General features: G+C 34.8%; 1 protein-coding gene and 1 pseudogene across 1 annotated transcript; both read left to right on the forward strand.

Moving 5' to 3' along the window:
• The first annotated feature begins 6,325 nt into the window (after positions 1-6,325).
• LOC130841390 (actin-related protein T2-like) lies at positions 6,326-11,874 on the forward strand (annotated as a pseudogene).
• Positions 11,875-39,506: 27,632 nt separating this feature from the next.
• On the forward strand, positions 39,507-40,640 carry LOC130842423 (actin-related protein T1-like). Its single transcript, XM_057719080.1, has one exon. It carries the CDS (start codon positions 39,507-39,509, stop codon positions 40,638-40,640), a length of 1,134 nt encoding a protein of 377 aa, XP_057575063.1.
• The last annotated feature ends 31,449 nt before the right edge of the window (positions 40,641-72,089 follow it).

Raw genomic sequence — 72,089 nt, forward strand, 5'->3', positions numbered from 1 at the left:
TATTTATTTTGTCAAAAGTTTTTCCTGCATCTATTCAGATGGTTATGTGATTTTTATCCTTCATTTTATTAATGTGATATAACTAATTACATTAATTTGTATGTGTTGAACCATCCTTGCATCCCAAGGATAAACCCTACTGAATCATGGTATATGGAAGTTTCAATGTACTACTGAATTTGGTTTGCTATTAAACAAAAGAGAGCAGTGGTGGCTGTACTTACTGGAGGTGCAATAGATTTTTATTTAAAATCTCTTTTAAGAGGCGAGAAAAGGACACCATATAGTGATAAAAGTGTCAATTCACCAGAAGGATATAATAATTAAAAATCATAATATTTACCTAAATGTATAAGGCAAACATTGATCGACCTGAAGAAAAAAATACAGAGCAATGAAGAAAAAGCAAGAGACTTCAATACCTCAATTTTAATAATGGATAGAACACCCAGAAAGCAAGCCAATAAGGAAAGAGTAGATTGAACAACATTATGCACCAAATTGACCTAAGCGAAATTCATAGAACATTCTCTGGAACAGTGGAATACATATTGGCCTTAAACACACACAGAACATTGTCCAGGAGAGACTACACATTAGGTTACAAAACAATTCTAACATATTTAAGAAAATGGTGTCATATCAACTATAGGGGTTTTTTGTTTGTTTTTTGATGGGTTGTTTTTGTTTTACCACAATGGAAGAAAACTAGAAATTAATAACAAAAGGAAAACTTCAAAATCTAAAAATAATTGGATATTAAATAACACATTCTTGAACTACCAATGGGTCAAAGAAGAAATTTAAAGGGAAATTAGAAAATATTTTGAGGAAAACAAAAATGAAAATTGCATAACCAGACTTATGGGAATCAGTGAAAGTGGGAATAAGAGAAAAGTTTATAGTGGCAAACTCCTGCATTAAAAAAGAAGAAATAGCTCAAATAGCATTTAAAAATTTGAAATATCTCAAATAAACAACATTAATTTATATCTGTACTATGAAGAAATAGAAAATCTAAACAGACCTATCACTAAGTAGGAGATTGAATCAGTAATCAAAAACTTCCCAATTAAAAAAAATCTTCAACTTACTGTATTATTTTATTCTCAATCTTTTCATCACTTGACTATATTTATACTAAATATATATTTTATTATATAATCATTATTTGTTCACATAGTACCCTTCTCTGTGGATTGTAATCTGTCCCTAGTTTTCAGTTTGATTTTTCTCTCTCAGACACACATAATCACATAAGTACCTATAGCACTAATTAAATAAATATCTATGAAGAACTACTTGTATGGTTGGACTAGTTACAGCAATATAATAACTACATAGTAACATATAGTAACATTAGTTAACTATATAGCTAAGCTATATAGTTAACTATACATTAGCTAACTATTGATATATAGTTAATGATATATTAGTAATTATATAGTTACTATATAGTAACATTGAACTATAATGTTTGACTTACTGAAGTAAACTCAGGAATTCCGTGGGCTATTCTACATTTCCAAATATCTTAATAAAAATCTATAAATGGCTGACATTCTGCTTCACTGTTAAATCTTTAAAAAGGAAATAATGCACCCCTATCCATGTTCTAGAATTCTGAGTGATAGTTTGGTCTAGTCTCTTCAAAGAAAAATGATAAAAGAGAACATTTTTTTAAAGCAATAAAAGTAAAATGTTGTCTTCAAAGAGTACTTACAATTTAACATAGCTATTTTATGGGAAGAAAGCATTACTGTTATAGAATGACCCAGTTGCTTGGAAAAATTCACAAGTGAAAAAATTCTCAGTGAGGCTTTGGTTTCTTATTTTATATCCACATTACCCTAGCCACTCTTTCTGCACAGAGATCTATAAGGCCTGCAGAAAGTAAGTGGAATACAGAGGTATTTATCATTTAATCTGTTAAATTCAACATTCTTTAGATATTTTCAAGGGTTAGCTTGAAGATGTATTTTTACTGTAATAATCTTCCACTATTGAATCACATGAACTAGAATGCACTTAAAATACATTTATTAAATATTTTAGAAGGTATTAGTAATCAGTGTATCAATAACCCCACAACATATTCTATTCATATATTTAAGTGGTAGAATCACTTTATTTTTTAAAAGATCATTCAATGGTCCTTATACTTTGTAGGATGAAGCCATGCCTTACATTCTCAAAATTTATTAGATTTAGGATTTAGGGCAAGTAGAAAATTGAAAACTTCAAGCAATAGCAAGTTCTTTTTTATTACAGAAACAAAAATAAGGATAAAGTAAGAAATTTACTGTTAAATATTTCTTAATATATCTTCTGTATTTAGCTCATTTTTTTAAACAAAAATTATAGTCTCTAACTTTTTGGATCAGTCAGAAACATCAATTAAATATACGCAATGAGTTGTGCCCCCTCTTTCACATGTTAAAATTCTAACACCCAGTACCTCAGATTGAGTCCATACTTGGAGATAGAGCCTTTAAAGAGGTAATTAACATTAAATGAGGTCATATGGTTAGGCCTTAATCCAATATTGCTGGTGACTTTATAAGAAGAGATAATTTGGACACACAGAGAAACATGAGGGATGCACATACACAGAAGAAAGACCAGTGAGAACACATTGAGAAAGTGGACGTCTGAAAGCAAAGGAGAGAGGCCTCAGAAAAAAAAAAAAAACTATTTATACCTTGATCATGGATTTCTAGCCTCCAGAACTGTGAAAAAGATAATTTTTGCTATTTAAGCCACCCAGTCTGTTGTATTTTCTTATGGCAGCCCTAGCAGTATAATACAGTAGTCTCTGAGTAAGCCAGTTCAGTAATTAGGTAAAGAGCTATTTGCTGCTTGGGGTATAATTTATATAAATAATTGATAAAGGAACAATATCTAAGATAAGTAAGTTGATAACTGGATGTTGTTCAAGAGTCTAGGTGATAGTGTCATTAACAAGAGGCAGCTTAGGAAGCTTAAGGTCCTCAATCTCCTACAAAGACACTGAGTTAACAACAATATATGGACCATAATACCATTGTGAGAACTGTAGAAACCAGCTCAGAATTTACAGCACCCTGATGAAAGCAAAACCGAAAAGGGATTTCAGTGAAATTGGTAGGAAAGTTCATGGCATTTGGCATGCCCATCATGCCCCTTTTCCTATTTGACCTAGCATGGCATAATCTGGAGGAAACTTCCCAAACCAAGGATCCTCTGTCAGGATTGAAATGAGTGGACTGAGTGCAAAAGTTCTAGCTAGTCTGTAGACACTGAGTGATTGGTGTCTGTTTCACCTGACTCAGAGCACTGACAGGACTGGTACATCTTTTGGAATCCACTGAAAACAGACACAATAGTTATGACATATTAGAGCTGCAGTTCTGCAGGCAGATGCCAAGGCGAACAAGAGATTATGGGCTTCTGGGAAGAAACAGGAATAAGCTCTTAGGACTTTGAAATGACTCAAAGCACACACAAGCCCAGAGAAGATGCATTCTGAGAAATGGTTTGAGAGGGCCTAGAACCACTAGATGGGTTGATAAGTGAAAGTCTTCCCTTGCATGAAGCCAGTCTGCAAACGCTGGAAGGGGTGGTTATTTTTCAGATTCCTAAGTCTACAACCACAATAAAATCACAAGACATACAAAGAAACAGGTAAACATGACCCATTCAGCAGAACAAAATAATACTCCAGAAACTGATTCTAAAGAAATGCACATCTGTAAACAGCATGAATAATAATTTAAAATAGCTATCACAAAGAAACTCACTGAGGTAGAAGAGAACACAGGTAAATAAATAAAATCAGAAAAATGATGTTTGAGCAAAATGAGAAATATGAACGAAGACATAGAAACTATGAAAAAGAACCAAACAAATTTTGGAGTTAAAATTTACAACAATAGGACTGAAAATTTATTAGAGTGATTCAACAGCAGCTTGATTAGGCAGAAGAAAGAATCAATGAACTTGAAGACAGGACATCTGAAATCAAGTCAGGGAAGGAAAAAGAGAAGAGAAGTGAAGAAAGACTAAGAAAACTCCTTTATGCAACAACAAGAGAATCATATGCATTATGGAATTCCCAGTAGAAGAAGAGACAGAGAAAGGGGCAAAGAGCTCATTGGTAAAAATAATGGCTGAAAAATTCCCTAATCAGAGAAAGAAAATGTAACAAAAAATTCAAGAAGCTCAAAGAACTCCAACTAGGATTATTCCAAAGGGAACGACACTGAGACATATTATAAACCACCTGTGAAAAGTCAAAGACAAAGGCAGAATCCTGAATTCAGCAAGTGAAAAATGACTGGACATACACAAGGGATCTTCCATAAGGTTATAGGCAGATTTATCAGCAGAAAACTTTGTAGACTGGAAGGAAATGGGATAATATATTCAAGGGCCAAAAGGAAAAAAAAAGAACTGTCAATCAAGAATACTGTATTTGTCAAAACTGACTTCCAAATGAAAGAGAAATTAACTTCTCCAGATAAACAAAAGATAAGGGAAGAAATTTATTACCAGTAGTTCCTCTGTGTAAGAAATGCTAAAGGGAGTCCTTCAAGGTAGAAAGAAAGGACCCTAGACAGTAACATGAAGCCACATGAAAGTATAAAGTTTTCCAGGAAAGTAAACACATGGATGAATACAGTAATCTATAGTAATGCATTGTACAAAAATTTACTTTTAATGCACGTATAGAATTTAAATGGCAATATATTATATCTTAATGGATATATAATATAAAGATGCAATTTGCAACATTGATAGCATAAAGTGTGGAAGTAGAGCTATATATGACTAGAGTTTTAGTATGTGATTGAAATTAAGGTGTTATCAGTACAAATAGAATATTATAACTTTAAGTTGTTTATGTAATTGCAATGGTGAGCACAAAACACATCTGTAGAATATTTGGAATAGTGGATGTCACCACAAAAAATTCAATGACACACAAAAGAAGGCAGTAAGAGAAGAAAGGAGAGAAAGTCCCCAAACATATATAAAACAATTAATAAAATGGTAATAGTGAGTCCTTACTACTAACTACTTTAGGTTAAATGAATTAAACTCCTAAATCAAATGATATATATTGGTCAAATGGATTTTTTTAAAAAGTAGTGTCCAACTATATGCTGTCTATTAAAAACTTTTTTTTAAGTTTTTATTGGAGTATAGTTGATTTACAATGTTGTGTTAGTTTCAGGTACACAGCAAAGTGAATCAGTTATACATATACATATATCCACTCTTCTTTTTTAGATTCTCTACTCAATACTCTGTAATGATCTATAAGGGAAAAACTCACTTTAGATTGGTAGGCACACATAGGCTGAAAGTTAAAGGATGGAAAACAATATTCCATGTAAATAGTAACCAAGGGGGAGCAGGACTGACTGGCTAAATTAATCTTAGACAAAATAGACTTTAAGATTAAAAACTGTAACATAAGACAAAGAAAGACATTATATAATAATAAACGTTTTAATTCACCAAGAAGATATAACATTATAAATATATATGTACTCAACATCAGAAGACCAAAATATATGAAGCAAACATTGACAGATATAAAGGGAAAACTAGGTTGCAATACAATTTTAGTAGGAGACTGCCATATCCCACTTTCATTTATAACGAGGATAACCAGACAGAATATAAAGAAACAGAAAACCTGCATAACACTATAGACCAAATAGACCTACCAGCTATACAGAATACCCAACAGTAGCAGAATATAAATTCTCTTTAGATGCACATGGAACATTACCCAGGATAAACATGTTAGGCCACAAAATTCTTGATTTTTTAAAGATTGAAATTATGGAAAGTATCTTTTCTGATCACAAAGGATGGAAAGAAAATCAATAGCAGAAAATGGGAAAATACAAAAATATGTGGAAAATAAGCAACACACTCTTAAACAACTAATGTGTTAAAGAAATTACAAGGGAAATTAGAAAATGCCCTGAGACAAATTAAAACTTAAACAAAACATAACAAAATTTATGAAATGCATTGAAAGTGGTCCCAAGAGGGATATTTATAGCTGTAAATGCATATATTAAAGAAATCAACAACACACTTTACACCTCAGAAACCAGAATAAGAACCAACTAAACTCAACGCTAACAGAAAGAAGGATATAATAATGATTAGAGAAGAGATAAATTAAATAGAATTTAGAACAAAACAATAGAAAAAAATGAATGAAACTAAGAGCTAATGTTTGGGAAAAAAATCAAGGAAACTGGCAATGCTTTAAGCTAGAGTAACTAATAAAAAGGACAGATGACTCAAATAAGTAAAATCAGAAATGAAAGTGGAGAGATTAAAACTGTTACCAGAAATAACAAGGATTATTAGAGAATACCATGAACAACTGAATACCAGCAAATTGGATAATCTAAAAGAAATTGATGTTCCAAGAAACAACCTACCAAGACAGAATCATGAAGAAACAGAAAGTATGAACAGACTGATTATGAGTAAGGAGATTGAATCAGAAATTTTAAAAACCTCCCAACAATGAGAAGTCTGGGACCAGGTCACTTTACTGGAGAATTCTACCATATATTTAAAGAAAAAAAAATAACACAAATACTCTTGAAACTCTAAATAATCGAGAAGGTGGGATGCTTCTAAGCTTACTCTATGAGGCCAGCATTATTCTGATACCAAAGCCAGACAAAGACTGCATGAAAACTAGAGACCAATATCCATGATAAATATTGATGCAAAAATCTTCAACAAAATACTGGCAAACTGAATTCAACAGCACATTAAAAGGATTATATACCATGGAAAAATGGGATTTGTTACTGAAATGCAAGGATGGTTCAACATATGAAAATTAACCCATGGGAATATACTATATTAACAGAATGAAGGCCCAAAATACACATCATCATCTCAATTGATACAGAAAAAATATTTGATAATATTCAATACCCTTTTCTGATAAAACACTCAACAAATTAAGAATAGATGAAAATTACCTCAACATACTAAAGTGCATATATGAATAGCTCACAGTTAATATCATACTCAATGGTGAAAAGCTGAAATCTTTTCTCTAAGATCAGAACAAGACGAGAATGCCTCCTGTTCTACTTAATGTTGTAACGGAAGTCTTAGCAAGAATAAGGGAAGAAAGAGAAATAAAAGGTATCAAAATTTGAAAGGAAGAAGTCATCCCTTTTCACAGATAACGTGATCTTTTAAGTACAAAACCTTAAATATTCCAAAAAATCCCTATTATAATTAATAAAATATTTCAGCAAAGTTGCAGTATACAAAATTAACACACAAAAGTCAGTTACATTTCTATATACTAACAAAGAGTAATTGGAAAGGGAAATTAAGAAAACAATTCCATTTACAAAGTCATCAAAAAGAATGAAATACATAGCAATAAAGCTTATCAAAAACTGCAAATGATTGCTGAAAGAAATTAAACAAAGCACAAAATGTCATCTGATATTCATGGGTTGAAATACTTAAAATGAAGACATCCATACTGCCCCAAACAATCTACAGATTCAATGTAATTCCTACCAATATCCCAATGCCATTTCTTTGCAAAAATATAAAAAAATCATTCTAAAACTCATCTAGAATCTCAAGGGACCACAAATAGTCAAAACAATTTTGAAAAATGTTATAAGATGGGTTATCCTTGCGGATTTAATGCTAAATAAAATAAGCCAGTCACAAAAGGACGAATGTGTTTTTCCACTTATATGAGGTAGCTAAAGTGGACAAATCCATAGGTAAAGAAAGTAGAATGGCAATTTTCAGGGGCTAGAGGAAGGTGGCAAGGGGGGTTGTTTCATGACTATAGAGTTTTAGGTCTACAACATGAAAAAATTGTTGAGATCCTTTTCACAACAATGTAAACATGCTTAACACTGTTGAGCTGTACACTTAAAATAGTTATGAGAGTAAATTTTATGATTTTTTAATTGTTGAAGTATAGTTATTTACAATATTGTGTTAGTTTCCTTAAAAAAATAAAAACAGTACTACCATATGATCCAGTAATTCCACTTCTGAATATATATCCAGCAAAAAAACCCAAAACTCTAATTCGAAAAGATGCATGCACCCCAGTATTCACAGCAGCACTATTTACAATAGCCAAGACACGGACACAAGACAAATGCCCAGCAACAGATGTTTAGCTTAAGAAGATGTGGGTATACATGATGTTTTTTAAGACAATAAGAAAAAGTATCAAGGTGAGCCAGCTTTATATATAGAAGGAGTAGGCTGCTACCTATGCAATGTGATTTGAAACCATCTGCTCAAAACATCTCTGACTTAAAAATGTACTTTTGGTGAAGCAACAAAGATATATCCTCTGTAAAGCACTTTTTAAGTAAAGCACAAGAGATTTCTGAGGTTAGGCCCTGTGATTTTTGATGTTTTTATTCTACAACATTCCTGATTTTTTTTGATGGAATCCTTTGGATTTTCTATATGCCAGACAATATTATCTGCAAATACGTGTAATTTCACTTTTTCCTTTCCAGTCTGGTTATCGTTTGGTTTATTAGCTTGACTAATAGCCCTCGTTCAATGTGCAGTACAATATTGAATAAGAAGAGTAAGAATGGACATCTAATTCTATTCCTGTTATGTGGTAAAGAATCAGTCTGTCACTATTAAGTGCATTGCTAGTTGCGGATTTTTTATAGATGCCCTTTATCCCTTTATGAGGTTGAGGAAGTTCATTTCTCTTACTCGTTTTTGAGTGTTTCTATCCTGAAGGACATTGGATTTTGACAAATGCTTTTTTGCTGTCTATTCAGATCATTATGCAATTTTTGTCTTTTATTCTATTAATATGATGTATTACATTGATTAATTTACTGACTTTGAACCAACCATGCACTGGAATAAATTCCACTTGTATTGGAATTTATATGTTATTATATTCGGGATATATTATTGTATTCAGGATAGCCACCTGCAAAATAACAAAGTTGTATGTTTACCTCACACCATACAGAAAAATTAAAGTATAAATTAAGACCTAACTTTATGATTTAAAATTGTAAAACTCTTACAAGAAAACATAGGGGTAAATCTTCATGAACTCAGATTTGGCAATAGATTCTTAGATATGATACAAATAGCACTAGCAACAAAAGATAAAATAGATAAAATTCTAATTGATCAAACGTACAAACGTGTGTGCTTCAAGTGCTAGTAACAAGAAAGTGAAAAGACAACCCACAGAATGGGGAAATATTTGAATATCATATATCTAATTAGGTACTTGTATCTAGCATCTGTAAAGAACTGTCACTACTTAATAATAAAAAATGTAAACTTATTTTAAAATGGACCAAGCAACTGAATAGATATTTCTCCAAAGAAAATATAGTAGTGGCCAATAAGCATATGAAAAGATGTTCCACATCATTAGCTAGCAAGGAAATAGAAATGCAAACAACGAGATGCCACGTCACACCTGCTATGATGCCTAGAAATAAAAAGTCAGATACTAATTAGTGTTGGCAAGGATGTGAAAAATTAGTAACTCTCATATACTGCTGGTTGGAATGTAAAATGCCTGATATTTTAGAAAACAGACTGAGAGTTCCTGAATCGATTAAACATGGTGTTACCATGTGACTCAGCTTTCTCATTTCTAGGTATATAAGCAAAGGAAACGAAAATATGTCTTTGTAAAAACATGTTCAAGAGTGTTTCTAGCAGCATATTAATTAATCACAAGGTGTGAAAAATCCAAATGCCTATCAGCTGAACAAATGGATAAACAAAATGTGCTATATCCAAACAATGGATGAACCTTGAAAACAATATGTAAAGTAAATGAAACCAGGCACAAAAGACCATATATTTTATGTTTCCATTTATGAGAAATATGCAAAAGTGGTGAATCCATAAAGACAGAAAATATATTAGTGGTTGCTTAGGGCTTGGAAGGGGGGAATGGTTTGAATACAGGGTGTTGGCCAAGGCTATGAGATTCTGTCTGAGGTGGTGAAAATAGTCTAAATTGATATTTGTGATGTTTGTGTGTATCAGTGAATATGCTAAATATTGTAATATGTATTTTAAATGGGTGAATTGTATGGGATGTGAAATTTATCTCAATAATGTTGTTTAGAAAATAATTGTAAGGATGGAGAAAAAGACAAATGTTCTTGGTGCCTGCTGGAACTGAGTTGCAGGTATCCCCAGTGAGACCTAGACCTACATCTGGTGCTTAGTTTCTCCCCTGCCAAGGGGAAGGGTATTTTAATCTTTCCACAAACAGTGACTAAATGGAGCAGAGAAACCAATTCTCTGGGCCAAGTCCATGGCTTGGAAACTTCATTTATATTAAAGCTAGGTCTCTGTTTTATGTTCACAGACTTATCAAAGCTGTTCATAGGTATGGTTTGCCTTCTGCTTCATCCCTTACCAAGCAGGGAGTGCTTGTGACTCAGAGACAGGCTTAAATACCCTCTGATGCTCTCTGAGGACAATTGTTGCCTTAGCTAGATTATTACACAGGGCAGCGGTCATCACTGAAATTGCCTCAGCAAGCCCTGGGATACCTGAAAGGGGACAAGATTCATAGGTTTAGGATTGGCAACAGCCTGTTAGCTTCACCTGAGTGACAACCTGAGATCTTTGGAATTCTGTGGCTGTTAAACTTCCAGAGGTGCCTTTTGTCTCACAAAGTCACTAAGTGTTCTTTGTTTATTTTGTTGAGGTTTGGAAGAGCATGCTGCTGACTTGTTTAACCCATGTGCATTACATACTCCAGCTGTAATTTTTAACAGTGGATTGGGATTCTCTAAAGCAGACCTGTCTGGAGAGATTGGACCCCATCATGTCATCAGCTCTCTTGTATGGTATCCTAAATTTAAAATCTCTTTGACAGGAGACAATCAGAAAGAGTACTTTATAGGGAAGAAGGTTTGTGCAGATATGAGGCCTTGCATTTGCACTACCCCATTGAGTGTGGACTGGTAATGGAATGGAATGACATGGAGAAACCCTGGAAGTATCTTTTTCAGTGGGAGCTGGGAGTAAAACCCTGTCAACAACCTATACTTATGACTGAGCCCTTGTTGAACTCAAGGGAGACTCTAGAGAAGAGAGCAGAAGTTATATTTGAGACCTTCAACGTGCCTGCCTTTTACCTATCCATGCGGTCATAGCATTCTATGCCTCTGCCTCTGTCACAGGCTTAGTGGTGAACAGTGGGGATGGGTGCACTGTCCCCATCTTCAAGGGTTACTCCCTGCCTCATGCTGTCAACAAGTTCTATGTGGCAGGGAAGGACATCACAGAGCACTTCACCCGACTCCTCCTGGCTAGTAGGAATAAATTCCCATGCATACTCAACAAGGCCTTAGTGGACATAAAAGAGATGCTGTGCCATGTGGCCTTGGAACTAGAGAAAGAACTGTGTAAGAGGCCATAGGAGGTCCTGAGAGAATACAAACTACCAGATAGGAATGTCATCCACATTTGGGACCAGCTGTTCCAGATACCTGAGGATTTTTTGCGCCTGACCAGCTGGGCATCCACAACCCAGGACTATCAAAAATGGTCTCCAGCAATGTCATGAAGTGTGATAGTGACATCCAGAAGAATCTTTTTGCAAAACTTTTGCTGCCTTAGTGCACCTCTCTCTTCCCTGGGCTTGAGGAAAGACTCATGAAAGAACTGAAACAGCTGGCCTCCAGAGGGACCCCTACTGAGATCACAGCTTCTGACACATGTTTCTCTGAGTGGATCAGTACATGTGTTGTGACGTCTCTGAACAATTTTAAACAGATGCGGATTACCTCTGCAGATTTCATGGAGTTTGGGAGATCTGTGATTCAGAGAAGATGATTTTTAGAAATGCAGAACACTGGGGACAGCTCGAAATGTCAGATCACAGGAACACAAGTGGGAGGTGATATTGTTCCTTGGGCAAGGTGTTCAGTAAAAGTGTGTTGCCAATTTGGGTTTCAGTTTATTCTTGATGGCACGTTGCTTTGAACATTGGTGTACAAATATATGTTTATGCCTCTGCTTTCCATTCTTTTGGGTATATAGCTGAGAGTAGTATTTCTGGGTCATATGTTAATTTTATATTTAAATTTTTAAAAAACTACTAAAATGCTTTCTGAGCAGCTGCATCATTTTACATTCCCAACCATAAATTATGAGGGTTCCTTTTTCCTCACATCATTGTCTACTCTAGTTATTTCCTGTTTTTGAATAATAGCCACTTTAAAGTGTTTTAACTGGTATTTCATATATTTATTTATATTTCTCTAATGATTAATGATTTCCATCATCTTTTAATGTGCCTTAGTTGCCATTTGTATATCTGGAGAAATGTCTATTCAAGACCTTGGCCCATTTTTAAACTGGGTTGTTTTAAATTTTGTTGAGTTGTCAGCATTGTTTATACATTTTGGATATCAAACTGTTATCATATATGTGGATTTTCTTTTCCTATTTCTGGATTGGTTTTTTGGTCTCTTAATAATGTCCTTTGATACACAAGAGATTTCAATTTTAATGAAGTCTAATTTATCAATGTTTTATTTTGCTATATGTACCTTTGATGTCATGTTTAAGAGACCATTGTCAAATCAAAGGTCATGAATATTTGCCCTTATGTTTTCTTCTAAGAGTTTTGCAGTGTCAGTCCTTAAATTTAACTTTTTCATCCATTTTGCGTTAACTTAGTATGTTTCAAGATAAATTTCCAATGTCATTCTTTTGCATGTAGATATTTAGTTTTCCTAAGACCATTTGTTGAAGAGACTGATTGTATATTCTTGGAACCCTGGAGGAAACTCAATTGAATATATATGTATGGTTTTATTTCTTGAATCTAAATTCTATTCCATAGATCTATGAGCCTAACCTTATACCACTACCATGCTTTTGACTTCTGTAGCTTGGTAGTAAATTTTGAAATTGGGAACTGTGAGTCTTTAAACTTTGTTCTACTTTTTCAAGATTGTCTTGATTATTTGAAGTCACTTTAAATTCCGTATTAATTTTAGGATAGGTTTTTCCATTTCTATGAAAACACCACTAAGATTTTGATAGGGATTGTATTGAATTTGTATATCACTTTGGTGTTGAATTTGTATATCACTTTGGGTAATACAGCATCTTAACAATACCAAGTACTCCAATTCATGTAAATAAGATACATGTTTATTTATTTACATATTCTTTTTTCCCTCAGTAATGTTTTGTAATTTTCTGTATACAACTCTTACGCCTCTCTGGTAAAATTTGTTCCTAAGTATGTTTGTTTTTCTTTTTGATGCTATTGTATATTGACTTTTTTAAATTTCTTTTTCAGTCTCTTGGGTAATTTCAATGACATTTCAACCTTGTATAGTATCTATTGACTATTTATTATCAGCAGAAATGATAAAAGTAACACAGTAACACTTTTTCATTCAGTCTCTTTCCTCCTGTCATGAAGGGGTTGTGCTTCTAGGACAGTCCTTAGCTTAAATTTGTGTTTCTTGACATATTTACCAAAATTGTGTCTTCTTCCTTTGGAAAATTCTTATAAAATTCTGACTTTCAGAAATTATAATATGTGGGGCTCATGTTGAAACCTAAGTCAGTGTTTCTCTATGTTGTGACTTGGACAATGCTGATTATCTTCTCTTATTCAAATTGACATTGCATTCTTTGTCAGCTGGGAAAGTAAGTAATAAACACATACAAAAACACACATTCAGATATACACACAATGTTCGGTTGACATAATTCCGCCCTTCACCTCCACATCCTTTGTTCTTCTTCCATAAAGATTTGATATACAGAAATAGCCCTCATCTCTTCTTTGACATTGCTGATATCCATAGGTTGTATTTGTTAATTCAAATTATTATTGTATATTCTACTAGAACTCTAAATTTTACTCTTGGAGAAGGCCATATAATACTCCAAATATAAAAATACATTTGGATGTAAGTGTCTCTCATTTTACTCCTTATTGTGCAGATGTTTGTAGTTCTGTCAGTTTGTGGCCATTTTGCTTTATTATAGAGTGCTATCAACTACTATTTTGGCCATTATTTCCTCAAAAATCTTTTCTGACCCTCTCTCCTGTCCTCTGTTCCTGTTTTTTTTCTTTCTGCTTCTCTAACTGCACAATTTCAATTAACCTGTCTTCAAGGTCAGTGATTCTTTTTTTTTCTTCATTATCAAATCTGCTGTTAAACCATTTATTGATTTTTTTTAAAATTTCAGGTAATACATCTTTCATCTCCAGAATTTCTTTGTTTCTTTTTATGATTTTTCTCTTTATTGACATTCTCTATTTGCTGGCACATTAATTTTCTGATTTTATTTACCTCTTCATGCATGATTTTCTGTAGCTGAGTTTAAAAAATGTTTATTTAAAGTTTTTGTCTAGTTATGCCAATGTCTGTGCTTCATTATGCACACTTTCTGTTCATTTTTTCTGTGAATGAGTCATACATTCTTATTTCTTTGTGTGCCTCATCAATTTTTGTTCTAAAGCAGGAAATTTGAAAAATATAATGTAGTAATCCTGAAAATCAGATACTCCCTCCTCCTCTGGGTTTTATTGTTGTTCGTTGCTGTGGGCGGTACTTAATTTTATAGTGGCTTATATCAACTACTTTAAAAAACTGTATTCTTTGTTGTGTATGATCTCTGAAGTCTGTGTTCCTTTAACTATAGTCAGTTAGTGGTATGATAACAAATTCCTTTCAGATGTGAAGTCAAAAAAAAGAAAAAAGTATCATAAAAATGCTTTTCCAGTCCCTGAAGGTTGGCTTTCTGTTGGAGCACAGCTCCAAAATATAACCAGGTCCAATACAGTTTAGGAGTGTCAGACTGCAGGATTATGTGGGGAGCCTTCTTACCCAGTAAGATTCTTATTTTTATTCTGAGTGGCTTAAGGCTCATGATGATCCTCAAAAAAAGCTAGAGGTAAAAGTTTAGGGTCTTCTCAATCCTTTTTGGATCATATATCTATCCATGGGCATGCTTGTGGCTTTCTAGATATCTGTTATATTCAGGAGCTTTCAAAGCCATTATTACCCAAAGTAACACTCTCCCCAGCTTTTCCACTGAGAGTTTTGGTGTATCTGTTGCTTGCATCAACTCTAATATCATGCTTCAGGCAACAATGGCTTTTTCGTTTCCTTTTCACTTTTCCTGATGAACATACTCTGCTTAGCTGCTTTTCTTCCATGAGAAAGTTCTGATTTAGGTGAAACAGAAGCAAGTAACTTGTATCAGTCCTTGAGGAAAACCACAAATAGGTCAAACAGAAAACACAATTACTCGAAAATAAGGTCCATTCTGGTACCTCATGAAACAGGTACGTTACTAGGAATATAAACTGCTACCTTCAAGACTACTGCCACACCAGCAATAGGATTGAACAAGGCTAAATTAAAATAACACAAAGCTCTACTGCTCACTTCAAGTCACCTTTAACTTGATTCAGTGTCTATTTGGAAGATGTAATCACTTGTCTGTTTTTTCAATGTTTCAAAAAAATTGATTCTGACAGTTTTTTCTCATTTGTTTTCAGTGTTTCTGTGGTGAGATAAGTCCTTGGAATCTGTTACCTGCCATTTTTGCTTACATTACTGTTACAATATTTTAATTTATAGCATTTCTTTTTGATTATTTTTTAGAGTTTCCTTCTCTTTGCTTTCACCATCTGTTGCATGTTGCCTGTTTTCCATTACCGCTCTTAATGTAGTAATCATAATTATTTTTATGATTTTCTAAATAATTACTAGGTCTCTGTTAGATCTGAGTTGGTTCTAATGCTTACTTTGTCTCCTTAGACGTGTTGTACTTTTTCTTTCTTTTGTTATGCTTTGTAATATTTTTGTTGAAAGCCATACATATCAATAGTACGAGCTGAGGTGAATAGACTTGTAGTGCAAAGATTTACATTAATATGGCTAGGAGTTGAATTGCACTTGATGCTTGCTGTATCTGTAGATGCCAGAGAATTTAAATTCCTCTTGTGTCCCTGTTTTTGTCTCCTCTCGTGATTTTTAGCTTCCCCAAGTACTTCTCTTAGAGCATCTGCATCTTGCAGATCTTTGATCTCTAACCCACTATTATTATACTGCATCCTGTTGGTGTGGTGGGAAGATGTGAAGGGGAAAGCTTTCCACTATCTTATGTTAAATCTCAGGTTATAGTAGGCCTGTGTTTCTGGACTCTCAACCTTACAAGTGTTTCTTCAGAGGTATAGCTCTCCCCATTTTGGTGAGACAAGAATCTAGAGAAAAATGAGGAATAATGCCCTTTCCCCAGTTCGAAATAAGGTTCTGGTAAGATTGTTTCCATTTAGAGCTGTTCTTTGCTTTTAAAAAGTCTTTTGAAATATTTTACAAGGATTGTTCTTTCCATCCCCCTGCTAGATGCAAGAGGGGGGATTTTTGTTAGATCTTCACTGTGAGAACCTGGTGGTATTCCTTGAGGTAAAACTCACAAAAACTTGACAGTCCCCTAAGACACTGACAACAACAGTTTTTAAAAATTTTCAAAATAGTTTACAGTAAGCTCTCAACAATCTCTCAAAATGACCATTTGGGTGTTCCATAAAGTTTATACCTAGAGTAGCTTCTGCCTCAGGTAAGCAGATTTCAGTTGGAACTCTCTGGATATTTCTGTTTCTCCAGATTTGTAGTGGTGGTTTGCCTTGCAAACTCAGTTCTTTGATGGGGTCAAGAAAACTCACTTATTTTCAGTTTGTTTTACTTTTTCTTTAACTAAAAACTCTTGTTTGGAGAATTAGAGAATTTTAAAACTCTTTACATAGCAGAGGTAAAACTGCAAATTCCACAGTTTTTTTTCTACTCTGTTTTTCCTCTCTTGTTTGTGTAGAGATATAATTTCATATCTCTAAACTGCTTCATATTTTACTACAAGTCAGTGTGGTTAATTATTTAATCTCAGGGATGTCAGTTCAGAGATACATGTTTCCCAATTCCTGAACATAGTTGTCTCATATATTTTGTCCATTTTCATAGTTGTTCACAGTGAATGTGGGAGGGGTGTCAAGTTTGGACCCATTAGCTCATCATGAACAGAACACATTTTCTTTGTTGAAACATCTTCTTTCTAGCTTCCATCATATTAAAATTTTTCCTACCTCTCTTTTCTCTATTCTAAAGAAAATCCAAGTGTAGGAGTGCCTAATGCCCTCTTTTCTATCTGCAGCCTCTGCTTGATTGATGTTATCCATTTATCTGGCTTTAAATGCAATCTATATGCTACAAACTATGGAGTTTTACCTCAAGCCAAGAAATTTTCCAAGCTCTAGATTTGCATATACAACTGTCTACTTAATAGTGTTATGTGGAAGTCTCAAAATATCAAATATCATGTGCCCAGATTCTTGAGTTCTAGCTTAGTTTTATTTCTCCCCTAATATTTCCTACATCAGTAAATGATTTGGCCATCTCTTCAGTTGCTTAAGCATCAAATTAGCAAGTTATTCTCATCAACCCCCCTTTACCTCACCTTTTATATCCAGCATATCAGCAAGTCCTAGAAGTTCTGATAGTACTATATACTTATCTCCATTAACTCCTCCTCTCTATTTCTAGACTGGATTGTACTAGACTTCTATCAAATTTCTCTGGTTTCTTTACCCCCCATTAATGCCTTTACCCACATGAGTACAAACTTACATTTAAAATACAAGTTGGATTATATATTTCCACCTTTTTAAAATCCTTCAATAATTTCTAATTACTCTTAGGATAAAATCTGTAATACTTACCATGTTCCACAAGACCATGTTCTTTTGTACCTTTTTTTTTTTAACCTCACCTGATCCCACTATTTTCTTTCATTTTCTTCATTTGCCTTGACCTGGGAAGTTAACAACTAAGTGGATATGGGATGGCCACTAACAGTATCTATTACCATTATTTTGAGAAAGTCTTCCCTGTGAATCTTTATCTCCTATTAGGTCATAAGATGATCATTGTACTTACAACGTCTAGACAAAGGCCTGGCACCTAGTTAGAACACAATGCATATTTTTGCATGAATAAATGCAATAAAGACAAAATTCTCACTTCAGTATATAAGGAAGAACTAATAAAATTTGATCTCCAGGTATTACATAACCATGCTCCTACTTCCATAATTTACAATGACCAGCTAGTGGAAATCAATACATATGGCAAGATAACACAACATAGCATTTATTGGAGAGGAAGAGTTAATATGTTAATTTGATTATTTTATTATCATCTTAAAAATCAAGATTAAATAAAACATAAAAATAAGATTTGAATATTGTGTGATTTAGATAAGTACACAAATATAATTCATTTTCAAGGGATGAATATAACCTAATAATGTGAAAGTATTTTAAAGTAGGCGGGATATAGAAGCTAACAAAACAGATAAAGTCCCTATCCTCTTGGAAGTTATCTTATGGAGGAAAGAGAGAATAATAAACAAAAATGTATGAGGGTGAGTCAAAAATTATCTGCACTCTGGCTGTAGAATTTATTTTAATTAACTTTTAGAAAAGACAAATATATTTCAACATAATCTCCTTGCTTTTCAATACACTTTGTCCATCCGTCAACAAGCTTTTATGTTCCCTCATTAAAAAATGGTTTAGGCTGAGCTGCAAGCCACGCATGCACCACTTTCTTCACTTCTTCATCAGAAGTGAATCTTCATCCTCATAGGGCTGCTTTCAGGGGACCAAACAAGTGAAAGTATGATGGAGCAAGATCAGGACTATAGGGAGGATGCTTTAACACCTCAAAACGAAGTTTTTGCAGAGTGTTCATGGTGTGGGCAGAAGTGTGCAGATGTGCACATCCTCATACCACAAAAAACAAATCACTGCACACTGCTCTTCTTTCGTGCAAATTACATGTGGAGCATCAATTTTTGCTCGCACCGCAGTTACAAGTGAACTGCTGTAACACGTTCACACCTGCACAGCAGTGACTGGGGAGACAGTAGCCTTGAACAGAAAGCACTGATAAGACATTGCAGCCAACAGAAGTTTTAATATAACCGGAGTGAGGATAATTTTTGACTCACCCTTGTAGATTCTAGGATGATCGATTGTCCTGGATTCCCTGGACATGTGGCTTTCAGAGCAAAACTCAGAAAGTTTCAGGCAAGTTATGGAGTTGGCCACCCTATGTTGTGATAAGTGCCATTGAAGATAAATCATGGGACTTGCTCTATTGTAGAGGGTGATCAAGATATACCCTATGATAAAGAAGTATTTAAGTCAATATATGAAAAAATAATGAAGTGTCATAAAGATATATTTTACATATATGCATATCTGTGTATATGTAAATACATATATATACATTTGTGTATCACCAAGCAGAATTTAGACAATACAAGGAGAATTATATCTATTAAATATTACCAGACCCCCCCCCAAAAAAAAAACACACACCAGGAATAAAATACCCAATTTTAATTATACACTTCTATTTTTTGAGTATATTTACAAAATTGCTCAGCCATCACCAATAATTCCAGATTATTTCATTATTCTCCAAATAAATAGATATTATAGCAATTAGTCACCTCCATTCCTTTCTCCATTTAATTCATGTCATATTAATTGAATCAGATAATATGTGGCCTTGGTGTCTCCTACTTTTAGTAACATGATCAGTACTTCATTCATTATTGTGGCTGAATATCCACATTTTATTTGTCCATTTTTTTCAATTGAAAGACATTTGAATTATTTTCACATTTCAGATATTATAAATAATAATGTAGCTGGGAACATGTATGTGCAACATTAATGTAGATATATATCTTCATTTCTTTCCTGGGTCTATACTTAGTAGTTGAAATGTTGGGTCATCTGGTAACTGTGTTTAGCATTGTGAGGAACCTCGAGACTGTTTTACAAAGTGGTTGTGACATTTTACATTCCAAATAGCAATATATGATAGCTCTGATTTCTTGACACTCTTGCCAACATTTGTTATTTTCTGTCTTTTTGACTATAGACATCATAGTCGACAAGAAATGGTACATCACTGTGGTTTTGATTTGCAATTCCTTAATGATGTTGAGCATCTTTTCACATGCTTATTGGTCATTCATATATATTCTTTGGACAAATGCCTATTTAAATCACTTTTCATATTCAAATAAACCGCTTCAGTCAAAGTTATAAGAATTACATCCATTTCTTCTAAGAATGTTATAATTTTAGCTCTTTTATTTGGATTTTGATGTATTTCGAGTTAATTTTTGTGTATGGTTGGAGGTAGTTGGTTGAACTTCATACATTTGCATAATGCAGTTATCCCAGCTGTATCTGTTAAAAATACTATTCTTTTTTAATTAAATTTTTATTTTAAGATAAATATATATTTATATGCAGTTGTGAAAAGTAATACAAAGAGATCCTATGTACTCTTTACCTAGTCTTACCCAATGGTAACATCTTGCAACACTATAGTACAATATTACAACCAGGATATTAACATCAATACAGTCAAGACACAGAATGTTTCCACCACCATAAGGATCCCTTATATTGCCATTTTATCACCCTACACACTTCACTGTCATGATTACCTCCTCCTGATCCCCTGGCAACCACTACTCTGTTCTCCATTTCTATAATTTTGTCATTAAAGAGTGTTTTATTAGTGCAATCATATTGTATGTAACATTCTGGTATATGTATTTTTTAATTTACTGTGATTTCCTGGAGGTTTTCAGGTTGTATCAGTAGTTTATTCCTTTTAATTGCTGAGTAACATTTAATAACATGGATGTAACAGAGTTTGTTTAACCATTCATCCATTGAAGGACATCTGGGTTCTTTCTAGTTTTGACTGTTAGGAATATAGATCTTCTAAACATTTATATACAGGCTTTTTGCATCAACATTGTTTTTCATTTCTCTAGGATAAATGCCCAGGTGTGCAATGGTTATATGGTAATGTCAAGTTTAGGTTTTTAAGTAATGGCTTTTTTTCATAGTGACTGTACCATTTTTACATTCCCAACAGAAATGTATGAGTTATCTAGTTGTTCTGCATCTATGTCAGCATTTGGCATTGTCAGTATTTTTTACTTTAGTCATTTTGATAGGTGTGTATTGATATCTCATTGGAGTTTTAATTAACATTTCCTTAATGAATAATAATGTTAAGTGTCCTTTCATGTGCTCACCTGCCATCTGTATATCCTCTTTTGTAAAATTTCTATTCATGTATTTATTTTTTATTGAGGTATAATGGGCATAACATTATATTAGTTTTAGGTTTATAATGTGATGATTCAATATTTTTATATATTGAAAAATGATCACCTCAGTAAGTCCAGTTAACAACCATCACCCTACATAGTTATACATTTTTTTCTTGTGAAAAGAACCTTTAAGATCTACCCTATTATCAACTGTCAAATATGCAATACAGTATTATTATAGTCACCATGTTGCACATTACATTCCCATGACTTATTTATTTTATAACTTGAATTTTGTACCTTTTGACCCCCTTCACCTATTTGACCCAGCCCCCACCTCCCACCTCTGGCAAGTACAAATTCATTCTCTGTATGTATAAGCGCTTTTTTTTCTTTTTAAGATTCCACATATAAGTGAGATCATGCAGTATTTATCTTTCTCTAACTTATTTCACTTAGCATAATGCCCTAAAGGTTCCTACGTGGTGTAGCAAATGGCAAGATTTCCCTCTTTTTTATGACTGAATAATATTCCATTGTGTGTGTGTGTACCACATTTTCTTTATCCTTTCATTTAATGATGGCCATGGTTGTTTACATATCTTGGCTATTGTAAACAATGTTGCAACAAAGAAGGAGGTGCATATATCTTTCCAAGTTAATGTTTTTGTTTCTGTTTTCTTGGGATAAATACTCAGAAGTGAAATTGGTAGATTATGTAGTAGTTCTATTTTTAATTTTTTGAGCAACTTCCATGCTGCTTTCCATAGTGACTACACTCTTTACTCTACTATTGTCAACACTCAATTGATCATAAATATATATGTTTATTTCTAAATTCTTATTCTATTCTACCGATGTATATAGACATAGGCCAGTATTACACTGTCCTGATTATAGTAGCTTTGTAGTAATTTTTAAGTCAGGGGGATTGAGTCATCCAAATTTATTCTTCTTTTCCAAGCTCATTTTGGCTGTACTCAGTTCCTTGTATCCCAGTAAGAGTTTTAGGAGTAGTCTGTCAATTGAGGTAACAAGTAAGCTGAGATTTTGTTAATAAAAGTGTTGAATTTGTAAATCAATTTAGGAATTGTTGCCATTTTGACAATATTAAGCCTTATATTTCATAATTTAGGGATGAATTCAATTTTTCTTAAGTTTTATCCAATTCTTTTCATTTTTTGTGTGTTTTTCAGTGTAGAAGTCATAAATATTTTGTTATATTTATTCCTAAGTGTTTATTCTCTTTGATGCTTTTATAAATGAAATATTTTAAATTTTATTTTTATGTTCATTGCTATTGTGTAGAAATACAGTTGAGAGGGTGACATCAAAATGGTGGTGGAATAGTAAGCCTTGGATTGTTATTCCCATGGGGACATACCAATTCAACAAGAATACACACACAAATTCATTTTGTGAGAAATCCAGAAACTAGTTGAAAGTCTCCTGCATTTGCGGTAAGCATGAAACCAGCCACATTGAAGCTGGTAGGAAAATGCAAGATACCGTCTCACCAGAATCCTTGCCTCTGGCATAGTGCCATGATTAGAAGGAAACTCTCAGCTTTTGGCTTCTTCCTGGAGGGTGAAAAATTTGCCCACATGTCCAATATTCAAACTTTTCTGGGGCTTCCAAAGGTACTGGCTTCTGTCTTACCTGTCTCAGAGCACTGACAGGATCTGGCATACTGTAGACACCTGAACACCACTGAGAACAAAGACAGTTGTTTGGGCTAGCACACAAGCACTTATCGTAGTCTCTTCATCCAGCTCAGCACAGAGTGAGTGGGTAAAAACATCAGATTCTGCTTCTCTATGATGGGGTAAAAAGTTGGATCACGCATCCAATATACTGACATGCTAGAGGCTACCTAGGGAACTTGATTTTGTCTCACCCATCACAGACCACTGATGGGATCAAAATACTTTACATGGCAGGGGGTCACTAAGGACAATGATGGCAGTTTGAATTAGCACAAAGTTTTAAGAGGCCCCCAGAATCTCTGACCAAACTGATTGGTGAGAATCTCCTCCTGTACAAAGCTAGTCCATGAACACTGGGAGAACTGAATGTTTTCTTCAGTGGGCAGGTATCAGTACAAAGAGTGAAGGAAAATTAAGAAATGGGGAAATGTATCCCCACAAAAGAAATAAGATTAATCTCCAGAAACTGAGCCTCATCATATGGAGATATAGGATTTACCAGGCAGAGAATTCAAAATAACCATAAAATACACAGTACAAAAGATGTAAAATGTGAAATCAAAAACAATATGTGAGGAAGGAGCAAAAGGGTAGAGTTTTCATATACAAATGAAGTTAAGTTTTTATTAGCTTAAAATAGAATGTTATATCAATAAGATGTTTCAAGGAAGCCTTGGGGTAACCAAAAAACATAAACCTATAGTAGATGAATTCAAGATAAAGAGAAGGAAATATATATGTATAACAAAGGGAGTTCAACTTGAGGATGGAAGATGCCTTAGAGGACTGGGACGGGGAGGGTGGGGGGGACTCGAGGGGGGGGGAGTCAAGGGAGGGAGGGAATATGAGGATATGTGTATAAAAACAGATGATTGAACTTGGTGTACCCCCCCCAAAAAAAAAAGTATACCACTATGGAAAATCATCAATTCACAGAGGAACAGAACAAGAGAGGATAATAGAAACAAAGGAATTTTAAAACACCAAGAAACCAATCAACAAGGTGGCAATAGCAAGTCCTGAACTACCAACAATTACTTTAAATGTAAGCAAATTAAATTATCCAATCAAAATGCATACAGTGGCTGAATTAATTAAAAAAAAAGACTCAACTTTCAGCTTTAAGGGCACAGATAAGCTTAAAGTGAAGGGATAGAAAATGATATTCCATGCAAAAGGAAAGCAAAAGAAAGCAGGGGTAACTATACTTTACTGGAAAAATAGACTTTAAGTCGAAAGAATGTAACAAGAGACAAAGAAGTTCATTATATATAAAAGGATGTGGGAAGAAGGAGCCTTGGGAGACATCCTTGGGAAACAAGTCAGATTATGTGGGAAAAGGAGCCTTGGGAGACATCCTTGGGAAACAGGTCAGATAGGCGCCAGATAGAGAAAAACAAGAACAGGGAGTCTAAGGGCACAGCACACTGCTTCAAGAAACGCTGCAAACAGCGATGTGCTGCAGACAGCATAATGCGTAGGGAGTGCATGCTTTGAAGCATGAGTTTAGGGAACAGACCCCCTGGCCTGGATCCCAGGAGATGTTTACCTGCTAGCTCAACAATTAGAATTGTTTCTTCTCCTTGTCCGGATGTAAGCTCCTTCTCTTGAGACATTTACAAATTCATGTTTTCCTGGTACTAGCAAATAAATGTGAAGGACAGAGTCTCAGATGGGATGGAGTCCACCCTTGGTTAAACTACTCCAAGAGTTAGTTTCATTTCTTCGTCTATGCAGCAGTTGGTGCCCTATGTGAGGACGAAGAAACGATCCGCTCAAGCCTGTCAGCTGGAAGAGCTGATGGGGATTTTTGGGCGTCCTTCAACCCTGCATGATGGGGCTCAGGCTGGGGGCTTCCCGGACAAGCCTGCAACATCCCCGTAAGGAAACAACGGGCAACAGCAGCTCTTCCATCCACCCGCGGCGGATTGCATTACCCGTTCAGACTCTGTCTCGCTTTCATTCTATCATGAGAAATTCTTTCACTTCTGAACAAAGAAATCATGCTCTACAGTTACTCGGACTGGTTAGGGGTATGGGGGGACATATCTCAGTAAAGCAGATAGGAGAATTATTGGCTGTAATTCAACAACAGTGTCCCTGGTACCCGGATTCGGGTTCCTTGGATATTGACACCTGGGAAAGAATTGGACTGCGTCTCCGCCAGTCCATTGGAATGGTCACTCACACCCATATTACAACTTGGAATCAATGTCGTTTAGCTCTTCAAGCCATCCAGGAGAAAGGACCAAAATTAACTTTGCCCCCTCTAGCCCAGGGGAACTGCCAACCTCTGCTCCTCCGATACTGGACCTCCCTTTACCTTATGGTGTACTAACCAATCGATTAATGCCATTTTCCTAGCAGGAATTTTCTTTGTCTTGAGGGTATAAGAATTGACTACAAGCCCATGAAAGCATCAACGCTCCCTGGTCTGCCAGGAAGTCATCCCACTGTCTTTACAGATCTCTCTCTCAGGGATCTCTTCCCCAACCATCTCACCTCATTCCTTAGGACCCTCTGCGAACAGGCAGGTGGCTGTGAAGGCAACAAAGGAACTCTGGCCAGGGCCACATCCTGGTGTCTTCTGAAGGCTCCACAGCTTGCTTTGCCCCAGTAACTGCTGCCCAGAACGGGTAAGGGTCCCTCTGTCTTCCTTCTAACTGAGGACTAGGCCAATTGACATTGTGCGGGCCAGGTCAGGCACTTAAAAGCCATTAGGGCACCTACCGCTTGAAGACTCCCATGAGAGGATAAGGGGAACCATGGACAGACCAGGCTACTAGAGCGTCTGCCCCCATCAAGACAACTTCCGTGCAACGTGAGGCACGCATTGGTTCAAGCAAAACACTGAGCCCCCTTTCCTTGGCCGCTGCCTTCCTGGCAGGATCACAAGGAGGAATCCTCAGCCTGTCTTCTCTGTTACTTTCACCTTTTTTCTTCACACTGATGGCCACAATATTCTTTAGACTCCGGAGAAAATTAGTTAAAATAAAACATTTTTTTTAAAATTGTAAGACTATTTCTTTTCACATGTGCGATTAGAGAAAGCTAACTTGTTAAAATATTTTTTTCCAAAATTCTGACCCTGAGAGAACAAAAGTATGCCCAGGATAAAACTTGAAGTTAACTCGTATCATGTCCTTGAGATACAAACACAGCCCACTTTGCCAGAGACTTTGGCCTTGGTTTGTTTAGTAAAACTTCAAGTCAAGAAAAAAAAAAGGGGGGGGGGTGGCAAGAGAAATTTTAAATCTCAAGCGGAAACTATGAGATCTCTGTCTGTCTGGATATATGTGTATGTCTTAGTATGTGTCTTTGTCTATGGATAATATTGCTGAGGTTAATTTGTAAATGAGCTCTACTTAATTGGCCTAAAAAAAAAGTAAGCACTTACAAATCAAACAATTCTAAATACAAGAAAAATTAAGCTAAATAAATTTTGGGCTCATGTGAACTGGAAAATGTGCAATACTAAATTAATAGCTGGTATTAATGTTTGTTGATCTAATTAATACAGACATGTCTTTAAAGCCATCAGCATTAAGTATAACACTGTTACTGTGCCTAGGTTTAATATAAGCTATGTGTTACAAAGTTGTCAGCAATGAAAATAACTCAATGTGAAGAAACTTTTAAGGAAAGAAAATGCAAATGAGATAAGAGCTTTGGGTGAACTTTTTAGGAATAAAACAAGATACTAAAACCTTAATTACTGAACACTGGCTTCCTTTTACAGATAAACAAAGGTTTAGAACTATTAATAAATGTGTTTGGTGCCACACTAAAATATTTTCTATATGAAAGAACATTTTTCAAGAAATTATTACTGGTATTTATGTTCTCCAAGCTACAGAACGCTAATGTAAAGGACAGTTCATAATTGCTTGCTTCTTAGTTTTCACAAGAAATTAAGGTTTTAAGAGATGAAGATTCTAATTTAAACATGTAACTAAAGCTAATAGAAATAATAAGGGAAACTTCAGTATACAGTAGGAAAGTAGAATGTATGTTTTCAGTAAAGATGGTATATGGAATAAAATTACATTTTATTAAGGGAAAAGAAAGTAACTCTGACTTACGGGTGATTGTTTCTAAATGGGAAAATAAAGGGGTTATAGAAAGTGATAAGAAGGTTTGTGGAAAGTGGACCCTGAAAAAAGAGGAGTTTTGTGTATGGTCAGGATTGACTAAGTTTAGAGTAAATTTAGTTGAATAAATGAATTTTAAAAGTAAGTGGGTACAGAACTTATATTTGGCTTTTCTTTTTCTTAAGAGGACAGAATTTCTTAAAATGTTGAACTGCCTTTGATAACAGATTTTAAGTCTCTTTACCTTTTAAGTGATCTGTTCTGCATTTGCCTTTAAAATCTTTTATTGTTACTTTGGCTAAGTAAATAACTGTTTTACAATGACCTGTGATCTGGAAAAAACAAAACTGGCAGAACAGGCCTTCAGATAGTTAGATATTTTCAGGTAAAGGATTTTTATGAGCCGCAATTCTTGCATCTTCTCATACCTGAGAAACACTAAAATCATTAACAATGACAACTGCTTTGGTTTATGTGTTAATACCACATCAAAAGTTAAAACCTACCTGGACAAAACTAAACTGGCTACCTGACTACAGGTCTCCTCAAAGTTCCATGTCAAGACTAGGATTCAGGATTATTGTCTTGAGAAAAAAATTAAGATCTATTTTGTCTATTAAAGTTCAGGTTGTCACCCCTCCAATTACTTTTAACTGGGTACACCTACATCAATCACAGTGGGCTAACATATGACCATTCCAAATGGTTCCACTCCTTTGGACAGGATAACCCAAGTGCCCTAACTCTTTCTGGACCAGGATCAAAAATTGTTACTTGGTTCTTACTCCTGCTTTGGCCCCTGGTTCCTTAGTTTTGTTGTTTGGCCCCTACATTATTAACACATTATCTAAGTTCATTTCCCAACAGGTTCAAATGTTTATCTGCTAAGCTCAACAATTAGAATTGTTTCTTCTCTCCAAGTTGTTGTTACGACAAGGATACCAGCCAGCTGGCACATGGACAATGTTGGAACAAGCTGCCTTATCATTCCATGGAGTCTCATCTCCCTCTGTAAAAACACCCTGACAGAGAGCGGGAATTGGGACCCAGGACCCCCACGATGCCCCTGTCCAACCTGAAGAAACCAGAGCGATCATCGCCCCTTTCCCCAATGACCTGGGTCCCTAAGGCCCAAGATGGAGATAGGTAGATAGCTAATCATGAGCGAGATTAAAGAGACCAAAGATTTGGCCCATAAATAAAAAGAGGGGGGAATATGGAGCCCTATGGCAAGACACAGAACAAAAGAAGCCCCTGGACTGAGTCCAGTGGCAGCTGTCAGCAAGTGCTCTCTTGACCTTGGCCAAGAGCAGCACCCCACTCCCCCAACTCCTTACTAGGTAAAGTATCCAACATTTAGCAACGTGACCAATCACCTAATGACACTTTGGCTCACGTTATGATTTGTACTTCAAGACCATATATATTACAACATTGCTGATAATTGGACAACCATTGAGGTTCATCTCCTTGGGGCCTTCCATTCTGCACTCGCTAAGGATATTACTCAATTGCAAATGCAATTGCAGAGCCAACTCAAACAGCTCCAGGAAGAAGCCCGCAATTCAACTTTAAAAACCCTATCCGATCTTACACAGTGGTTAAATCCTGCTAACTGGTTCTCAGGTCTTAATTTACGTGTTTGGTTTATTACAGGAGGCTTGATTTTGCTAGCGCTATTTGCCTTTTCACTTCTTTCCTGCCTATGCCATATGAGGAGACAACTCGCACAAGCTGAAGCCATGGTGATCCTGCTCCTCTATCCACCGCCTGATCTTTCATCAAAAAAATTGTCACCCTCCCCTGAGGGTTCCTTCTATGAGTTTGATTACCTCCCCTAAAAAAAACAAAAAAGGGGGATATGTGGGAAGAAGGAACCTTGGGAGACATCCTTGGGAAACAAGTCAGATTATGTGGGAAAAGGAGCCTTGGGAGACATCCTTGGGAAACAGGTCAGATGGGCTCCAGACGGAGAAAAACAAGAACAGGGAATGTAAGGGAGCAGCACACGGCTCCAAGAAATGCTGCAAACAGCGATGTGCTGCAGACAGCATAATGCATAGGGAGTGCATGCTTTGAAGCATGAGTTTAGGAAACAGACCCCCTGGCCTGGATCCCAGGAGATGTTTATCCGCTAGGCTCAATAATTAGAATTGTTTCTTCTCCTTGTTCGAATGTAAGCTTCTTCTCTTGAGACATCACAAATTCATGTTTTCCTGGTACTGGCAAATAAATATGAAAGACAAAGTTTCAGATCAGACAGAGTCCACGCTTGGTTAAACTACTCCAAGAGTTAGTTTCATTTCTTCGTCTCTGTGGCAAAAGGATCATTTCCTCAAAAGAATAAAACAATTCTAAATATATATGCAGCCAATATCAGAGCACCTAAGTATATGAAGGAAATAGTAACAGAGCTAAAGAGAATAATAATCAACAACAATATAATAATGTAATAATATTAGTGGACATCAATATCCCCACTTTCAACAATGGATAGATCATATAGACAGAAAATCAAAAAGGAAACATAGGACTTGAGTTTTCAGAGTTCTTTGAATATCTTGTATAACAGTTCTTTATCAGCCATGTGTTTTGCAAACATTTTCTCCATGTTTGTGGCTTGCCTCTTCATCTCTTCATATTTAATATTACAATGTGGCAGCAATGGAAATCAGGTTCTTTCTCCCTTTTAAGGTTTTGTTGTATTTGTTGTCACACTTTGTTTTTGTTGATTGTATTGTTGTTGATACTGGTTGTTTAGTGATTTTTATTACATAAGTTCTGTAAAGGCTACATTCTTTTCATGTGTGGCTACTGATGTCTCTACTCAGTTAACTTAGCAGATATGTATTTACTGGAAAGAGGTTCTTTTAGTTGGGTAAAACTAATAACTCTAATCTTCCATATTAAGAGTGAAAATAATAAAAGTGAAGTAAATTACTATCATGAGTAGATACTGAACACTGAAAGGCTTATGAAAATTGATGGGAATACTGTTTTTGGAATAGAACAACTCATCCTGAGAAATCCTAAACATATTCTACACTTATAGATGTAGGAAGAGGATTCAATGCACCTACATGGCTTATAAATCACAGAGTCAAAATTTTAGTTTAAACTAATCCTTTGTAGTAGCAAATTTTCTCTAGTGGAATTCAATTTAAATACAGACTTCAAAGCTTTTTTACAGATGAAAGGCCAAGAACATTATTTTATAATAAAAATATCACTAGAATATTGACTCATGTTTATATAAGTAAGAATCAGTTAAAATCAGAAGATAAGACAAACCCCAGTATTTGGCCTAAAACCCTGCATATTTTGCAATTTAATGGTACAGTATATGAAAAAAATATATGTTTAAGTAAGTTAAGTCAATATTTACATGTGTGATGAATGAATAAGTAACAACTGAAACTGATGAAGCAGTTTTAGAAAGGAAAGAAAAACTTTAAATAGAAATGATAAATGATTATTGATATTGGAAATAAAATAATAGATATACAGTTAATGTATTAATTGTAAATTTACACTACTACACAGAATATTAATGGAGTGAAAAAAGAAGTTACACAGAAAGTAGCACAGAAAGAGGCTACAACTGCAATAGATAAAATTAAACTAAGAACTAAAATGGAAGTTTAAATATGGTTAATATGAGTAGTATAGAGAGAGAAAATGGGAAAAAACAATATTGAGAAAAATTACCTGCAAAACTTATTGAATTTATGAAAGACATCAGTTGAATAATGAAAAAATAAATATCAAGCAGAAAAAATTATTTATTTAACAAACAAATCGCAAAGTTAGAAAGAAAGAAACAATAAAGATCACAGCAGAAATAAATGTAACAGAGACTGAAAAAACAATGGCAAAGATCAATGAAACTAAAGGTGATTCTTTGAAAAGATAAAAAAAATTGATAAACCTTTAGCCAGATTCATTAAGAAAAAAGGGAGAGGGCCCAAATCAATGAAATGAGAACTAAAAAAGTAGAAGTTACAATGAACACCACAGAAATACAAAGGATAATAAGAGACTACCATAAGAAAGTATATACCAATAAAATGTACAACCTAGAAGAAATGGATGAATTCTTAGAGAGGTATAATCTCCAAAGACTGAAACAGTAAGAAACAGAAAATATAAACAGACCAATTGCAAGTACTGAAATTGAAACTATAATTAAAAAATTCCCAATGAACAATATGCCAGGACCAGATGGCCTCACAGGTGAATTCTACCAAATATTTAGAGAAGAATTAACACCTATCCTTCTGAAACTATTCCATAAAATTACAGAGGAAAGAACACTGCCAAACTCATTCTATGAGGCCACCATCACCCTGATACCAAAACCAGACAAAGATACCACAAAAAAAGAAAATTACAGACCAATGTCATTGATGAACATAGATGCAAAAATCCTCAACAAAATATTAGCAAACCAAATCCAACAATACATTAAAAGGATCATAAACCATGATCTAGTGGGATTTATCCCAGGGATGCAAGGATTTTTCAGTACCCACAAATCAATCAGTGTGATAAACCACATTAACACATTGGAGAATAAACACCATATGACCCTCTCAATCGATGTATAAAAAGCTTTTGATAAAATTTAACATCCACTTATGACGAAAACTCTCCAGAAAGTGCACATAGAGGAAACATACCTCAGTATAATAAAGGTCATATACAACAAACGGACAGCTAACAGCATACTCAATGGTGAAAAGCTGAAAGCATCTCTTCAAAGGTTAGAAACAAAACAAGGATGACCACTCTCACTACTTTTATTCAACATGGTTTTGGAAGTCCTAGCCACAGCAATCAGAGAATTAAAAGAAATACAAGGAATACGAATTGGAAAAGAAGTAATACCATCACTGTTTGTAGATACCATGATATTATACACAGAAAATCTTAAAGATGCTACCAGAAAACCACTAGAGCTCATCAATAAATTTGGTAAAGTTGCAGGATACAAAAATAATGCACAGAAATTTCTTGCATATCTATACACTAGCAATAAAAGATCAGAAAGAGAAATTAAGGAAACAACTCCATTTACCACTGTGTCAAAAGGAATAAAATACCTAGGAATAAACCTACCTGTAGAGGTAAAAGACCTGTACTCTGAAAACTGTAAGACATTGATGAAAGAGATTGAAGATGACACAGACAAATGGAAAGATATATCATGTTCTTTGATTAGAAAAATCAATATTGAAAATATGACTATACCACCAAAGGCAATCTACAAATTCAGTGCAATCCCCATCAAATTACCAATAGCATTTTTCAAAGAACTAGAGCAAAAAAATTTTAAATTTGTAAGGAAACACAAAATACCCCAAAAAGCTGAAACAATCTTGAGAAAGAAAAATGGAGCTGGAGGAATCAGGCTCCCTGACTTCAGGCTATACTACAAAGCCACAGTAATCAAAACAGTATGGTACTGGCAAAATAAAACAAAGCAAACAAAAAAACCAGACATATAGATAAATGGAACAGAATAGAAAGCCCAGAAATAAACCCATGCACGTATGGTCAATTAATCTATGACAAAGGCAAAAATATACAATGGAGATAAGTGAGTCTCTTCAATAAGCGGTATTGGGAAAACTGGACAGTTACATGTAAAAAAATGAAATTAGTACAGTCTCTAACACCATATACAAAAATAAAGTCAAAATGGATTAAAGACCTAATTAAATGGATTAAAGACCTGGTCTTTTGTCTGGGTACTATAAAACTCCAAGAGGAAAACATAGGCAGAACATTCTTTGACATAAATTGCAGTGATATCTTTTTAGATCTGTCTCCTTGAGTAATGTAAATGAAAACAAAAATAGACAAATGGTACCTATTTAAACTTAAAAGCTTTTGAATAGCAAAGGAAACCATAAACAAAACAAAAAGACAACCTACAAAATGGAAGAAAATATCTGCAAATAACGCAACCACAGGGATTAATTTCCAAAATATACAAACAGCTCATACAGCTCAGTATCAAAAAAAAAAAAAATCCAATCAAAAATGGGCAGAAGACCTGAACAGACATTTCTCCAAAGAAGACATACAGATGGCCAACAGGCAGATTAAAAAATGCTCAACAACACTTATTATTAGAGACAGGCATATCAAAACTACAGTGAAATATCACCTCACTCTGATCAGTTTGGCCACCATGAAAAAGTCTACAAATAATAAATGTTGGAGAGGGTTTGCAGAAAAAGGAACCCCCCACACTGTTGGTAGGAATGTAAATTGGTACAGCCACTATGGAGAACAACATGGAGGTTCCTTAAAAAACTAAGAATAAAGTTAGCATATGATCCAGCAACACAACTCCTGGGCATATATCCAAAGAAAACTTTTTTTTTTTAAATTTGTTTTTCCTTTATTTTCTTGAAGTGGAAGCTGAGGTCAGTGATATGACATTTTTTGTATGTGTGTAATATAAGCATTTTAGTTTTATAAGTTTCCCTCTGCATACTGTTTTAGCTGCATCCACAAATTTTAGTTTTGTTTTTTGCATTTCAATTCAGTTAAAAATACTTTCTAATTTTTCTTCTGATCCATGGGTTATTTAGAAGTGTGTTATTTAGTTTTGAAATATTTGGAGATTTCCCAGATATCTTTTTGGTTTTGGTTTCTAATTCATTTCCATTGCAACCAGAAAATATACTTTAAATCTTCTCAAATTTAACTTAGACTTGTTTTATGGCCCCAAATATGGTTTATCTTGTTCAGTGTACTGGGCACACCTGAAAAGAATGTGTATTCTATTGTTGTTTGGTAGAGTGTTTTTTTTAATGCCACCAGTTAGGTCAAGTTAGTTGATAGCATGGTTCAAGTATTCAAATCTCTGACTACAACTTGTTTATCCTCACTGTTCTATCAGTTTTTGCTTCATGTATTTTCAGAGTGTGCTGTAAGGTGCATACATATTTAGAATTGTTGTGCGCTTTTGATGAATTGACCCCTTTAATATAATGAAATGTCCCTCTTTGCCCCTGGTAATATTCATTGCTCTGACATATACTTTGATATTTATTTAACCACTCCAGATTTCTATTTGTTTCTTTTTATTTAGCTTCTTTTTATTTAGTTTTAGACATATCTTTTTTTTTATTCTTTTACTTTTTATTTTTAATTTTATATTGGATTATAATTGGTTAACAGTGATGTGTTAGTTACAGATCTACAGCAAGGTGACTCAGTTATACCCATACAAGTATCCATTCTTTTTCAAATTCTTTTCCCATTCAGGTTATTACAGAATATCGAGCTGAGTTCCTTGTGCTGTACAGTAGGTCCTTGTTGGTTATCAATTTTAAATATAGCAGTGTGTACATGCCAGTCCCAGACTCCCAATCCTTCCCTCCCCTCTCTTTTCCCCTGGTAACCATAAGTTCATTCTCTAAGTCTGTGAGTGTTTCTGTTTTGTAAATATGTTCATTTGTATCATTTTTTTAGGTTCTGCATATAAGTGATATCATATGTCATTTGTCTTTCTCTGTCTGGCTTACTTCACTTAGTATGATAATCTCTGGAGAAAACTGTAATTCAAAAATATACATGCACCCCAATGTTCATTGCAGCACTATTTACAATAGACATGGAAGCAACCTAAATGTCCTTTGACAGATGAATGGATAAAGATGTGATACACACACACACACACACACACACACACTGGAATACTACTGAGCCATAAAAAAGAATGAAATAATGCCATTTGCAGCAACATGGATGGACATAGGTATTATCAAACTAAGTGAAGTAAGCCAGACAAAGACAAATATCATATGATATCTCTTATATGTGGAATCTAAAAAAAAAACAGATTTAATTGAACTTATTTTCAAAAGAGAAATAGATCCACATATATAAAAAATAACCTATTGTTACCAAAAGTGGAGGAGAGATAAATTAGGAGGTTGGGATTAACACATACACATCACTTTATATAAAATAGGTAACCATCACAGATCTACTTTATAGCACAGGGAACTATACTCAATAGTTTTTAATAACCTGTAAGTGAAAAGAATCTGATAAAGAATATATATATCACTGAATCACTGTGCTATACACCCAAAACTAACACAGTATTGTAAATCAACTATTCTTCAATAAAACTTAAAAAGTAAATGCATAAATAAATTACACAGACATAACTTGGGAATATTGCAGGTTCAGTTCCAGACCACCACAATAAAGCAAATATCACAATAAACTGAGTCACACAAAATTTTTCATTTCCCAGTGCATATAAAAGTTATGTTTCCACTATACTGTAGTCTGTTAAATGTGCAATACCATAATGACTAAGAAAACAATATACATACCTTAATTGAAAACTAGTTTATTGCAAAAAAATTGCTCACCATAGCCTGAGCCTTCAGCACTCATGATCTTTTTGCTGTTGAAGGTTCTTGCCTAGGTCTTTGTGTCTGCTAACTAATTGTATAAGATAATAGTGAAGTTTGCCACATCAACTGACTCTTCCTTTCATGAACAATTTCTTTGTAGCATGCAATGCTGTTTGATAGCAATTTATTCACAGAGAACTTCTTTTAAAATTTGAGCCAATTCTCTCAAACCCTGCTGCTGCTTTATTACTAAGTTTATGCAACATTCTAAATCTTCTGTTGTCATTTCAACAATCTTCACAACATTTTCACCAGGAATAGTTTCCATGTGAAGAAACCACTTTCTTTGCTTATCCATAAGAAACATCTTCTCATCTGTTAAACTTTTATCATGAGGTTAGAGCAATTCAGTCATCTCTTCAGGCTCCAATTCTAATTCTAGTATCTTTCCTCTTTCTACCACATCTGCAGTAACAACCTCCATTGAAGTCTTGAACACGTCATAGTCATCCATGAGGGTTGGAATCAACTTCTTCCAAACTTCTGTTAATGTTAGTATTTTGACCCCTTCCTATGAATCACAAATCTTCTTAATGGCACCTAGAGTGGTGAATCTTTTCCGGAAGGTTTTCAATGTACTTTGCCCAGATCCATCAGAGGAATCACTGTCTATGGCAGCTATAGCCTTACAAAATGTATTTCTTAAATAATAAGAATTAAAAGTCAAAATAACTCCTTCATCCATGGCCTGCAGAATGGATGTTATGTTAACATGCATGAAAACAACATTTATCTTGTTGTACATTTCCATCAGAGCTCTTGGGTGACCAGGTGTATTATCCATGAGCAATAATATTTTTAAAGGAATTCTTTTTTTTTTTTGAGCAGTAGATCTCAACGGTGGGCTTAAAATATTCAGTAGATCATGTTGTAGACAGATGTGCTGTCATCCAGATCTTGTTGTTTCATAGAGCACAGGCAGAGTATATTTAGAGTAATTCTTAAGGGCCTTAGACTTTTCTAAATGGTGAGTGAGCTTTGGCTTCAACTTAAAGTTACCAGCTTCATTAGCCCCTAAAAAGAGAATCAGCTTGTCTTTTTAAGTTTTAAAGTCAGCACTGACCTCTCTCTCACTGTGAAAGTCCTAGCTGGAATCTTCTTCCAATAGAAGGCCGTTTCATTTCCATTGAAAATCTGTTGTTCAGTGTAGCCACCTTCATATCTTAGCTAGATATTCTAGGTAACTTGCTGCAGCTTATACATCAGAACTTGCTGCTTCACCTTGTACTTTGTTGTTATGGAGATGGCCTCTTTCCTTAAATCTCATGAACCAACATCTGTAAGCTTCAAACTTTTCTTCTACAGTGTCCTCACTTCTCTCAGCCTTCTAGAATTGAAGAGAGTTAGGACCTTGGTGTGGATTGGGTTTTAGTTTAAGGGAATGTTGTGCCTGGCTTGATCTTCTATCATGACCACTATAGCTTCTTTCATATCGCCAATAAGGCTATTTTGCCTTACTATCATTTGTGTATTCACTGGAGTAGCATTTTTTATTTCCCTTAATAATTTTTCCTTTGTACTCAAAACTAGGCTGTTTGGTGCCAGAGGCCTGACTTTCAGCCTATCTCAGTTTTTGACATGCTTTCATCACTGACCTTAATCATTTCTAGCTTTTGATTTAAAGTGAGGGGTGTGTGACTCTTCCATTCACTTGAACACTGAGGTCATTGTATGGGTTATTAATTGACCTAATTTTAACATTGTTGTGTTGCAGGGAATAGAGAGGCTCCAGGAGAGGGAAAGAGATCATGAACAGCTGGTCAGTGGAGTAGTCAAACATATAATTTAGTAATTTTGCCTTCTTATAAGGGCACGATCTGTGGTACCCCAAAACAATTACAACAGTAACATCGAAGATCACTGATCACAGATCACCATAGGAAATGTATATTAAGTATATCTGAAAAAAGCTGAAAAAAAAGAAGAGTTGATGTTTCTATTCGTGAGGGTTTTCTAGAAAAACAAAACCAATAGAATAGAATAGGATTGATAGATAGATACATAGATAGATACATAGAAAGATAAAAAGATATTTACTCATGCAGTTTTGTATACTGAGAAGTCCCGAAAACTACCAGCTATAACCTCGAGGCCCAGGAAAGCTGCTGATATAGTTCCAGTCCAAACCTGAATACCTGAGAACAAGGGGAGTCAATGGTGAAAGTTCTGGTCCAAGTCTGAAGACCCGTGAACCAGGAATACCCATGTCTGATGTCCAAAGTGGGTATCCCAGAGACACCAAGAGCAAATTTGTCCTTCCTCTGTCTTTTTTTTCTATTCAGGGCCTTCAATAGTTTGAATAATGCCCACTTGTTTTGGTGAGGCTGAACTTCTTTACTTACTCTACCATTTCAAATGCTAATCTTTACTAGAAACACCCTTATGGCCACACACAGAAATAATGTTCTACAAGATATCTGGACATCTGTTAGCTAAGTCAAGCTGACACATAAATTTAACCATAATAATGTTATGGTCTTGAGTTTGAAATTTATAGAGCAGACCAGCAGGCTAGAAACTCAGACAGGTTTTCTATGTTATAGTATTGAGGCAGAATTCCTCCTTCTCCCAGAAACTTCAGTTTTTGCTCTAAAGGCCTTCATTTGGTTGGACGGGGCTCACCCATCTTATGGATGTTAATCTCCATTATTTAAGCCATCTGATTTTAAATGTTAATCACATATACAAAATACTTTCATGGTAATGTCTAGACTAGTATTTGACCAAACAACTGGGCACAATAGCTTAGCCAACTTGACAAATAAAATGAATCATCTCAGTCTATATTTTAAAAAAAGAAGATTTTACATCTATAGCCTAACCTTCAAACCTAACACACTAGACAAAGAAGCCCAAACTGAAGCAAGCAAAATGAATAAAATGATTAAAAAGTGCAGAAATTATTGAAATAGAGAATAGAAAAACAATAGAGATATAAATGAAACAAAAAGTCGGTTCTCTTAAAAAGTTCAAGAAAGTAAAGGGGATATTACCACCAACCTTACAGAAATAAATAAGGATTACAAATAAATACTGTAAAAAATGTTATGATGTAGAGTAGGTTAAAAAAATGTTATATTCAAATGGAAGAACTTTGGACAAAGTATGCTAAATGAATGAAGCCAGACATGAAAGGCCACATATATAATTCTATTTAAATGAAAAATGCAGAAGAGATAAATCTATAGAGACAAAACATATATCAATGGAGTTTAGGGCTCATAAGGATGGCCTGAAGAGGTCGATAGCTAAAGGGTGCAGGGTTTCTTTTTGATGTAAAGAAAATGTTCTAAACTTGACTTTTGTAATGTTTGTACATAGTGAATATATTGAAATTCATGGAAATGTACTATATAAATGGGTGAATGTATTGTATATGAAATTTATCTCAATAAAGCTGTTTTAAAACAAAACAAATATAAGGGGAGTTAAAAGATAGGGTGTTCTGAGCACTTCTGGAACTGGATTGTAGGCATCTTTACTCCAATCTGAACCTGTGTCTGGTGATTAGTTCCTTCCCTTAGCAAAGGAAAGGGTATTATTGTTATCCCACAAACAGCAGCTCAGCTGAGCATAGAAGCCAGCTTTCTGGGACAACCTCACAGCTGGGCTGCTTCATTTGATTCTAAGGCTAGGCCTTTGCTTCATGTTCACAGACTTATCAAAGCTGTTCAGAGGTATGTTTTGCCTTCCTCTGTTTAAAGTCTCACCAAGCTAGGAGTACTGGTGGCTCAGAGACCCCAGCCCTTAAACACCCTCTGATGCTCTCTGACAACAATTGTTGCCTCGGCTACATTATTACATAGTGAGCAGTCATCACTGAAATTGCCTTAGCAGGCCCTGTGCTGCTTGTAGAGGGACAAGATTCATGGCTTGAGGATGGGGTTAGGGGACAGCCTGCTAGTGCTGCTTTAGTGACAACCTGAGAACTTTGGAATCCTGTGGCTGTTAAACTTCCAGAGGCACCTATTATCTCACAAAGTGGCCGCGTTCTTTCTTTCTTTTGGCAAAGGTGAGAAGAGCATGCTGCAGACATGTTTAACCCATGTGCATTAGATACTCCAGCTGTAATTTTTGACAGTGGATCGGGACTCTGCAAAGTAGGTATGTCTGGAGAGACTGGACCCCATCATGTCATCAGTTCTGTCGTGGGGCATCCTAAATTCAACATGGCTTTACCGGAAGCCAATCAGAAAAATTACTTTGTGGGAGAAAAAGCCCTGTTCAAGTATGAAGCCTTGCATTTGCACTACCCCATTGAACGTGGACTGGTAACAAGATGGGATGACATGGAGAAACTCTGGAAGTATCTTTTTGAGTGGGAGCTGGGAGTAAAACCCTGTGAACAACCTGTGCTCATGATTGAGCCCTCCTTGAATCCAAGGGAGACTCGAGAGAAGACAACAGAAGTGATGTTTGAGACCTTCAATGTGCCTGCCTTCTACCTGTCCAACCACGCGGTTGTAGCACTCTATGCCTCTGCCTCTGTCACAGGCCTAGTCGTGGACAGTGGTGATGGGATCACTTGCACTGTCCCCGTCTTTGAGGGTTACTCCCTTCCTCATGCTGTCACCAAACTCTATGTGGCAGGGAGGGACATCACAGAGCACCTCACCCGACTCATCCTAGCTAGTGGGTGTAATTACCCTTGCATACTCAACAAGGCCTTAGTGGATGACATAAAAGAGACACTGTGCTATGTGGCCTTAGAGCCAGAGAAAGAACTTTGTAAGAAGCCAGAGGAAGTCCTGAGAGAATACAAACTACCAGATGGAAACGTCATCCACCTTGGGGACCAGCTGTATCAAGTACCTGAGATTCTTTTTGCACCTGACCAGCTGGGTGTCCACAACCCAGGACTATCAAAAATGGTCTGCAGCAGCATTATGAAGTGTGACACCGACATCCAGAAAAATCTTTTTGCGGAAATTGTGCTGTCTGGGGGCACCACTCTCTTCCCTGGGCTTGAGGAGAGACTTATGAAAGAACTGGAACAGCTGGCCTTCAGAGGAACTCCCATCAAGATCACCGCTTCTCCTGATAGATGTTTCTCTGCGTGGATAGGTGCTTCCATTGTGACCTCTCTGAGCAGTTTCAAGCAGATGTGGATCACTTCTGCGGATTTCATGGAGTTTGGGACATGTGTCATCCAAAGAAGATGCTTCTAAAGGATTCAGAACCCAGGGGACAGCTTGAATTGTCAGATCACAGGAGCACTGGTGGAAGGTGACATTTTCCCTTGGGCTTCAGCATGTATTCAATAAAAGTGATATGGCATTTTGGGTTTCACTTCATTTTTGGTAGCATCAGAGTAATTTTTGATCCAGGTAGTGAATCTTTTTAAGTGATTCTAGTCCACCCTTCCTATTCCAGGGACATATTTTTCTCCTGATAAATCCTTGGCTTATGTGTTATGGCTGTGTCAAGTTGCAGGGTTTGTAGTAAAAGCAGGTCCCTGAGCCCCATGCCTAGAAGCTTGATTCAGTAGGGTCCCTAGAATCTTTATTTTAATCAAGTGTATTTGATATTTTTGATAGATCTAGTGTGAAGGAGAGACAGAACAACCAGGGAAAATGTGGGGAGGGAGGGGAATTAGGTAGAAGAAGGAATGCTACCCATGTCTTAAGGCTCAACTGACCCTTTCAGTCAACTGGTTCTTAGCACAATAGGGCTCTCTACTATTAGGCAGCTAAATAAGATAGAGCTGTTGTCCTGGTCAAAGAGGAGTGATGTGCACCAAAATCAGTATTTGTTTAAGTATCTCTAAGCTTAGGGCCCCTATTCCCAGTTGGAGTATTAAGAATCAACACCTCTATTTTTTAAATTGAAATATAGTTTCTGTGCAATATTATATGTTACAGGTGTATAATATAGTGATGCACAATTTTTGAAGTTTATACCCCACTTATAGTTATTATAAAATATTGGCTATATTTACATTGTACAATATATCTTTGTAGCCTATTCTACAGCTAATAGTTTGTACTTTTTGTTCCCTTATGCCTATCTTGCCCCTTCCTCCTTCCCTCTCCCCACTGGTAACCACTAGTTCTTGATATCTGTGAGTCTGCTTCTTTTTGTTATATTCACTAGTTTGTTGTATTTTTTAGATTCCACACATAATCAGACAAATACTGATATCATACAGTATTTGTCTTTCTCTGACTTACTTCACTTAGCATAATGCCCTCCAAGTCTATCCACGTTGCTGCAAATGGCAAAATTTTGTTCTTTTTTTATGGCTAAGTAGTATCCTACTGTGTATATATATATATACACCACATCTTCTTCCATTCATCTGTTGATGGATGCTTACTTTGCTTTCATATCTTGGCAATTGTAAATAATCCTGCTATGAACATTGGAATGCATGTATCTTTTTGAATTAATGTTTTGATTTTTTCAGATATATACCCAGGAGTGGAATTGCTGGGTAATACTTATTTTATTTTTTGTTTGTTTATTTTACTTTCAAGGATATTTATAGCCTCATTTTTTTAGGGAAAAAAGACTGAAAATACATAATGATGAGTCATCAATAAAGAATTTGTTGAATAAATTATGCATACATTTTTTTCTTCATTAACTTAGTTTTATTTTCCCAAAATATTATTGAGACAGAAATGGAAAATTCAGAGAAGACTTCGTAGTATAATCTACTTTTTTTTTTGGTAAATAAACAGTGGTACTTTCCCATGTATATGTATGTCTATGCACATTTGTATGTATGTATACAGATGAATATGTGTTTTTATATGATTATAAGCACTTGGAGAAAAGTTGAAAAGAATACATACCATGGGGGTTGTTGTGGAACACAAGTTCCTGTGCCCAAGACAGTGAGGCCAAGCAAACTGAAACTTCAGAGTCTGGAGTAGAGAAAGGGTTATTGCACGCCTGAGCCAGATTTGGTGGCTCATGCTCACAAAAACTGAACTCTTCGATGTCTTTGGGAGAGAAGTTTTTATAAGCAAAATTCGGGGTGAGGGCTGCAGGGTGTGTGACTTTCTTCTGATAGGTTGATGGTGAGCTAACAAACCAGTGCTCCAGGAATCTTGTGCTCAGCCAAAGTTATTATCCTCCACCTGGCTTGGGGCCTTCATTCCTGCAGAAGAACTCAAAGATATTGCTCTGTACATCCCTTGAAGAGGAACCAGGACCCTGCCCCAAGGCTGCACCATTGTTTCTTAACTACTCCTCCTTTGTTTCTGCATTCCCTCCCTTCTCTGATTAGCAACTGTTTGAATCTGCCCTTTGAAACCCAGGGAAGGTCAAGGAAACTGAAGCCTTTTCCCTACAAACAAGAAAAGGGGAAACAAAAGGATTTGTACCTGGGAGGGTCCTGCTTTCTTTCAATACCCCCTTTACTTTAATACTCCTCAAACTTGATGGGGGCAGATGTAGACAAGGGAATAACGTTTTGGACAGAGAGGTTGATTAGAAACTCCACAGAGAAACTCAGTTTTAGAGGGAATTGGTTTCTGGGTTACACAGGTTGGTGGAGAAGAATGGAAAAAAAAGGTAGTACTGGTGGAAAGAGTGGGAATGGGAGCAAATCAAAAAGAAAGAACTATACTAAAAAATCATCCTGAATGAAATGAAAGCATTCATCTGAAAAAAAAAAAAAAAAGGAATTCTATTTTGCACATATCTTTCCAACTACATGTTTAGGGTGTCACATTGCTAGCTTGTTTTACAATACAGCCATGAAAATGAAAATTATCAAATATTCAATAAAAATCACTATAAATCACGTATTTTATTTTTATATTTATCTGAGATATCTGGTTGAATATCACACTTCTGCTTACAGATAACTTAGCAAAACCACAATGGAACCAGAAGACAGTAGAATGACACCTTCAAAGTGCTAGGAAAACATTACTGTCAAGCTAGAATTATATACTCAGGAAAACCATTCTAAGAAAGATGGTAAAAACACTTTCTGAAAATAACTGAATGTGTTTACTCTCAATAGTCCATCATTAAAGGAAATTTTTTGTGATTAGAGGGCATATAAAAATAATCCCACAATAATATATATGGTATACTAAGAAATAATGAACATTAAATAATGGTAAACATGGAGGTAAATTTAAAAATCCTGACTGTACAAATTCATAGTATCAATACCAACATAATAAAATGAATGAAGATTCTGTAATACAAAAGGACATAAATCATGGAAACAAGTTGGAGCTAAAAATTTGAACATACTTGAGGATTAAGATGGCGGAGAAGGAGGACGTGCGCTCACTCCCTCTTGCAAGAGAACTGGAATTACAACTAAATGCTGAACAATCATTGACAGAAAGACACTGGAACTCACCAAAAAAGACACCCCACATCCAGAGACAAAGGAGAAGCTGCAATGAGACGGTAGGAGGGGCGCAATTGCGTTAAAATCAAATCCCATAAATGCTGGGTGGGTGTCTCACAAACTGGAGAACAGTTATACTGCAGAAGTCCACCCACTAAAGTGAGGGTTCTGAGCCCCACGTCAGGCTTCCTAACCTGGGAGTCCAGCAACAGGAGGAGGAATCCCCAGAGAATCAGACTTTGAAAGCCAGCGCGATTTGATTGCAGGACCTCCACAGGACTGGGGAAAACAGAGACTCCACTCTTGGAGGGCACATAAAAAAGTGTGCTCACCAGGATCCAGGGGGAAGGAGCAGTGACCCCATAGGAGACTGAACCAGACCTGCCTGCTGGTGTTGGAGGGTTGCCTGCAGAGGTGGGAGGCAGCTGTGCTTGCCCAGGAGACGGACACTGGCAGCAGGGGTTCTGGGAAGTGCTCATTGGCATGAGCCCTCCCAGAGTCCACCATTAGCCCCATCGAAAAGCCTGTAAGCTCCTGTGCTAAGTAGCCTCAGGCCAAACATCAAACAAGGTGGGAACACAGCACCACCCATTAGCAGAGAAGCAGATTAAAGTTTTACTGAGCTCTGCCCACCAAATCGGATTAAAGTCTTACTGAGCTCTGCCCACCCAGCCCTACCTACCATCAGTCCCTCCCATCAGGAAGCATGCATGAGCCTCCTAGATACGTTCCCCCACAAGAGGGCAGACAGCAGAATCAAGCAGTATCAGCAGTATTTTGTCTTGTGGAACTGAAAACCACAGCCACAGAAAAATAGAGAAAATGAAAAAGCAGAAGACTTTGTACCAGATGAAGGGACAGGATAAAACCCCTGAAAAACAACTAAATGAAGTGGAGATAGGCACCCTTCCAGAAAAAGAATTCAGAATAATGATGGTGAAGATGATCCAGGACTTTGAAAAAAGACTCGATGCAAAGATCGAAAAGTTGCAAGAAAAGTGTACCAAAGACCTAGAAGAATTAAAGAACAAACAAACAGAGATATGCAACACAATAATTGAAATCAAAAATACACTAGAAGGAGCCAATAGCAGATTAACTGAGGCAGAAGGGCGAATAAGTGACCTGGAAGACAGAATGGTGATAATCGCTGATACAGAAAAGAATAAGGAAAAAAGAATGAAAAGAACTGAAGACAGCCTAAGATACATTTGGGACAATGTTAAACGTGCCAACATTCGCATTATAGAGGTCCCAGAAGAAGAAGAGAGAGAGAAAGGACCCAAGAAAATATTGGAAGTGATTATAGTTGAAAACTTCCCTAACATGGGAAAGGAAATAGCTACCCAAGTGCAGGAAGCGCAGAGAGTCCCAGGCAGGATAAACCCAAGGAGAAACAAGCCAAGACATATAGTAGTCAAACTGACAAAAATTAAAGACAGAGAAATGTTATTAAAAGCAACAAGGGAAAAATGACAAGTAACATACAAGGGAACTCCCATAAGGGTAACAGCTGATTTCTCAGCAGAAACTCTGCAAGCCAGAAGGGAGTGGCATGATATATTTAAGGTGATGAAAGGGAAGAACCTACAACCAAGAATACTCTACCCTGCAAGGATCTCATTCAGATTCGAAGGAGAAATTAAAAGCTTTACAGACAAGCCACAGCTAAGAGAATTCAGCACCACCAAACCAGCCCTACAACAAATGCTAAAGGAACTTCTCTAAGCGGGAAACACAAGAGAAGAAAAGGACCTACAAAAACAAAAACAAAACAATTAAGAAAATGGTAATAAGAACATACATATCGATAATGACCTTGAATGTAAATGGACTAAATGCTCCAACCAAAAGACACAGACTGGCTGAATGGATACAAAAACAAGACCCATATATATGCTGTCTCCAAGAGACCCACTTCAGACCTAGGCACACATACAGACTGAAAGTGAGGGGATGGAAAAAGATATTCCATGCAAATGAAAATCAAAAGAAAGCTGGAGTAGCAATAGTCACATCAGATAAAATAGACTTTAAAAGAAAAAATGTTACAAGAGACGAGAAAGGACATTACATAAAGGTCAAGGGATCCATCCAAGGAGAGGCGATAACAATTATAAATATATATGCACCCAATATAGGAGCACCTCAATACATAAGGCAAACGCTAACAACTATGAAAGAGGAAATGCAGTGCAGAAATAGAGACATAGATGTAGAGAACAAACACATGGACACCAAGTGGGGAAAGCGGGGAGGGTTGGGGGGGGGATGAATTGGGAGATTGGGATACCTAATTGTACACTCTAAATATATGCTGTTTATTGTCTGTTAAGTGTATCTCAATAAAAGTTCTTTAAAAAAAATTTGAACATACTTGCATTTCTCAGAAAGAAATATTAAATTTAGAATATACATATATATAGATATAGAAACCAAAGGAACTGCTTCTGTAAATCTGTAAAAAGATAACCAAAAATGTGATGACTACAATTGGAAATATTAAAAGGTATTTCTAAAATACCAATGTGTCAAAGAAAAAATTGTAATAAAAATTATAAGCTAATAGTGAGTGATAAAATATTAGATATTAAGAGATGGAATGTCACTAATGCTGTAATTAGTAAGAAATATATTGTATGAAATGCGTATATAAGTAAAAAGAAGGTTGAATAAATATCCAGTTTTGAAGTTAGAAAAAGTGTTACCAAACTAAGTTCATGTGCCCAATGCACTGTGAGGCCAAATAAACTGAAACATTGCAGTTTGGAGCAGAGAAAGTTTTATTGCAAGGCCAAGCAAGGAGAATGAGTGACTTGTGGACAAAAACCCTGAACTCCTTGATGGTTTTTGGGGAAAAGTTTTATAGGCAAAATTTGGGGTAAGGGCTGCAGGGTGTGTGACTTTTGTCTGATTGGTTGGTGGGGAGGTAGCAGGGCAGTGCTCCAGGAATCTTGTGCTTAGCCTGAAGTTGCCATCCTCCACCTGGTTGGGGGCCTTAGTTGTGTAGAAGAGCTCAAATATATTGTTATGTATATTTCTTAAGGAGCAAACAGGAACTTGCCCCACTGCTGCACTATTGTTTCTTGACTGTTCTTCCCTTGTTTCTGCATTTCCTCCCTTCCCTGATTAGCAACTGTTTGAATCTGCCCTTTGGTATTCAGGGAAGGTCAAGGAGGCTGAATGAAAATATTTCCTACAAACAAGAAGCAGAGGACACGGAAAGGCTTTTTATGCCCAGGAGGCCCCCATGGGGTTCTGCTTGGTTTCAAAAGCAAATAGAATAAACCCCAAAATTTAGAACAGTAAATTAAAAAAAAAAAAAAAGGAAACCAGAAGTTAATAAGATATAAAACAAGGATAAAATAAAGGGAATGAACAAGGACTTGATTCTTTATAAGTAAAAATAAATAGACATACCTATGGAATTATTCATTGAAATTAATAATAAGTTTAAAATTATGAAGGATAAAAAGTCCTTGTAAATGCTGATGAGGCAGCATTTGGGGTGAAGGCTGCAGGATGTTTGACCTTCTTTTATTGGTTGGTGGTGAGGTAACAGAGTGATGTTCCAGGAATCTTGTGCTCAGGGTGAAGTTACCATCCTTCACCTGGGTGGAGGCTTGGTTCCTAGAGAAAAACTCAAAGATACTGTTATATATATCCTTTGTGGAGCAACTAGGGTCTTGCCCCAAGGCTGCACTATTGTTTCTTGACTACTCCTCATTTGTTTCTGCATACCCTCCCTTCCCTGACTAGCAACAGCTTGAATCTGCCCTTTGGAACTCAGGGAAGGTCAAGGAGGGTGAATGAAGCCTATTCCTGACAAATGAAAAACAGGGGACACAGAAAGGCTTTTGTGCTCAGAAGGGCCCCACAGTGTCCTGCTCGGTTTCAATATTACAAAAAACTTTACACTTAATCCCACAAATATAAATTTATCTAAACTATATCTTAAAAATAGAAATTCCTACCTAGTGTGAAAATTAAAAAATTATTTAAAAATCTTGACATAAAGTAAGTATTATATCTAGATATTTGTCTAGGTTACTTTCATTTATTCACAATTTCAAATTTTTATTTTTTATGTAAATTCTTTAATAGTATTGAGTATAGAACAAATGCTAACCCATTATATGAATACAATACAACTTTTAAATCATAACCCATTATAGGCAATATATGAAAGAAAAATTCATATCAATCACACTCATAAACATAGATGAAAATTTTGTTAGCAAAACATGAACATACCAAGTTCTTCAATGTATAAAAAGAGTTCATTTTTCAAGTTCAATTTTGGTTTACTCCTGGAGTGCAACTTTGTTATACCATTTGTAAACATATGGATGTAATTCACTACATTTCAATAGATGGCAAAATTAGAGCATTTGAGTATAATAAACATCCATTCATGATATAAATTATCTAAAACAAAAGATATTACCATAAAATTATTAATATTCACATCTGCATCAAACATGTTGCAAAAGTGTGAAACATTAAAATATTTCTGTTTAAACATGAAAAAGTCAAGGATTCCTGATATGACCAATTTAATTTAGCATTGTATCACAGGTACTAGTGAAACTGAGCAGGAACCTCTGGGGCCATCCCTGGTACAAATAATTTTGGTGTCCCCCATTTCTTGTTTGTAGGAAATATGAGCTGTTATTAACCAATGCTCACAGAGGATGGGGGAGGGGTGCACTACCCAATAAAGGGAAATTCTATGGGTGACAGATGTATCCACTACGTTTCACTCCTTGAACCACTGAGAACCATTCATTTCTCAAAATGACTTTGTTCCATCCAGGCATGTCTCCAGGATGTTGGTTGGTCATTATTTATGGGAACATTTTCAAAAAGAGGACTCATACAAACTATAGTACTCAGCATATCAGTTGGTTGCAGGGCCGTAATTGATATTCATCATCTCTCTCCTCCACACCCCAGTTATTATTTCCCTTCCCTTTTTGCTAGCATTTCTGTTGGTCTACCTTGCTTGCTTGATTTGCTTCAGACTCTCAGAACTTATCAGGTCATGATTGCTGTTTCTTGCTCATTTACAGAAAAAAACATGGTATGTGAGCTAAAAAGAAGATCTGAGCGTTAAACATTTTTGTAGCAGAAGCCCTACCTACTCATGATGATCAAGGCCATTTACCCTTGCTATCATAATAACTCTGTTTTGTGTCTGCTCATCTGGCACTAGAACTCCAAAGTGACCTGGTAGAAGTCATAGTTTAAGTTTAATGAGCTTCTTACTTTGTACCCTAGTGTAAATGTCCCCATTCTGGGGACCAAGATCTCTTCACACATAGGGTATATATGTTGTGGAAGGCTCAAATTCCCCAAGTAAGTTACTGGGAATGTTTATGAGTGGGGTTACTCCTACTTTCACTCCTTGGTCCGTGGACCAAGTGGTCTAGCTCTTGGTGATAGAGCACCATAAAATGGCTATTGGATTAAGATGAATGAAGGATAGTGCCCTGTGCTAACTATATATTATCTTCATACCAGCAATTCATTTGTGCCATCTAGAGGTCTTTCTGATGCTCCATTAAAGTGGTCGCTTCTACATGGTATGGTATGTAATATGATTAGTGTATCCCAAGGTTATGTATGTACCATCACATCTTTTCTGTAAGGATCCCTTGGTCTATGGTTATATTGTATAGAATGCCATGCTAGTTACCACTTAATATCTGTGTCCTCAAATAGTAGTACTAGATGAAGCACTATTGGTAAGAAAAGCAAACCTATTTCCAGAATACCTGTCAATCTCAGTCACCATGAAATGTTGCATTTTCTCGGGTGGGTGGAACTCAAAATAATCGATTAGTAATCAAGTGGATGGTTGGACTCCTTAAGGGATGACATCATATTGGTGGCTTAATATTGGTTCTGTTGCTGGTAGGGTCTGGTTGTTACTGACTGGGAGAGTACTTAGTGGGAGGTGCTTGAGCAAGTGTCAACAGTCTTGACTCTTAATAGACCTTGCCACCTTGAAGTCACATTTTATAAGCACTTCAAATTGGGATGTAGAAGTCATTGAAATTTTTCAGTGTGCAAAGCTCCTAAGTATGAGAGTCTCAGTCAGTATAGATTATAGGCAATAAGCTCAGAGAGTCTTCTTAGAAAAGCTGTATTTATTTTTATCTCTGTCTGCAGAAAATTCCATATTGAATTGATATCACTTTTGTAGAAATTCACTAAAAATAAGCAGTCAAGGTATAACAGAATTCTGTAATTTTTTCAATATTTTCCTTTGAAGCAGGAGTTGACAACTACTATACACAGTCCAGCTGCCTCTTTTTATAAAGTTGTATTGGAATACAGCCTTGCTCATTAGTTATACATTTTCTATGACTGATTTTGCTCTAAAATGGCCAAAGCTGAGCAGTTGTAAGAAAGACGGTATGTCCCATAAATCTAAAATATTTACTATGTGCCCTTCAAGAAAGATTTTGCTGACACTTGTTCAAGAGCTACAGACTTGGTTGATACTCAGTGTGCTTTTACTGTATTACCACAGTTTTACTGAGTGTTTGCCATGCCGTAACAAATGTATACATCCATGTAGCCACCAACACAGTTAAGATGTAGAGCATTTCCAGCATTCTTTCATGACTGTTACAGTTATTTTCCCACATCCCTAGTCCCAGGCAAACATTGATGTGTTTCTGTCACTATAGAATAGTTTGTCTATTCTAGAATTTCATAAAAGTAGAATCATACTTTATGTACTGTTTAGTGGCTATTGACTCAGCATAATGTTTTTGCAATCCATCCATGTTGGTGTAGGAATCAGTAGTCCCTTCCTTTTTTCATTGCCTTCCAGTTAGTGAGTTATACAACTACAGAATCCAGTTTTTACTATTGGATTCTTATAACCAAACCACTGTGGTACCAAAAGGTGTAGATTGGTTTCCTAGAACCTTGTGAATCAAAATGGCTGCTCTTGCTCCCAATATATCATCCCCATTCCAGAAAGTGAGAACACAGAATGGAAGAAATATAGTCTTTTCTTCTTTCTTTTAAAGATTCAAATGATAGGTTCAACACATCAGTTTTGCTCATCCAGTCTGTCCGGAATTTGGTCACATGGCTACAGTTAGTGGCAAGGGAAGCTGGACAATTTTTGTGTGTCTGTGAGGCCATATTACCAGTAAAAATTCTATACCTGTGGAAGAATAAGAGAGAGGATAGTGAGGACAACTAGCAATCTTACGTGGTTCACCAATATGGCCACTAAACACTTAGTTTCACCTTTTTTCTCACTCACATAACATAGAAAATATATCTTTTCTAAGGGAAACAGCTCCAGATTTTCATCCAATTATTGCTTCTATCTCAAATTCCAGCATCTCTTGGTGATACAAAGACTTCTATATCAGATCTGGCTATGTCTTCTCATTGTATGGACATATCAACTAAAAGATAAGTTATATACTCAATTCTCCATCAAATCTGGGTGTAACTTTTCATGGTCTTGGCCTTATACAGACTAAAAGACAAATTATTTATATGCCTCCCTACCCCCTCCAACATGCTCAATTATAATCCATGAAATTCCTAACCACATCTGTGGAATTGTGGGTATAAATATAGTTGCCTACAAAAATTTCCTTGAGAGTGAATTAAATTATTCTCAGTGGCTACATATCTCAGCTTTGGTGCTAGACAAACCTATAGCTTGGAAATGTCAGTGGATACAGATTTTTAAAAATCTGGATCCAAGTAAAGCTCGATATCTTCACCTGAAGGACAAGAAAAGAGTAGAACAGCAGGAAAAATAAGTTTTAACAAACCTGCTTGTTCTTGAGACAAATAACACAAAAATTTTGTACCCATCATATACCACAGTATGGAGTCAGTGGGCAGATCCATGTCTTCCAACTCCTCTTATGCAGTTACAGTATGGTGTCCCTCCTCCTTGGAGCATGTGAACAGAACTCTGATTTCCAACCTTCTCTCCACAGTAATGAGGAGACAGACACCCTTGCCACACAGAGCCTGTAGGTTGAACTCTGACATTCATCCCTACCATGAAGTAATCAGTTGTTGTTCCTCCTTCTAGAAGCCTGGGGAATTCTGAATTACATCCCTCACTTGAAATTATGGGATGGTAACCATCTTACTTCCAAATATGTGCTGAGGAAACTATGGAGTGGAGTTCTAGTTCTGGGCAACACACTTGTGGGGTAGAATAGAATACCATTGCATAGATTTTATGAACTAAATTGACATTTGAACCACAACCTCAAGACTGAAGCAGAATACACATTCTGAACGCAAATAGTTTGACTACAGATAAAATAATCCTTCTTTTTTAAGTACTTTCAAGTTTTTACTCCAGTGTTTACTGAATTTCAGCATTTCTGATGGAAATTTGCAATTATTCATATCTCTGTTTCACTGTATGTAATATGTTCCTCCTTAATACAGGTTTTTTTTAAGGTTTTCTTTTGATATTGATATTGTAAAAATTTTTTATGATGTATTTGTATATTTTTCTTTGTGTTTACTGTAATTGAGTTTGTTGGCTTACTAGTTTTCATAAAATATGAAATACTTTGGGGACTGGTTCTTTATGTAATATCTTGGCACTGATTATTTCCTTCTTCTCTTCTCCAAATCTAATTACATGTATATTAGAATGTTTGATATTATCCCACAGATCCTTGAGTTTCTGTTCATTTTTTCACAATCTTTTTCCCTCCTCTGGTCTCAGACTTGATTTTTTCTAAATGCTATTTTTTTCCCCAAGTTCACTAGTAATTTCTTCTACACTTTCTAATAATCTCATAACACTTCCAATGATTCGTTCCTTTAAAATATTGCATTCTTCAACTCTGAAATTCTACTTGGTTATTTTTATATCTTCCTTTTTCCTCATTATGTTCATGTTATCCTTTAAATCCTTGAGTATATTCACAATAAATGTTAAAAATTTTTTTTTTCTGTGAATGTCTTTATCTCTGTCATTTCTGGGTATGTCTGTATTGACTTGATATCAGTTATATTTTTATGCTTATTCTTATGTCTAGTAACTTATTTTGGATCATGAATATTTTAAGTGACATATTGTTGAATGTCTGCAATTCTGAATTTAAGGAAGGTTGACAATTGTTTTAGCTGGCAGTTGTTACTTACAAATAAGCTTAATTCTCTTGTGGCTTCTTTTAAAGCTTTTGTCAAATGGACATTAAGTTAAAGTTACTCTAGGGATAGTTTTCTTCTGCTATTAAGCCATAACTTGTCCGATATTTCTACTGGATGTGCTAGATATTCAACAATATCCCTTTTCTATAGATTACCAAAATTGAACATCTCCTAACACTTTGAGCTATGTTCTTTTTTGAGTTTATGGCTCCCTGTCATCTTCTTTGCAAGCATCATGGAATTTTATCTTATGTTTGCAGAGCTAAATATTTGTTTACAAAAACTCAAGGGGGATTTAACGTGGATTTCCAGAGTTCAAAATATATTTCCCCCCCTCTCCAATACCTTGTTACACAAATCCCAGCTTCATCAGGCTCCTTGTACACCAATAAATTTTCCTCAATCAGTGAGAGTGTCATGTTCTATTTGGATTCCCTCTCACTGCCTCAAAGTGCATAAAATTCCTCAAGGCAGAAAGCAAGGGGGATCACCTTTTTTTGTTCTCCTTCACTCAGTGATCACAGTCTTTAATTGCCTATTTCCAACATCTGAGACTGTTTCTTTTCCTGTGTATTTTTCCTAGTTTCCTAGGTTTTATGGTGGGAATCCATTTCAGGTACCAGTTACCCTGACATAGTGTAACTGGATTATGCATACATGCATTATTTTTAAATAAAATATTGATAAAGTTATACACTGCAAAATACTAAACGGATTAGCTTAACATACTCAGTGGCTATAGGGCTTCCAAAGTTCTGCATAAAGTGTGTATATAATTGAATTGTCAAATAGAGGAAATCCTCATAGGACAAATTAAATAAGAATGGTAACATGGAGAGAAGCAAGTGCATAATTACAGAGTTTTCTTAGACATGTGAAGATGCTCATGTATGTATTTTATTATTTTGGTGACTTTTTGAGTGACATGGTATAATGTCTAGCACATATCATGAAGTTAAGATTGGTGACTTTTGCCTAAAGCCACAAATCCTTAACTGCTATATTCACAGCATTTACAGAACCTGTAAATTTCAGCTAAAATTGATCACAGTGACATGTATAGCCTTCAAGTATTATATTATAATATGAAGAGGCATAAAATTAACTAAGCATCCATTTAAATAAATTAGAAAAATATAATAAAATTGGAAAAAATAGAAGACAAATAATAAAAACATAAGCAAAACCAGATTAGTTAGAAAAAAATAGCAACTTTGAAAGTTCTTTAGAAAAATTAATAAAAGTGAAAAACTTTTGAAATATTGATTAAGGAAAAAGGAGATGACAAAAAACCATAGTCTACATGAGAAATGCCAGACAATTTTTTTATAGAAATGATTTAAATAGGAGTGAGATGATAATATGAATTTCGAAAATAAGAATAAAGAAATTGACAGTCTTAGAAGATACAACTCAGAAATGACTAAAACAGGAAATTTAAATATTCCTTTTTTGTTTTTATTGTTATACTTGACATACAATATTATATTAGTTTCAGGTATAAAACATAGTGACTCAATTTTTCATACATTATAAAATAGTCACTACAAGAAGTCCACTTACCATTAGTCAAAATGCAACCTGGTTAAAATATTATTGACTATATTCCCTATATGTACATTACATACCCTGACTTATTTATTTTAGAGCTGGAAGTTTGTACCTCTTAATCCTCTTCACCTGTTTGTCCCTCCTACTATCCCCTTCCCTCTGGCAACTACCAATTTGTTCTCTGTATCTATGAGTCTCTTTCTTTTGCTCATTTCTTTTGATATTTAGATCCTATTTATGAGTAAAATTATATATTTGCTTTTCTCTGTTCACTTATTTCACTTGGTATAATATCCTCCAGTTTCTTCCATGTTGCAAATGGCAAGATTTAATTCTGTTTTTATCACTGAGTAGTATTTTTTATGGCTGAATATATATTAAAATATATATATATATTCTTAATCTTTCAAAGGATACTTAGGAGCTTCCATATCTTGGCTATTATAAATAGTGCTGCAATGAACATATATCTTTTAAAATTACTGGATCATATGGGAGTTCTTTTTTAGTTTTTTGAGGAACCTCCTTATTGTTTTCTATAGTGGATGCACCAACTCACATTTCTACCAGCAATGCATTGAGGGTTCTTTTTTCTTCACGTCCCCACCAAGACTTGTTGTCTTTTTGATAATAGACATTCTGACAAGAGTGAGGTGATATCTCATCGTGGTTTTGATTTGCATTTCCCTGATGATTAGTGATGTTGAATACCTTTTCATGTGCTTCATGACCATTTGTATGTCTTCTTTGGAAAAATGTTTATTTGGGGTCCTCTGCCCATTTTTTCAATTGGGCTTCTTTTCTTTTTCTTTTTTTTTAAATATTGAGTGTATGAGTTCTTTATACATTTTAGATATAAACTCCTTATTAGATATACCATTTGCAAATATTTTCTCCCATTCAGTAGGTTGTCTTTTCATTTTGTTGATGGTTTCCTTTGCTGTGCAAAAGGTTTTAAGGTTAATTAGGCCCCATTTTTTGTTTTGTTTTGTTTCTTTTGCTTTAGGAGACAGATCCAAAAAAATACTGCTACGATTTATGTCAAAGAGTGTCCTGCCTATGTTTCCTTCTACAAGTTTTATGATTTCCAGTCTTACATTTAGGTCTTTAATGCATTTTGAGTTTATTTTTGTATATGGTGTGAGAACATTTTCTAATTTTATTCTTTTACATGTAGCTATCCAGTTTTCCCAGCACCACTTATTGAAAAGAGTGTCCTTTCTCCGTTGTATATTCTTTCCTTCTTTGTCACAGATTAACTGACCATAAGTTCATGGGCTTGTTTCTAGATTCTCTATTTTGTTCCTTTGATCTATGTGTCTGTTTTTGAAACAGTATCATACAGTTTTTATTTCTGTAGAGTTATAGTATTATTTCAAGTCTGGGAGTATGATGCTTCCAGTTTTGTTCTTTCTCAATGTTGCTTTGCCTATTTGGGGGTCTTTTGTGGTTCCATACATATTTTAGAATGATTCATTCTAGTTCTGTAAAAAATTCCATTGATATTTTGGTAAGGGTTGCTTGAATCTGTAGATTGCTTTGGGCAGTATAAACATTTTAATTATATTGGTTCTGCCAATCATGAGCATGGTATTTCTTTACATTGTTTAGTGTCATCTTCAATTTCTCCCCTCAACATCCTATGGTTTTCAGAGTATTGATCTTTTACCTCCTTAGTTAAATTTATTTCTGGCTATATTATTCTTTTTGAGGCAATTGTAAATGGGGTTGTTTTCTTTATTTCCCTTTCTGAGAGTTTGTTATTAGTGTATAGAAATGTGATAAATTGATGTATATTAATTTTGTATCCTGCAACATTACTAAATTTGTTTATTAATTGTAATAGGTTTTTGGTGGAGTCTTGGGGGTTTTCTATATATAACACCATCTGCAAATAGTGACAGTTTTACTTCTTCCTTTCCAATTTGGATACCTTTTATTTCTTTTTCTTGCCTAATTGCTGTGCCTAGAATTTTCAAGATTATGTTAAATAGAAGTGGCAAAGTGGGCATCCTTGTATTATTCCTGGTCTTAGAGGGAATGCTTTTAGCTTTTCATCAATGAATATGATGTTGGCTGTGGGTTTGTCATATGTGGCTTTTATTATGTTGAAATATGTTTCCTCTATACACACTTTTTGAGAGTTTTAATCATAAACGAATGTTAAATTTTGTCAAATGTTTTTCTGCACCTATTGAGATGACCACACATTTTTTATCCTTTGTTTTGTTAATATGGTGTATCACAGTGATTAACTGATGGATGTTCAGCCATTCTTGTATCACTGGAATGAATCCCACTTGATCATGTTGTATGATCCTTTCAATGTATTGTTAAATTCAGTTTGCTAATATTTTGTTAAGTATTTTTACATTTTGTTCATCAGGGATATTGGCCTGTATGTATGTATATATATATATATATATATATATATATATATATATATATATATATATTTTTTTTTTTTTGGTGGTGTTTTTGGCTGGATTTTGTATCAGGGAAATGCTGACCTCATGAAATGATTTTGGAAGTGTTCCTTCCTCTTCAATTTTTTGGACTAATTTGAGAAGCATAGGTATTAACTCTTCTTTAAATGTGTCATAGAATTCACCAGTGAAGCATCATGACCTGGACTTTTTTGAGGGGAAGGGTTTTTTGATTACTGATTGAGTTTCACTACTTAATTGTTCTTCAGTTTTTCTATTTCTTCATGATTTATTCTTGGAGGATTGTGTGTTTCTAGGATTTATCCATTTCTTCCATGTTTTCTAATTTGTAGGCATATAATTGTTCATAGTATTCTCTTATGATCCTTTGTATTTCTGTGGTGTCAGTGTAATTTCTCCTCTTTCATTTCTGATTTTAGTTATGTAGGCTCTCTCTCTTTTTTCTTTTTGAGTCTGGCTAAAGGCTTGTCACTTTTATTTATCTTTTAAAGGACCAACTCTTAGTTTTATTGATCTTTTCCATTTTCTGTCTTTATTTCATTATTTTTGCTCTGATCTTTACTATTTCCTTCATTCTACTAACTTTGAACTTTATTTGCTCTTTGTTTTTAGCTTATTAAATATACATTTAGGTTATTTGAGATTTTTCTTCAGTTAGGCCTGTATTGCTATGGACTTCCCTCTTAGAACTCCTTTTTCTGTGTCTCATAGGTTTTGGAAATTTGCGTTTCCATTTTCATTTGTCTCAAGGTTTGTTTGTTTGTTTGAATTTCTACTTTGATTTCTTCATTGACCCACTGATTGTTTATTAGCATTAGTCTCCATGTGTTTGTGTTTTTTCCAGTTTTCTGGAAAAAAAAATGTCTTTTTCCATGCTTCACTTTCATTCTATGTGTGTCTTTAGATCTAAGGTCAGTCTCTTGGGGGCAGCATATAAATGGATCTTGTTTTCTTCTTATTATTATTTTTTAATCTTTTCAGCTACCCTATGTCTTTTGAATGGAGCATTTAATTCATTTATATTTAAAGTAAATTTTTTGGCTTGTCTTCTTTTTGTCTTAGGTTTGTTTTTATTGAGGTAACACTGGTTTAAATTTCGTGTGTATTTACATTATATTTCTACTTCTGTATACCCTACAGCATCCTCACCACCAAAAATTTAGTTTCCATCCATCACAGTATGGTTGGTTCCCTTTACCCATTTCACCCTTTCCCCCACCCCTTCTCTCTGGCAACCACTACTCTGTTCTCTGTATCTATAAATTAGTTTTTTTGGTTTGTTCATTTTTTCATTTCTGTTTTTATATTTCTCCTATGAGTGAAATCATACAGTATTTGTCTTTCTCTGTCTAGTTTCAGTTAGCATAATACAAAAAGACAACCTACCATATGGGAGGAGATATTTGCAATGGTATATCCAATAAGGGGCTAATATCCAATAAGTTAGATACGTAACTCATGCAACTCAATAGAAAAAAAAAATAACAATCTAATTAAAAATGGGCAAAGGACCTGAATAGACATTTTTCCAAAGAAAATATTTAAATGTCCAAAGGTAAATTAAAAGGTTGTCAATATCACTATTCATTAGGAAAATGCAAATCATAATCACAGTGGGATAACACCTTAAGTTTGTTAGAATGCCTAGTATCAAAAAGGCAAGAAATAACATATTGGATCATATTGGATAAAAGGGAATCCTCCTACACTGTTGGTGTAATGTAAATTGGGGTAGACACAATGGAGATTTTTCAAAAAATTAAGAATGGATCTACCATATGATCTACCTCTTGCACTTCAGAGTATTTATATGAAGAATATGAAAACTAATACAAAAAGATATATGTACCCCTGTGTTCATCACAGCATTATTTATAATAGCCAAGATATGTAAACAACCTAAGTGCCCATTGACAGATAAATGGATACATAATTATTGCTATATTATTGACATTTTATTAGTTGTTTTCTGTTGTTTTTGTAGTTCTTTGCCGTCTTCTCTTGGTTTCTTCCTTTGCAGTTTGATGGATTCCTTTAGTGTTATGTTTGGATTCCTCTCTATTTTTCATATATCCATTGTAGGTTTTTGGTTTGTGGTTACCTTGAGGTTCATATATATTGATCTGGTATTATAGCCATCTTTTAATCTGATAGTTGCTTAATTTCTAAGGCATTCTAAAAGCACTGCATTTTTTACTTACCCCACGTTTTATGTTTTTGATGTCATACTTTACATCTTTCAATTTTGTGTATCTTTTAACTACTTACTCTATTCATAGTTGATTGTACTACTTTTGTCTTTTAACCTTCATACTAATTTTTTAAGTGGCTGATTCACTGCCTTTACTATATATTTGCTTTTACCAATGAGATTTTTCCTTTTGTATATTTTCTTATTTTTAGATATGGCCTTTTCTTTTCAACTTAAAGAAGATCTTTTAACATTTCTTATAAGGCCGGTTTAGTGCTGATGAACTCCTTTAGTTTTTGTTTGTCTGGGAAACTATCTGTCCCACAATTCTGAATGAAAGCCTTCCTAGATAGAATATTCTTGGTTTTAATTTTTTTTTCCTTTCAACACTTTAACTATATCCTGCCACTCCACTCTGACCTGTAAATTCTCTGCTGAAAAATCAGCTGATAGTCTTATGGAGTTTTCCTTGTATGTGATTAGTTGTTTTTCTCTTGCTGCCTTTAAGATTCTCTCTTTATCTTTAAATTTTGCCATTTTAATTATAATTTGTCTTGGTGTGTATTGCTTTGAGTTCATCTTGTTTGGGACTCACTGTTCTTCCTTTGCCCTGATATCTGTTTCATTCCCCTGGTTAGGGAAGTCTTAAGACTAATTTATTTGACGTTTTCTTCAAATAAAATTTCTATCCCTTTCTCTTCACCTTCTGGGACCCCTAAAATGCAAATGCTATAATACTTGGTATTGTCGAAGATGTCCTTTAAACTCTCCTTATTTTTTAAAATTCTTTTGCTGTTCTGATTGAGTGATTGCCACTATTCTGTCTTCCAGGTTGCTTATCCATCCTGTGTCAAATAATCTGCCTCTGATCCCTGCTAGTGTATTTTTAAAAAAATTTCATTTACTGTATTCTTCAGTTCTGATTTATTCTTTCTTAAATTTTCAGAATTTTGTTGATGCTGTCACTGAGTGCTCCATTCTTATCTCCAGTTCGGTGAACATGCTTATGACCCTTTCCCTGAACATTTTATCAGGTAAGTTAATTATCCCCATTTCATTAGGTTCACTGCCCCCCCCCCCCCGCCAGCCCTAGGGTTTTATTTTGTTCTTTCATTTGAAACCTATTCCACTGTCTTCTCATTTTGTTTGAAGTTCAGTTTTTGATTCTATGAATTAGGAAAACATTTCCTGCTCCTGGTTTTGAAGATTAGCTTTGTGCGAAAGTGTCCCCTGAGTAGATTGCTTGTGCCTGGTGGCTTTGGCAGGTCTGCTAGAGCTGGAATGTTCTTGGCTGGAGACAGTTCCTAGGGGGGCACTGTGCCTGAGTTTGCATTAGTGGGGTGACTGGGGCTGGATCAGGCCCAGGCCAGGGGCAATCTCTGGGGAGCACTGTGCCCAAGGCCCCTTGCTACAGTGGCTGAAGCTGGATTGGTTCTGGACTGGTGGCAGTCCCTGGGTAATGCTGCAGCCAAGGCTTTCTTGGACAGATGGCTGGTGCAGAGCTGGAATTGGCAAGGGCTGAAGGGAATCCTGGGGAGACTCAAACAATGGTGTTCTCCAGCACCTCCAACCTCAGAGAGGGTTCCAGCAGTTCCCTGTTCATTTGGCAGAAGTTCTAGGTTTAGTAAATGGGTTTTGTTCCCATATAGTCTAGGTGCCCTTTAAACTGCTGGGGTTTTTTGCTGTGTCCCTGGGTGAGCGACCATATGCTTGGGCCCTTCAGCTATATCCCTCCCTATTACAAGTCACCATAATGGGGGTGGGGTTCCCGTGAATACCTTGTCTCCATCTTTCCTACCTATTTTTATGTGGTCCTTCTATGTGCAGTAGCTCTTCAATCAGCCCTGAGGTCTTCTTCAGGAGGAATTGCTCTATATGTAGGTCTAGATTTGGTGTGTCTGTGGGAGAAGGTGAGCACAGGGTTTTTCCTATGCTGCCATCTTGCCCTTTCCCTGGAAATTTGAATATTCTTTGACAATTAAACTGAATAAATAAGTTAAAATTTTTTCATAAAGAAAACAGTAAGGCCCAGTTGTTCATCCAGTGAATTCTAACAACTATTTAAGGAATGCATGTTTTATACAATCTCTTATAGAAGACTGAGCAAATAATCCAACTCATTTAATTGGGGCTAGTGTAACCTTGATATTAAAATCAGGCAAGAACAAGGTTGTTAATGCAAAAGTTGTAATGAAAATATTTGTAATGTTGATCTATCACTTTAAAAAAATGATAATATGTCACATCATCAGAATTGGGTTTATCTGGGAATAAAAACCTGAGTTAATGTTATAAAATCTAGTAATATAATTCACAACATTAACAAGTTGAAGGAAAAGTATAATCAACCCAATGCATGAGAAATATTGTATTGAATAAGATTCAACTTTCTTAATTAATTGAAACCAAAAACAACCTTTTATAAAACAAGAAATGGATGATGTATTTTTCATGTTTGATTTGTTGATAATAGAATCTACTCTAGTTCAGGGAGGAAAGAATTTATTTTGGCAAAAGATGATCACAAAAATTATAGTGGTTTGAAACATTATTTTTCATTTAGAGAAATTCTAATTCAGGTCTGGCAGCTCTGCAGGACAGTACCCCTCAAAGTGGTGACTCAGAGATCCAAGCAGCTGCCATCTTGTAGCTTTGACATATGAAATTTATGGACTGTAGTATCACATGAAAAGAAGGAGCAGGTGGGTCCCATGAGATCATTTTAAGATTCAGGTCTTGGAGAGTTTTACTTCTATTGACCTTATCCCTTGGCCAGAATCCAGTTACATATCCTCAACCTAACTGCAAAAGAGGCTTGGGAATATAGTTTTCTATACATACAGAAAAGCAGAAAAGAGATGTGATTTGATGAATATATAACATTGCCTCTGCCACAGAAGTGGAAAATCTCCTTCCTTTAAAATCTGGAGTGAGAAAAGATGGTTTGCCATCATCATTACAATTCAACATTTTAAGGATTTTCCTAGAGAGTGCAGTAAGATAGGACAAATATAAATAAATGGCATAAGGATTACTGAAAAGAATTAAATCTGATTATATGATCTTTAATATAGAAAACTCAAAGGAAGCTATAAGCAAATTTATAATTACCTAGGGGATTTAGACAGATTGCTGGATACAGATCAATGTAAAAAATAATTACATCTCTATACATGAGCAAAAAGAAATTATTTAAAAATTTTTTTTCATAGTTTTAATAATTCAGATGGGGTCTTTAGAAATGAGTATCTCTTATTGTAAAGGAACATTTATTTGAAGTTTAGCAATACCTTCAGATTTATTCCTGCAGCAATTTTTTGTGCTCAGTTGACTCAAATAAAATTAAATGGAATAATTATATTTAAATATAGCATGTGTGGAACAATTTCTTGTTACTTCTAACTAAATACTAGTTAGTCACTCATCTGTATGTATGAAGAAATATATCATAATTGATGCTCAGTAAATGATAGAAATAACTAATTGCATGTGCTGAAATTGGTATGTTTTACTGTACTTTTCTTTCCGTTTTTCTGTCACTGGGATTTTTAATGCCTATATTTATCTTATAAAATCAATAAATATAATACCATCAAAATTTAAAAATAGTTCATTAGAAAACATATGCAGAGTGCTTGAAAAGTAATTTAAAAAGAAATTAAAATACCAATAGACATGGTAACTATTTAACTTTATTAAAGAGATAAAAATTAAAGCAATGATGTGATATACTTTCCCTATCAGGTTCATAAAAATGACAAAGTATTGATGTTTTAATGGGAAAGCTGCAAGAAAATGGATACAAACATTAATTATGATACTGCAAAGTATTTTTCTGGGAATTTTTCTCTATGTATTAAAGCTTTAAAAATGTGCATAAACACAGATAATTTTAATCCTATGAATGTTCCTAGGAAAGTAATAATTAATACAGGTTCACAAAAAATGTGCAGACTTTCTTTCTTAAGATTTTATAATATAAAATGGTTAGAAATAAAATATTAAATGCCTATTATATAATTAGGTAATACATTAGAGTCACTAAAATTATACTGTAGAGCTATATGTACTGATTTAGAAAATATTTGAACTATAGTATTGGAAAAGAGGCCATGCAATATAAGATCTATTCTTAAAAGGTAAACTAAAACATCTATTAATGTAGATGAATCTGTGGATAAATACATATGAAGATGTCCAAAGTTGCTAGCACTGTGTTGTGAGATGATTGGTGACTTTACCATCTTTTATATTTTCCTGAATTATCTGTTGTGTTTCATTTTTTAAGGAAGAGCATATATTACTTTTAGTATCAGATAAAATCAGTATTATTTCTGTTTTCAAAGAAACAGAACACTTCATCTTTATTTCTCACATTTACCTAATAATGGTATGGATCATTAATTAATGGATTTGTTCTTTGACTTTATAAAGTTTCTCTCTCACTTCTACAAACAGAAATGGAAATATTCAAGTGCACAATGTCAGAAACCTGTCATTCCTATGACTGCTGTTTTAGGCTTTCATGGCTAAATCGTGTGTAGTAATTGCCCTTTTGATTCAGTTAGTAATTGCAAGTTTCTTTCCCCAAAATTCAGCTTTGTGCTCAAATTCATTCTGATTTACAGCCACCAATATTTAAGGTATATATTTATATCAAACATATCAATTAGACTATAACTTAGTATGGAAATTAAAAATTTAAACATTAAATTTTTATATTTTTTGTTAAAAACATATAAAATCCACATCTTTAATTGATTTAAACTGTTAATACTTTATCATTCTTTAAAACTGGATATCTGATTTTTTTTATAAATTTATGTATTTATTTATTTATTTATTTTATTGGCTGTGTTGGGTCTTTTTTGCTGTGCACGGGCTTTCTTTTAGTTGCGGTAAGTGGGGGCTACTCTTTGTTGTGGTGTGTGGGCTCCTCATTGCCGTGGCTTCTCTTGTTGCGGAGCACGGGCTCTAGGCATGTGGGCTTCAGTAGTTGCAGCTCATGGGCTCAGTAGTTGTGGCTCATGGGCTCTAAAGCACAGGCTCAGTAATTGTGGCGCACGGGCTTCGTTGCTCTGTGGCATGTGGGATCTTCCTGGAGCAGGGATCGAACCCATGTCCCCTGCATTGGCAGGTGGATTCTCAACCACTGCGCCACCTAGGAAGCCCTGGATATCCGATTTTAAAAGAAACATATTTTGATCTCAGTTACCAACTTAATTTTAGATAGCAAACGACTATATTGTACTTACTGTGTGCTACTGTTGTTCTAAATGTTTTAAAAAATATTAAATCATTTAATCAGATAAATTATAACCCTTCTATGTAGGTACTATTAATATCCTTATTTTACTGAGACAGAGAGGCTGTAATTTGCCCAATATTACATAGCTGGTCATGGATGGGGACAGGATTGAAAAATGAATCCTGTTAGAATATCCTTACTCTTGATTTCAAATATTTTGGATATATACCCAGAAGTGGGATTTTTTGATCATCTGGTAGTTCTATTTTTAATTTTTTTGGAACCTTTATGCTGTTTTCCATAGCAGGCGCACCATTTTAGAGTCCCACTAATAATGTATAAGGGTTCCAATTTCTCCACAGCATCAACAACCCTTGTTTTTAATTTTTAAAATAATAGCCATTCTAACAGATGTGAGAAGATATCTCATTGTGGTTTTTATTTGCATTTCTCTTATGATAAGATATGTTGAATACCTTCCTATATACCTGTTGACCATTTGTATGTCTCCTTTGGAGAAATGTTTATTTAAGTCCTTTGCTCATTTTCAAATTGGGTTATTTGCTTTTTTGCTATTGAGTTGTAGGTGTTACTTATATATTTTGGAAATTAGCCTTTTGTCATATACATGGTTTGTAAATATTTTTTCCCACTCCGTAGGTTGCCTTTTCACTGTGCTGATTGTTTCATTTGCTTTACAGAAGCTTAAGTTTGATGTAATCCCACTTACCTATTTTTGCTTTTATTCCCTGTGCTTTTGGTGTCACATTCAAGAAATCATCGCTGAGACAAATATCAGGAAGCTTTTCTCCTATGTTTATTTCTAGGAGTTTCAGATCTTACATTGAAATCTTTAATCAATTTTGAGTTTGTTTTCATATGGTGAAAGATAAGGGTATAATTTCTTTCTTTTGCACGTGGATATCCAGTTTCCCCAACACCATTTTTTGGAGAGACTCTCCTTTCCATCATCGTGTATTCTTGGCAACCTTGTCAAAGATCAATTGACTATACATGTTTGAGTTTATTTAGGTGTTCTCTATTCTATTACATGGGTCTGTATGTCTGCTTTTATGCCAGTACCATACTGTTTTAATTACTTTAGCTTTGAAATATGATTTGAAATAAGAAAGTATAATGCCTCCAACTTTGTTTTTCTTGTTCATTATTGCTTGAGCTATTCGGGGTTGTTTGTGGTTCTGTATGAATTAAAAAATTTTTTTCTATTTCTGTAAAAATATGTTTGGTATTTTGATGTGAATTGCACTGAATCTTTAGATCACTTTGGATAGTATGGACATTTTAACAATATTAATTATTCCAGTTGAAGAGGTATCTGCATTCCCATGTTCATTGGAAGATTATTCACAATAGCCAACATATGCAGACAATCCAACTGTTCAACAACAGATGAATAGATAAAGAAAATGTGGTATATATGCAAAATAGAATACTATTCAGTCTTCATAAAGTTGGAAATCCTACCATTTGCAACAAAATGGATGGATCTAGAAGGCATTATTCAAAGTGAAATAAGTCAGTAATGGAAGGACAAATACCAAGATTCCTCTTCTATAAGGCATCTAAAATAGTCAAATGTATAGAAGTAGACAATGAAATGGGGGGAGGGATGTGAGAATATGTTGTTCAAATATAAAGTTAATTATATAAGAGAAGTATGTCCAGAGAACTGCTATACAACTTAATGCCTATAGTTAATAAGGAATTGAGTACTTAAAATTTTTTTAAGAGGGTAAGTCTTATGTTAAGTGTTCTTTCTTACCATAAACAAGGAAAGAAACAAAATAGGATACAGGGCAACTTTTGGAGGTGATGGGTGTTTACTACCTGGATTATAGTGATGGTAACACATGTGGACACAGATGTCCAACTCACCATTTATATAAATTAATTCTGTACAGGTTTTTATGTAACAACTACACCTCAATATGGGTGGGGGGAAAAGCCTCACTCATAAGCATTTTGTTCCTCTGCTTCCCATCTACTCTGTGAGAAATAAAGGAGAATGATTTTACTTCATGTATTCCTTTTTATTTCTTAGAACAGCAGGTGCAGAGTTGAGTTAGTCATATTCATTTCATTGCACGGTATTGTCTTTGGTTCGTGTAGAAAAGGCTATACCACATAAGACACTAACCTAAAATTTAGTGGCTTAAAATAATAGATATTTTTCATTTCAAATACTTTGAGAGTCATGAGTCTGTGAATTACCACCTTAGTTAGGTGGTTCTGGTTCAACATCAGAAAGAGTGAGACAAAGAGACAGAGATAATAGAGCCAAGGAGATATAGAAAGAGAGGGAAAGTAAGGATCCAGCTAAATTTTTCACCATTGAATAAGTCAGTTTATGCAATGCTAGTTGATTTGTGACACCACTTTTTGCATATATCAAGTTCCCTTATGTACGTGTGTACATAAAATTTTCTATTCTGTTTGTCTATTTCTCTGCCAATTTCATAGTTTCTTTTTTAACTCTGTGGCATTGTAGTATACCTTAATAGATAGTTGGGTAAGACACCATTATTTGATCCCCTTTCCAAAGTTGCCTTAGCTATTTATGGACCATTGTTTTTCCATTTAAGTTTATGATGGAATTGTCAAGTTCATAAAATTTCTTCCTAAAAGTTCAATTGAAATCAAATGAAATTTATAGATAAGTGAAATTTATATATTATAGGGAAAATATTATCTATATAATGTCAAATTACCCCATCCATGGACATTGATTATACTTTATTCAGTTTTTTATTTTTCTTAATAGTGTTTTGGTATTAACTCACTAAAGTATTGTGTATTCTTTAAGATTTTTTCTAGAAAATGTGTGTGTGTGTATTGTGTAGGAGGGGAGCATGAGCTCTTTGGTTCAATAATATGTGAATTGATTCATTTTTATGATTTTAAGTCATGTTAACTTAATTGGTATAACTCCTACTTGATCAAAATACATGTTATAATTCAATGTTAAATTCAGTCATGTGTTATTTTATTTCTGATATTCACATGTGTGTCCATCAGTATAATGAGCCTATAAAGGTTTTTTTTTTTTTTTTTCCGGTCTTTGTTATTTTCTCTTTTTTAAAAAAAATATCATTTTATGTTTATGAAATGGGTTTGAATATGCCTCATGGAATGAGCTGGGAATCTTCATATTACCTTGCTCTTTCAAAGCAGCTTGTTAACTTTCCTATAAAACCATATGGGCTGAGACTTGTGTAGTTTTTTGGTTTTATTTATCATTTGGTGGCACAGTTTTTTATTGCCATGCTTTTAAAAAAATAGTTTGGGGACCATTCCAGTTTTATATTTACTTTTTTAAACCAATTATGACAATTTACATTTTTGCAAAGTGTATTCGTTTCGTTTTTTTTTCAAAATTATTAGCTTTGTGTTTTTTATGATATACAGTTAAACTACTGTGGTACTTTATTTTTCATTTTCTTATATATTCCTTGGCAACTTATTTTTTGATTCTTGATCAGTAGTATCAGAGGTTTTACTCTCTTCTAAAGAATTTAAAGAACCAGATTTATGTCTTCTCTGTTGTTTTGTTGTCATTTTTGTGGCTCTTTTATTTATTTATGCCTTATATTTAGTATCTTTTTCTTTCTTGTTTCTTTGGGTGTCTCTTATTCATTAAAGTACTTATTTCACTTGTTTCTATTATTTCTTGTTTGTTGGTTAGTGTATATACAGCTCTGAATTTCCTATGAGCACTACTTTGTATCCAACAGATTTCATTATATAATGCTTAAATCATTATTCAGTTTTAGGTATTTTATAATTTTAAGTATAGCCTATTCTGTAATGAAACTATCATTTGGTGATAAATATTTGTTTTTAGCAACAAAAAATTTAGAAAGTTTTTGTTTATTATTCAGGTGTAGTTCTATTGTATTATGTCCAGACATATAATCTCTGTGATATTGAGGCGTCCTTTTTTTTTTAACTTAATATATGACAATTATTTGGTGAATCATTTGTGCCCATAAAGGCTATGTATTTCCATTTTGTTGTAAATTTATTTTTACTCTATGTTGTACATTGTATATTACATATGTAGTACTGCAGATTGCAGATTATATGCATATTGCATACATTAGTTTAAATTTGTATGCTGTCTAGTTAGAAATACAGTCTTCCAAAATGGAATATAGCCACTGCAAACTTGTAGCCCATTAGGGAGCCAGAAGAATAAATACTCCAAATTCTTTCTCTTCTCTGTTGTGACTTCTAAAGCCTGAACTCAACCAGTAACCAGTGGATAAGGGTAAATACAGTCAGTGGAGGTTAGTTTTCTAGGGCACTAAGAAGAATGGGGACAAATGGAGCATGAATATGGAAAAATAAACAGCTTCATTGAGTTGAAGTAGGAACAGTACAAACTCACTAAGTCCCAAGTAGCATTAATTTTAAAAATACACAAGTAAGCATATTGTGGTGAAATTCCTCAAGTTTGAGAAAAAGGAGATAACCATGCACATTTCCAACCCCCATCCCTAACAAAACCGTAAGTTAATTACGAATAGAAAATTATCAGAAAGACATCCAACATCTGAAAACTTTTACCTGGAAAATATAAAGCAACATATATAGAACATTTATTTATTTAAGAATAATTTGTTAAATACCTACTAGGTTCTAGCCACTATTATAAATGCTGGAGATATAGAAGTGAGGAATACTGACAAAGTCTCTACCATTATTAAGCATATATTTAATAGAAGAAGATGGACAAATGAAACAATAAAAAATAGAAAATAGATAAATATAATATAAATTCATATACTCATGTTTGCTGTGGATAACAATTAACCAGGATAAGAGTAAAATAGCATTGAAGAAAGAATGATTTTTTTTTTATCAGTCTGTAAAAGAAACAGGTAGGATTTCATTCTCCCCATTATGCAATCACATAACTACTCTTCTACATACCAGAAGACAAGAGGTTTATTCTTTGGACTCAGAACCATCAGGCTGATACAACATGGTCAGCATAATTAACAGTACTGTGTTGTATATTTGAAAATTGCTAAAGAAAGAAGGAAGAAAGGAAGGGAGGGAGGGAGGAAGAAAAAGGAAACATCATGCCGAGTCACAGGTAAGGGCTGCCATGCAAAAACTAGCAGAATAACTGAATGTGAACCCAGTACCCCTAAGTCTTACAATCAGCCCCAATAACCATGAAAACTCTGTTTATATCTTACAACATACAATGCAGAATGTCTTATAAAAGGGAAAAAAAGCCCTACAGTTTCTGGTAGATTTGGATTTTCCAATGAAACATTACCATCCCTTGAGTGGATTCTATCCTTTGAAAGTACCGCCTATTCACAGAGAGCTATCTTTCAGCTTGCCTCTGTCAAAAATTTAATAGGAAACATGGATTAGCAGTCATTTCATAAAAAATATATAACATAATAAAAAAAGACTTAAAATCATAACAGAGGCCCTCAATGGAAATAAAAATAACACAGAGAGAAGATAAAAATTTTAAAATAATTGATAAATATTCTCACAGAATTAAGAGAATACACTGCATTGATGAAAGAATGGCATGGTTCTATCTCTATAAAGGACATTCAGAGGAAAAAGTGATTGCAAAGAGAAATAAATAAAAAGTGTAGAAGTTGAAGTTGAGGCAATAACTTGGTATGATGGTTAATTTTATGTGTTAACTTGACTAGGCCACAAGAGGCCCAGACATTTGGTGAAACATTATTTTGAAAGTATCTGTGAGGGTGATTCTGGATGAGGTTAGTGTTTGAATCAAGAGATTGAATTAAGCACATGGCCCTCCTTAATGTGTATGGGTCTCATTCAGTCATTTAAAGACATGAATAGAAAAAAAAAAGATGAATAATAAGTTAGTCCTATTACCTGACTCTTTGAACTGCTACATTAGTCTTTTTCTGAATTTGGTCTCAAATTGAAAATTTGGCTCTTCTTGGGTCTCAAGCCTGCCAGATTTCAGCCTGGAACTTACGCTATTGGATCTTCTGGGGTTTCAGCTTGACAACTGAACATCTTGAGACTTCTCAGCCTGTTGGTTCTGTTTCTCTGGAGATTCCTGACTAACACACTTAGAAAGACAAACAAAAAATTAAAAAAATGGCCATTGGAAGAGAAAATAAAAATGAATGATCAAGGTCTTAGTCTGCTTGGACTACCATAACAAAATACCATAGAGTAGGTGTCTTCAATCACAGAAATGTCTTTCTCACAGTTCTAGAGTCTGAGAATGCAAGATAAAGGTCTTGGCAAGGTAGATTTCATTCTGAGGTCTTTTCTCCTGACTTGTATGCATCATTTACCTTCTTGCTTCTTTGCTCACATGACCTCTTCTTTGTGCCTGTACAGAGATCTCTCTCCCTCTCTCTCGCTCTCTCTCCCCTTCTCCTCTTCTAAGGCCACCAACCCTATTGGAATAAGGACACACTCTTGTGATCTATTTATGCTAATTACCTCCCAAAGGCCCTGTCTCCAAATATAGTCACATGAGGGTTAGGGTTTTAATATATAAATTTTGGAGGGACACAAGTCAGTTCATAGCACAAGGAAATTCAATGTCTGATTAAAAGAGGTTCAAGAAAGAGAGAAAAGAGACAATGAGAGAAGGTAAATAATAAAGAAACCATGTTAGTCTTCAATTCTGATAATTGAAGGTATGAAATTTCATGTTACAAAGGTCCTTTAAGTGCTAAAATAATCAATAAAATAGAAAAACAGACTGAGATACAAAATTATAAAATTTTAAATAACTGAGAATAAAGGTCATTAAAACTAGAGAGAGTAAAAAATAATAGTCTACATATAATTAATGGTGATGATAAAAGAAACAGAATATTTGATGGCAGCTTTACAACATAGAGGAAAATGGAGCAATGCCTTCACAATTCTGAAGAAAAATGACTTAAAGTATAATTCCCTATTTAATCAAATAAGTCTGAAAGAAAAATTAAATCATTTGTAAATGTATGTCTCAAACTTTGCCTTCTATTCACTATCTTTTGCTGGAAAAACTGCTCCATAAAAACTAAGGTATAAACCAAGATGGGTGACAATATTGAATAAAAAAGGAATATAATCCAACACAGAACAGAGTTGAAGGGAAATTTCAGAACAGTGATGAAGGAAAACAATATACTTATATTTGTATATAGAGTAAGTAAAACATCTAAATAAGAACAGGAAGCAACACTATTACATGATGAATGACTTCAAAGGAAAAATTAAAATAAAACTGCACTTTACCTGATGGCTTTGAACCTACTGAGATTATAGTCATACTTATTTTGAAAAGTTTGCTGATAAATTAATAATAAGTATATAGAAAAGTATTTAAATAAAATCTTTGGCAACTATGAACACAAGGAAAAACAAAATTCCTACAAGAAAGGAAATGTAACATTCGTATAATGTGACATTACTATAATTTGGAGCCTTGCAGGAATGAAAAGGCCAACTGGACACTGAACTCCAGACTGAATTATAAGCAGAAATTCTAAAGCAAAATCCTTAGAGTGGGTAAATTTGGTGGCATGCCACATATAGGCCTAGAGCCTGTTATCAGAGATGGAATTAATAGAGTTTCCTTCCCATGCAAACCCACAGCTTCATATGGCCTTAAGAAGGCTGCCATTAATTTGAGAAATAAGGAGATATAGAGAACAG

This window comes from Hippopotamus amphibius, chromosome X (genome assembly GCF_030028045.1).
Source record: "Hippopotamus amphibius kiboko isolate mHipAmp2 chromosome X, mHipAmp2.hap2, whole genome shotgun sequence".
In the NCBI taxonomy this organism is placed as follows: Eukaryota; Metazoa; Chordata; class Mammalia; order Artiodactyla; family Hippopotamidae; genus Hippopotamus; species Hippopotamus amphibius.

Excerpts from the sequence above, each read along its gene's own strand:
- LOC130842423 (XM_057719080.1), top strand. The coding sequence starts at position 39,507 with ATGTTTAACCCATGTGCATTAGATACTCCAGCTGTAATTTTTGACAGT.